Genomic DNA, 72089 nt, shown 5'->3' on the forward strand with positions numbered 1-72089 from the left:
TGGCTGAGCCAGAGACGGAAGCGAGACATCCCTCTCCCACATGTTTTCTGTTTCAATGGAAGTCAATGAACTAAGTAGACCAGACCTAGAGGCTATCACATTGGTGTCTATGGGAAAGCCAACCCCTTTGGTAGACAGGAACGGACCATTTTTTGCAATGGTAAACAGCCTGAGGAAACAATCTTCTTTTATCCACCATCTTTGGCTGAACTATGGCGATGACCTAGGCCACTTCCTGTTTTGTGAGCCTGCAGTGGGAGCAGGAAGAGGAAGTGAAACCAAGGCGATGGGGGCTATAAACGCAAACTGGACAGGGCTCAGAGGACCGTTGACCAGCGCCATAATGACCAATCATGTGATGGGAAGTGACAGGACAGGAAGTAGCAAAAATACATATATGGCTAAAAGTCAGAGGCCGGGTGTTGCTTTAGTACTAGTCATGACAACGCTGTTTTACCCTTTCGTGAATTCCATTGGTGTGTATGTAGTTATAAAGAGGAAGAAGTGTGAGACTCGCGAGCACCTAAAAAAGTGTTCTAAAAACGTTTGTTGAGTTGTGAGTCATTTCAACGTTATATATTCTTTAAACATGCTTTACTAAAATAGTTCCCTTGTAAATATTTAAATAATTTCATTATGTGCTTTAAACTGATCAAGAGCAAGTAGGAATACTATCCATTATGCAAAATATCCCCAAAAATCAGAAACATACTATTGTGGAAATGCAAAGTTCACTGAACCATGACCGGCAGTATGCAAATTATCGTATCTCAATTATATACACAACAGTAAGTGTATGCTTTGCATTGGTGAACAGGTAAATGCTGACCCTTAGATGCAGTTGATTTTCTCCTGAAGGCCTAAGGCACAGCAGAATTGGTAGCAGTGCAGATTAGATTAAACAGGCATTTACTGACCTCTGGTGGCGAACATCATTACTGCTATTTTATGTGCAAAAAATAATTGAAAAGAATTGGACCGGTTTCAAGTTTTAATGTCACTTGCACAAGTACAGTGAAATGCCTTTCTTTCAAGCTCCAAACCCAACAATGCAGTATTTCAATGTAGCTCAAAAAAATAACATGAGTTTGAACAAAAACAAGTTGGGTTACAACTGAGGGAAAGGCCTTAGATATACTTTTTGTGGAAATCGTTCTGATCAAACATACATAAACATCAGTAAATAATAACAGGAACGTTTGTTTGAAGCGCCTCTGTGGCTTGTAAATATGCAGACATTTCAGCGCACTTTCTGAGCATGTCAACCTGCGCCAAGAACCGATGTGACAAGGACACTTTTTCTCAATGAAAACACCAAAATGGTACAAAGTAGGCATTATCAGAAAATAACTTTCTAATAACTTTTCCCAACAAAAACACCAGCAGCATCCACAAGGAGTTCATGTTACACTAGGCCATTCAGGGTGAGCCACTGGGAAACTTTCTGTAGTCGTTCATGTGTTTAGACCTCTTCCCCTCACCTCTATGGGATAGTGCTGAGGCATGGACACATACTCCCCTCCCTCTAAAATATATTCCTTTCTATCCAGGACCATATGTTTGACCCGTGGTCCCCATGAATGCAGCCATCTGCTCCGTCCTCCAGATGATCCGTGGCTGTGAGAGAATGGGCCTGCCATTGTACAAACTCACTGGGCGCGATGTGGGAGAATCCCCCTCGTCCCCACAATGGAGAAGAGTCAGACATTTTTTAAACCCATTCCCGGCCACCCCTTCCTCAATGGCAGTCATCCCATTGTCGCACTGACAAGTAAATGAACTATAAGTTTCTCATTACTGAACTGCTAACTGATGTGGGTTCAGGTTTCCTTATATTGTGTTGCGATTATTTTTGTTGTGTTGACTCCTTGGAAATGGAGGGCAACATAAAAGGTGGAGAAAACATATCGGAAAGCATTCATGACATAATTGAAAGTAATTGTCTCTTCGTTGTGAAAATGGGAGCAGAAGCCTAACTGCTCCTACAACAACTCCAGTATAGAGATGGTGTCACTATTAGCGACTATTTGCCATCTTTAAAATGGCAGCCACGCAAACGATACAGCAGTTGTTAGAGCCAGGCGTCAGCTGTCATCTGAAGGCATTCAGCTTCATTGCTTTTCAGGGAGTAAGCAGAGGGGTGTAAAGATAAAGGATGAAACAAAAGCCATCTTATCTCCATATGAAATCTGAGCCGCTTGACTACCCCCACAAACACTGTGAATAACAGAACGTACTCAAACTAAAAGAGTAGTCCACTGTTACAGTAGCCTACAGATTAAGCTGTGGGTAGTGATTTGTGGAGCGGCTTTACATTGAAACAACCGTTCCAAAGTCGTTGGGATATAACCAGGTTATCGCGACAGGACACGATCAAACCAAGAGTTACTCAGGCGTGCCGCTACACAAGCTATTTGGAGCAACGCATCACAATTTGAAGAGGCATGTTCATTTGTGAATACAGTCGATAATATTCTCAAACCCCAATGGCATCATGACAAATTCAGTACTGCATTTCACAGACGCAAACATTACGTACAGATTTCCCCCAAACACAGCGGAAATACAATCATTGTAAGAGACTACATGTTTAATTAAATGTTTTTGGTACAAAAAAAAATATTAAACTTTATACAAAACCACAAAAGTTCTATAAATACATTAAAATAAATTAAACTTAATTTACTAAAGATCGATTAACACTAAAACAAGCTTGAAACATGTTTGTCAAAAAGGCATTTAAATACAACGGAATGCAAAAAGTGCATCCACTCAGAACCAACTACCAAAACAGCTACCATTTGATCGCCAAAGGACTTTCAGAAAGACAGTACAATTGAATCTACTGAACTAGGTGCAGTTTTGGTCCAACTCAGTAGAATCAGATTTCAACAGCAACCCAGTTTAATCATAGCACATTTCCATTTATTTTTCTGCTAAAAATCAGGGATTACATGCAGAGTCCACCACACAGCGGATACACACTGTACCCTTGGGTGAGTCTACAGAACATCTACATACAACTTCAAACATATTTGCAGAGATCACAGAAACAAGTGAGAAAACAATTATTAATTCTCACAAGCCACCTTGCCAAGTAAAGTTAAGAAACCGATTTAAGCTTTCATCTAAAAATAGAGGAAAAACAAAGGTCACCCTGCAACTAACAATGAAAATTGCAGTTTCCCCAAAAATAAAAGGTTTATAGGCACTGAAGTCATTTAAAAATCTAAGCTGGGTTTTTGAAAAAGGTACATTTCTTAAAGCCCAGTGAGAAGAACAGTGTATAATAAAGACCCCGCTGCCAGTATACAAAATATCACGACATTTGTCACCCAACATTCATAGGGGGAAATCTTCTAGCCTGGCAGAAATTGATATGTAACCTTGTCTTTGGCTTTAACATTGTAAGATGAATTCATTGCTCCTCAAACTGGCGTTTACATGACTAGTAAGGTGGCAGGAAATGAGGACTTCCAGCACCAATCACACAATTTGATAAAATGGTCAGTGCAACGCAACTCCGGCACCTTGCCTTGTTGACTTCGACCTCAAATTGTACAGCTTAATTTCGCTTGAGCTTAACCGAAGCACATTCGTTTGTCAAGAATCTGCCGTACAATAACAGTATACTACTTTAATACTGCAGTAAGGTTCTTAAAAAAAAAAAATACACAAGTCTTTCAATGGCCAAGACAAGAGTCACATTGGTTTGGGAAGGTTTGAGGAGACAATCATACCTAGAGGAAGAAGCTAGTGCCACTGCAGCACTCGCTGCTGAAGCCCTCGTCAGGCACTGACAGCTGGCTGAAGATAGGCAGCCGCCGACCAGACCCATCTGGACCAGAGGAGTCAGACCCACTGAGGCTGCTGGCTGAGCTGCCACACCCACCCTCGTGGTCTGACAGTGAGGTGTAGGAGAGGCTTCTGGCACTGAGAGCAGGCCCACAGGGGGGACTCTGGCTCTGCTGCAGGCCACAGGCCTCTGATAAGGTACAGGGGTTCTGGGAGGGGGAAGGCACAGGGGACAGTCCACAGAGGGAACAGCCGGAGTCAGGAGAGGGGAGAAATTGAGACTGGAGATCACAGGCCGGCTCAAAGACACAGTCCACCTCGGATAAGGCGTGGGAGAATAGGTCGGTGATGTCAGCTGAGGTGGGAGGGGAAACTGGAGGCACAAGGAGGAAGGGTTGGGAGTGCATCAGGGGCTGTGGAGGGGCAGAGGGGAAGCCTGAGAAGCTGAAGCTCTGCCTAAGTAGAGGGGGTCGTCTGGAGCGAGGGGCTTGGGGACCAGGGCAAGGTCTGGCAGGGCCCAGGTCGTCCTCGTTGTTATGAACAAAGTGGCAGCGGATGCCGTATGGACAGAAGCCGATGGTGTGGAAGGTGCGACAAGGCTCCGTCTTGTACTTGGGGTGTCTGTTGAGGTCACGCATCTCATCAAAGCCATGGGCAAACTGGCACTTCCCCCCGTACTTACAGATGCCACTCTCAGCAAAGGTGCGGCACAGTTCAGTCTTATAGCGTGAAGAGGTGGGAGACCCAGAGACAGGGCCACCAGTAGGGGAGGCTGGGGGCTGTTTAGGTTCTGTAGAGGCCCAGCCCAGGGTGCACGTGCTGGGAACCACCATGCTGACCGAGCGCTCAGCCCAGAATGACATCTTGTTCAATCTGGATGGAAGTGAGGCATCTGTGTTCTGCCCCCAGTGGCAGGAGGTCATGGTTGCACTTTCTGTGGAGTCTGTAGAGAGGGCAGAGCTAGATGCAGAAAGGGAACAGGGGGTCCGGGGCTTATTGTAACCAACAGGTCTCACTGGGAAAGTTGACTGCTTGGATGCATCCCGGAGGTCCAGGCTCAGAAGATGCTGGATAGAGACCGTCAAAAGAAAAAAGTTATACAGACATCTACATTTTCACAAAATGGTCTGTTGCCTGAAGACTAGTCATGTCAAGAACACCATCTTATGTTATCTTCATCTGGAGGACTCACATCTACATATTAAAAAAAATAATATATATATATAAAACATTAAAACTTAGCACATCAATAAACAGACGTTCTATAGGCACATGTCCAAAGGCCTAACATCATGAGTAAGCTAAACTTAGCAAGAACGATACTTGGTATTTTGAAAGCAACGTTTACAGCATTGGTCTATTGATTTGAACTTCTACAATTAGGTGCTGTAAGATTTACTTTGTAAATGGACAATCGTTAAAGTGCAAGAAAGGCTAGACTGTCCAAGCAGCTCGGATTTGTTGTGGGTGATTTTAGCTAATGCAATTTTCCTGTTTTCGTATTACCTCTAGTTAGTTGCTTGGATTCAGCTACTTTAGCAGATTGGCAGAACGATGTTAATGTACTGTAGCTAGCCAATACCTGTCGTTGACTTTTGAAGCGCGCACTAAAACTAATTTAAAAATGCACGTTGGTTTATCTACACATGGATAACCAGTACTCCACTGTTGGTTTGTGCATTGAACGCGTCAATCTTATTTTGGAAACGATTGTGTAGTTGAAAAGAGTATTTGACTTAACTCACGTTAACCACCAATTTTGAGTCGTTTCCAGTGAAACTCGAACAGCGCGACAAGTTAAAAATGCACGTCAATGACTGACAAGATGCTCCGCGTCACTGGCAGCTGCACGACTACAAGCATTTGTAAGTTAGTCGGGAGCACATTGTCAAACGAAACATCGCTAACTAACAAAACATGACACCACTAACAAAGATGTTCTCATCTATCTGTGCCACTAACCTAGCTGGGGACTGAACCTGCAAACAACCGAAAACAAATAGCAGCATTGCAAATTCACTCACTGCCGGTATTCATTCGAAATAGACTTGTTGGCAAGTTTAAATAATTAGGTTGCTAGCAAAACTATATATTATATGCATATTACGGTAGCATGCTAGATTGTGCTAATTAAAAGGCATCCGTTGATTTGTGCAACATCAGACTTGCTGCCAGACACGAGTCACCGTTAGCTGGCTAGTTAGTTCGTTTTTAATGGTATATAAATAATCAAATTACCTTGCACATAACCTCTTCCAAATCAAGAAATTGATTAAGCGCGTATGATGGCATTTTCATGAGATGGGATTCCCTCTTGCACAAACGGGAAAGCCTGCAACTCCAGTTAAACAAACTTTTCAAAGTTTTCTGTGCGAACTACAAACCCTGTGTTGGTCCACGTGTGGGTTTTAAGGCTTCACTGTATACCACAGCCACACCCCTGCACCAACTCTCATTTCCCTCTGCGTGGCCCGCCCACCGCTCAGCCTAGTAGTTGCGTGCATGTCAGTCAAGCAAAAGCATGGACGAGCGCTGACTGACCCGTCGCGGAGAGATGCACATCACATCGCAACAACAAATCTTTTGATGCACATCGATTGATGGACAATATTGGACTGCATAACATTTCTCTCTTACAACCCAAAGCACATCTTGTTTTAATACATTTTAATTTTGAGTGATTATAATGTACAAATATGCCAAATATATGTTGTAGTTTAATGAAGACAGAAGGCACAAGCACATATTGTTGGTCAAATTGGACAAGATGATTAAGGTACTGCGCTTTTCCATTCACACCAATATGAATGTGCAGATGATAGGATGCAATAACAATGTAGCAATTCAAACTAATGTCGGTGCACTGAAATGAGTAACAGTACCTCATGTAAAATATCAGCATTCTGCATACCATCCAAGCACACATGCAATGAATACAACAAGAAGTTGTGTCCATAACATGCTCATTCAATGCATGGCCACATTGGCCAGTAAGGTAATGCTATGGTCACAACCCTTCTCACTTGTGGCGTCTAGCCCACATGATTAACTCATGGAAATCTCATAACACACATGAAGATATAGTTTCCTCCTTAAGGCTCACCAAATTAAAACATCAAACCCCTTCTGAGGGTGTGTCCATAAGGGGGAGTACCTTGATGTACCTTGATGTCACGATCGCGTGGGGAGTTATGTCCTGGTCAGATAAAAGAGACCAGAAACCAGGGGATCTAGACCAGGCAGAGCCCACCAGCAGCAGCAGCCACTGGGTTGTGGCTCAACTCACAGTCACCCAGGAGCTCAAACAGACAGACGACAGACCTCCTGGAGAAAGGCCTTTGATTTCAGAGGTGGAAGGTGTTGAATGTTTTCACCCCTAGGCCAGAGATCCAGACATTAAAGCCAATGCTGCCTGGAGGTGACGGAGGGCAGGCAGGGGTGACGTGGTCACACGTTGGGTGCAAGCCAGCATTGGGAACTTTTGTTTAAAGATAGCACAGTCAGGGATGGCAGACTAAAATCCTACCAGACTTAGCGTGAGTGGAGATGGTGCAGGGGACGTTTGTCAGACAGATAGTATGTGATCCTTTTCTCAGTAGGTAAAACATCATTTTAGAGAAACTGTTGCTGGATCCTATCGACTGCAGTTTTAACCCATTCTCCATATCTCACTTATTATTATTATATATTTTTTTACCTTTGTTTAACTAGACAAGTCAGTTAAGAACAAATTCTTATTTACAATGACAGCCTACCCCTGCCAAACCCGGGCGGCGCTGGGCCAATTGTGCGCTGCCCTATGGGACTCCCAATCACTGCAGGATGGGATACAGCCTGGATTCGAACCAGGGACTGTAATGACACCTCTTGCACTGAGATGCAGTGCCTTAGTCCGCTGCGTCAGTGACGACTTGTTGTTTCCCATTATAGTCCCCTTTTGCTATATTGAGCATTGCACTAACAAGGCTCTCTCCCTTGTTGGGGGAACGGAGTGAATACTGATAAGGAGGAAGGGGGGTGGACAGAGGGTTAAGTAAGGCCAAGGGGGCTTTTGGAAACACAAGGGCACTTGTGAACAAGCTGACTTAGGTCTTATGTCCATGCACTTAAGGTCTTTCAGTAACATAACTTGAACTCATGACAATGCAGAAAGAAAGGATTTGTTTCGGTTATGGCCAGCTCAATGGTTTGTGCCCTCTATAAACAGCAGCACATTTTAATCAAAGATCCTCTATATGAGATGAGGGAAATTATAGCAGTTCCATCCCCCAGTATCAATTCTAAAAATAACTTGAACAACACAACAAAAATAAAATGTTCGCAACAATTAAGATATTACAGCTCATTACTATAATTTAATGTAACGCATTCAAGTATAATGTCTTATTTCGTCCATTATCCATTATCAATGTCTACTGTGATTATGCCATGGCAAGACAAAGAAGAACGCCTGTTTTCAAATTCTGGAGCCACATGCAAAGAATACGAAATTGAATACAATTGTGATTCTGCAATATTTTAATGGTTCAAATATCAAGCTGTTTGGTTTCCATTGAAAGAGGACAGAAAAAACAGTGTGCTAGCTGACCAGTGTGCTAGCTGTAGAATAGATTATGTGGACCAAGACAAATGCAAACACCTCACAGCCCTGAACTCCAAACCTGTTGGTCTAAAGACCATTAGAGTGTGTGTAGAGCATTAGTGGCTTCTATGTTTGACGCAATGTTGTCCAAAAGCAGGGGGAGTGGCTGAGTTCTGTGTGGCTAGGAAGAGAAGGGATGGAGAAGAGATGGAGGTGTGTTCTTGTCCCCTTTAGCTCAGCTTGGTTAATAGGGCTTTAGTGCATAATATGTTTCTGGGCTAACAATGCCTTCCTCCCCCATTGACGAGGTGAAGGGGAGTGGTTTGAATGGAAGGGGCTGGGGGAGGGATATTGGGGGTGAGGGGTGATTGTTTAGGGAGGAGAGGGCTAAACAACAGTGTCCGGAGGCACTGAGGAGCCCGACCGCAAACGTATTCCCCACCACCTTCATCACTCATGCCAACATTGCACCACAGATCAACATGTGTGTGTGTGTGTGTGCTTGCGTGCGTGCGTGCGTGCGGGATGTGAGATGCTAAAACTTTAGCTGTGGTTACTATTACACAACATGCAGTCAGACAGCAACCAGAGAACCATGGAAAGGTAAAACCTCAACTGAAGGGCATTGAAAACAAGGCTTGGGTTGCAAGGGAAATTACTTAAATGGGCTAAATGCCACAGGTGGTTTGAATAAATTGCCTCAGTGAGTATGGGCATTTTGGCATAATGCTATTCACACTGTTGAGGGAGGTCCAATAATGGGACACAGTTAGGGACTATGACAGAAAATCCCTGCCCCCAGCATCAGGACTAAAAACAAAGACTGACTTGACAGGATCACTATCCTTCGGTGTTACATGAAAAGACTGCTTCACACACTTCTCAGTTAGACATTGTCATGCTAATGTATTTGTGCAATAGCAAAGCATGGGGAATGTAACACCAAACCCAATATTTTTATTTTATTAAAGTAGAGACTCATATTTCAAGTGTAATACCCACCAATATACAGTACATTATTAATCTACTGTAAAAACACTTGCAAAATGCAAAATGACCAGGTTTATTTGTCTTTATAAACCGGGTAGTTTGGGTCATAGATGCTGATTGGCTGAAAGCCGTGGTATATCAGACATTATAAACTGGGTGGTTCGAGCCCTGAATGCTGATTGGCTGAAAGCTGTGGTATTCCACAGGTATGATAAAACATATTTTTACTGCTCTAATTACGTTGGTAACCAGTTTATAATAGCAATAAGGCACCTCGGGGGTTTGTGGTATATGGCCAATATACCATGGCTAAGGGCTGTATCCAGGCAGTCTGTGATGCGTCGTGCCTAAGAACAGCCTTTAGCCGTGGTATATTGGCCATATACCACACCCCTTCAGGCCTTATTGCTTAAGTATATTTCTGGAAATATTGAGTATTCTGTTCCAATTAGGTTGGAAATGACAGTCCTTCAGTCAGTTCTATACTCTGGCAGCTCTATCTAGTGCGTCCCTAGGCCTTTTGGTGTGTTTCCTTCATATTGGTCTGTGAGGCCTATTTCAAGTCGTAGTCCTACTTCATTGCTAATGAGACCAACAACAACAGTCAGGGCCTGGAATCAGAGGCGTACCACCTATAGCCTACTCTTTCAGGCTAGCTCCCATGATCTTCCGCTCTGGGCTATTTGTATACAGCCTGCCCTGCCCTGTGACAGCGGGTTGTCCCGTTTGTTTGTCCTTTCCACAGTAAATCTGTTGTGATTTCATTTGCAGGTGATGAAGTGCACACCCCACTGCGTGTTATTACGTGTCACACACACTGATGTCCACTGTTCGACATCATGCATCTGTGCCTGAACGCTGGAGAGCCAGGTTGTGCTCAGAGAGCCATAGCAGTAGTTGAAATACTGTATCACAATGCTGTGAGTGAACAGTGGTATGTGTTCCTATGTCAGATTGGGTGAAAATGCTGTAAGTGGCTATGCCAGAGGTTTGATGATAACCAACAGTACTGTACTATTTTATGGATTGTCATGTTAGCACTGTGTCTAAAGACCTCTACTTTTCTGTAAGAGAGTAGGGTTAAATCTGTGGATAGAGTTAACTGCCAGAGAGATCCTGAGGGGATGCCATGAGCAGGTGATACACCTCCACTTAAGACCAGCCAAAACAATCTCTCTTCCTGGCGGGAGAGGTATTCACTCTGTCAGGGCAGAATGACAGGTAAACCCTCCCCACCACAACCTCTCTTGCCAAGGTGTTGGTGTGTGCATGTTTATATAAGTGTGTGTGTCTGTGTTTGTGAGCATGAGAGTGTGTGACACAGAACAGGCTGAGGGGATATGGGGAGGGGGAGGGGGGGTAGTTTACTCAGCCACAGTCCTGGAGCAGAGAGGAGTCTGGTTACCCCTACACAAACAAACGGCTTGACCGACAGATCAGGTCTCCAGAGAACCACAACCATATACAAGCTAATGAACGATTGGCAATACTCCAAGGTTTGTCCAGGGGTTATGGATGAGTTATCTAGAATCACTCAGGTTTGTTGTTAGAGGATGTGCCATCTAGTGCATGCAGTGAGATAAAGCACATGGGAGGATGGAGGAAGATTGATTTCTGGTGGTCCTTCTCACTGGAATTCTGTGGCCAGATGTAATTGCAAAACCACATGAGGTGTTTGGAGCTTAAACTACTCAGCATGCTCTCTTCACAAAAGTGGAGTTTTTGAAAGACAGGTCATGGTTTTGAGGGTTCCAAATGGCTTCTATTTGACAACCCGATCCAAGGGGTCAGCTTGGTTGTTAAAGGCCTAGTAGAGCAAAGGGACCAGAAAGGGCATGAAACACTTTCCCACAATGCATTGGAACAAACACACAATCTGCGGTATTGGCAGGAAAATGAATAAATGTCTCTATAGAGTATGATTTCAGAGCATTTAGAGCAAAGTTTTAGTCAAGTAACGCTTTTTAGATCACTGAAAATCATTTCGCCACAATACTGACCTCTTCAGTTCTGTGGACATTTTCGGTTACTCGTGTGAGGAGGCAGTATATCATTTTAGCCTGGGCTTTAATATGTTGATATACACCATCTGCAACAACCTGGCCCCAAACCCCTTACTCATGGGAGAATGGAGTTACAGAGGTAGAGTGAGAGTGGGAAAACCTTTTCTTTTTATCTTTGGATATGAGAGGGGAGAGAGTGCTTTTTTTTCATTTCTCAGAGGGCCTGTTTTCTATTTTTTGGCGCTGGCCCCACAGGAAGGCCCTTGTGTTACACACGCGGTCCACTCTGTCCCGCTCCCCGCCGAGGGCCCTATCTTACATCACATCAGGCAGATACGCTTTCAAAGCATGCCCCTGCTGGCCCCCCTTATGGCCATTATTTAATGGCCATTCAAAAGCATGGAAATGTGGGTGCATAATGGGAGAAGGGAGATGGGAGGAAGGGTGTAGGGGTGTAGGGATGGAAAACAGAAAAAACATGGCATGCTGTACAAAACCCCATTGAATGGAATGCAGCTCGAGAGTTCTGCACAGCTATGCCGGTGAGGGATTTTCTGAAGGCCAGGGAGTTATTTGGACGCTGCTGAACATCTGCTCGCAGTGAACAAGGCAAAGGCAAACCCCCTCATCCCCCCCCCCCCAACTCTCTTTCAGTCTCCTGTTCCTTTTACCATGGCCATCCAATCATAATAAACTTTAGGGCTTGCTCTAATTAGGGCTGGCCTGCCGCCTGAGGAGCGACTGACTGTGCATGCCTGAGCACAGTGATTGTGATTATCCTTCACGTGAACAAAGAGCCCACCTCCACCACCACCGCTCTGTAGAGGGGTCTCTTCTTTTAAAGGAAAGAATCCGACTACAGCAGCATGCTGAGGGCCATGCTCAATGAGGGAAATAAATTATATAGAATTGTAAAGAAATGGTATTGACCAAAAGTTGTTAATAACTCTGAATGTACAGGTAACTGTCAAAATAAAGAAAACACTTAAGTAAATGAGGTCTACAAAGTATATTGAAAGCAGGTACTTCCACACAGGTGTGGTTCCTGAGTTAATTAGGGAAAGGGGTTACCTAGTACCTAGTCAGTTGCACAACTGAAATGCATTCAACTGAAATGTGTCTTCCGCATTTAACCCAACCCTTCTGAATTAGAGAGGTGCAATTAACATCCCATCATGCTTAGAGTCATGCATAAAAATGCCACCAGGGCTAGAAGAAGAAATCTCAAAGACTTTGAAAGAGGTGTCTCAAAGGAGCATAGTGGGATTAAAGGGTGTGTGTGTGTGTGTGTGTGTGTGTGTGTGTGTGTGTGTGTGTGTGTGTGTGTGTGTGTGTGTGTGTGTGTGTGTGTGTGTGTGTGTGTGTGTGTGTGTCTCAGTCACCAGATCTCAACCCAATCGAACAGCATTTTCCACCATCATCAACAAAACCCCAAATTATGTAATTTCTCATGGAAGAATGGTGTCGCATTCCTCCAATAGAGTTCCAGACACTTGTAGAATGTACAGTGCCTTGCAAAAGAATTCATCCCCTTGGCATTTTTACTATTTTGTTGCATTACAACCTGTAATTTAAATGGATTTTTATTTGGATTGCATATAATGGACATACACAAAATAGTCCAAATTGGTGAAGGGAAATGAAAAAAAGAACTTGTTTCAAAAAATTCGAAAAAATAAAAAACGGAAAAGTGGTGCGTGCATATGTATTCACCCCCTTTGCTATCAAGCCCTTAAATAAGATCTGGTGCAACCAATTACCTTCATAAGTCACATAATTAGTTAAATAAAGTCCACCTGTGTGCAATCTAAGTGTCACATGATCTCAGTATATATGAGAAAGGCCCCAGAGTCTGCAACACCACTAAGCAAGGGGCACCACCAAGCTTCTGAAAGGCCCCAGAGTCTGCAACACCACTAAGCAAGGGGCACCACCAAGCAAGCGGCACCATGATGAACAAGGAGCTGTTCAAACAGGTCAGGGACAAAGTTGTGGAGAAGTACAGATCAGGGTTGGGCTATAAAAAATATCCGGAACTTTGAACATCCCACGGAGCACCATTAAATCCATTATTAAAAAATTTGAAGAATATGGCACCACAACAAACCTGCCAAGAGAGGGCTGCCCACCAAAACTCATGGACCAGCCAAGGAGGGCATTAATCAGAGAGGCAACAAAGAGACCAAAGATAACCCAGAAGGAGCTGCAAAGCTCCACAGCAGAGATTGGAGTATCTGTCCATAGGACCACTTTAAGACGTACACTCCACAGAGCTGGTCTTTAAAAAATAAGCAAACATGTTTGGTGTTTGCCAAAAGGCATGTGGGAGACTCCTCAAACATATGGAAGAAGGTACTCTGGTCAGATGAGACTAAAATGGAGCTTTTTGGCCATCAAGGAAATTGCTATGTCTGGGGCAAACCCAACACCTCTCATCACCCCGAGAACATTATCCCCACTGTGAAGCATGGTGGTAGCAGCATTATGCTGTGGGGATGTTTTTCATTGGCAGGGACTGGGAAACTGGTCAGATTTAAAGGAATGATGGATGGCGCTAAATACAGGGAAATTCTTGAGGGAAACCTGTTTCAGTCTTCCAGAGATTTGAGACTGGGACTAAGGTTCACCTTCCAGCAGGACAATGACCCTAAGCATACTGCTAAAGCAACACTCGAGTGGTGTAAGGGGAAACATTTAAATGTCTTGGAATGGCCTTGTCAAAGCCCAGACCTCAATCCAATTGAGAATCTGTGGTATGACTTGTAAAGATTGCTGTATACCAGCGGAACCCATCCAACTTGATGGCGCTGGAACAGTTTTGCCCTGAAGAATGGGCAAAAATCCCAGTGGCTAGATGTGCCAAGCTTATAGAGACATACCCCAAGAGACTTGTAGCTGTAATTGCTGCAAAAAGTGGCACTACAAAGTATTGACTTTGGGGGGGGTGAATAGTTATGTACGCTCACGTTTTCTGTTTTTTTGTCTTATTTCTTGTTTGTCTCACAAAAAAAACATGTTGCATCTTCAAAGCGGTAGGCATGTTGTGTAAATCAAATGATACAAACCCCCCCAAAAAATCCATTTTAATTCCAAGTTGTAAGGCAATAAAATAGGAAAAATGCCAAGGGGGTTGAGTAATTTCGCAAGCCACTGTATGCTTGTAAAAGCTGTTCTGGAGGCCTATTAAGCTGCCAAAGCCCTATTAATACACTTTATGTTGGTGTTTCCTTTATTTTGGCAGTTACCTGTATTCACTGCTGAAGGAAATGGGGTCGTATTGAGTGAAATGCCTTTTTTCCTCCTATATTTTTCTCCCGCTGTGGAGGTAAAAGTAGCTAGTTAGGCGTCTTGGATTTTTCTTCTCTTTTTTGGGGTAACAGAATTAATACTGATACTAGGATTTCTTACAATGAAAAATGTTACACTTTCCATTGTGATAAGGTATTAGTTGAGGCTTGAAATAGTATACTATTACCGTCAGTCAACCAGAAAGAATGCATGAGGTTATACCGATGGAATGTTTTTTTATTTTTTTATTTAACCTTTATTTAACTAGGCATGTATGAGGTATAGATATGCAAATTTATCATAAACAGCTGTGACACAACTTTTGTGCGTTTCCTATCCCCCATCGCTCCCAATTGTAAAGCTTTTCAAAAACTTCCTCTCGGTGCTTGGTATTTTTGCAATACAATGTCTGTCCACAGGGGAGCAAAATGTCTGGTTCGGAGTAGGAAATGGATGGCAGAGAATATATGACAAATGAGATGATCTTATCAGAGTTCCCTGTTATCAGTACAATCACATGGGGGCTGGGGGAGGAATCAGATGTCATACTGCCATGAGAGAACAGACTGTTCTTTCATAAAGACGTTTGACCATTTATTAGAGTAATTAGTGAGAGAGGAAGAGAGGGACAGATAGAGAGCGAGAGAGTTATATTTCTTTATCTGCATCTAAGACTGATGGAATTTCCTTGTAGTATTTCAGCACTTTTCCTCAAAGCACCACAGTTTGGTATTACGTCTGCATGACTATCACGCAATAACAATAAAAAAAAAACGATAAACAAAATGTATAGCTGAGGATATGCTTAGAAAAGGAGACAAACCCCATCCCCCACAATCCTGTGTTTTTCTGCCCCCAGCACTACCCAGGTCACCATTTGAACAACTCCAAAATCTAAAACAGGCCCACACCTCACCCTCTCTTTAGGCTCTGTGTTTATTCCTCCTTAAGGCCACTTGACAAATAATCTGGTTACTGGGCTGATTTGTGGATCCTGAGGGTATAGAAAGAGAGGCGGATAGGGAGGGGGTGGTGGTAGAGGGGGGAGGTGTGCGCTCCACCCAAACCTCCAGCCGCCCCCCTGGCAGAGGTAAGGCAGATGGGCTCTGGGTCAGAAAATGTGGAGATGATTAGGCCTCAACAGGCCGCTAGCTGACTAACCATTCCCCAGCTTCCAGGTTTCTGCCAAGCCTTCATGTAAATCATGGGGTTTTATGGTCTCTCAGCTATATGTCGGTTTGGTTGCTTTGTTGGCCTTCTGTTGTTCAGAGTGTTGTTTGGTTCCGTATTTCCTCACTGTTAAGGCCAAGCAAGGCCGACCCTATGGGAAAAATATTTTTCTGGCAACCGCATGTTGGTGAGCATGTCATGATATGTTTAATTTCCCAATGTGAAGTGTTGCTACTTAAGGGTTGGAATATTATTTTTGCAAAGGAAACTCAATAGTTATTCAAACTTTTCAAACTTTCTATTAACACTAAAACAGATGATGTTAAACCTCAATTACTCCTAATGACAAATATAGATCGTAATTGGGTCACATATTTTCTATGGAAAGCTACTGCCATTGTTTAATCAGTGTGGCCAGAAGACAAAAAGCCCACTCGGGTCATGGTAATAAATTTACCAGTGGATCTTTCTCCTTGCTCACCTTACACTAGAAAAACAGCCATCCTCCTCTATCCATCTGTGTCCCATTAGAGCTATCAAAATACACACAGGCTTAATTTAGCCCAGCGCAGAGGCCTTGACACCCATCGGGCATGCCCAGCAGGTACCGCACAGGGGCCAGAGGTGACGACCCCCCCTTTGCCCCCTGACATGGCCTCCTCATAACAGCAATCCTGTTGATTCAATTAAACACGAAGAACGCTGTGGCGCTCCCGCACAAAGGGGGCAAAGGTACAAGGCCAGTCAGGGAGAGAGATGGAAGGCAAAAGGCATCCATTAGAGCCAAAGACAGGCAAACAAATGCTCTGTAACCAGGGAGAGGCCAAATGGGTGGAGGTGGGAGGGGTGGAGGAGGTACAGGGGATGGACAAAGAGGTAATTATTTTGGGGGTAGCCCATTGGATCTCAGCAGCGATGACATAGGGTCAGCTGTGAAGGACTCGGTGGGGTCGACTGGCCACGAATGCACGGATTACCACTGACACGACATTTCATTAGGTAAACATTGAAGGATAAGCAAGAGTAACTCTTCTATGGGTTTAGGGGATGTGGCTTTCTATTGAGGACTGTGTCAGTTCTGAGGTGAGAAGAGACAGGGCAGGTGTCTGTTGGTGTGCTGCTCTGCAAACAAAACACAAACTACAATGTTGAAGCAAATGGAACGCATACAGTATACATATGTGTGCTAACTTTTTATTAGGCTGAAATATTAAAAAAGGACATCTTTGGAGGTTATACACAAATAGGTATTCTTTTGATTGAAATCAAACCGTTGCTTTTAAGGTAGAGCAAGCCCACACACCTGAATTTCTGTCATGATGAGCTGGTTTGAAGGTGAGAAGGCAGAACCACCCAATCTCTCCTTTTTAATCTGTCCGTCTAAAGGTTTGTTCCCGAGAGCAGGGGGGGGGGGATAGGTAATAGTATGAGAACAGTATGAGAACTTACCAAGACAGTATAACATGTTTACAAACTGCACACATACTGAGGCCAGATAGTATATTGTACATTCTGTACATTCCATTACACTAACAGTACTTCAAATAAAAAATGTAAAACAAATCACATGCGCTGAATAAAACAAGGTTAGACTTGACCATGAAATGCTTACTTACGAGCCCTTTCCCAACAATGCAGTTAAAAAGTAACACAATTAACAAATCGATTAAAGAAAATAGTAACACAATAAAATAACACAATGAAATAACAATAACGAGCCTATTTACAGGCTATATACAAGGAGTACCGGTACCAAGTCAGTGTACTGTGGTGCGAAGTAGTTGGGGTGATTGATTGAGGTAATAAGTACATGTAGGTTTGGTTTGGTGATTGATTGAAGTACTATGAACATGTAGGTTGGCGATGAGAAGCAGAAAGTCCGGTTAGACGTTTAATTACTTTTCAACCACTAAGAGCTTTAACGAATGTTATTTCAAGTAATGAAGGTATAGTAAATGGATTTGCTTCCAAGGATTAGAAAATTGAATAGGTGAAGTAGACAGTTCGTTTTGTTATCAGGCCTTGTGTTTAATGAATAGTTAAGGACATAGTCTCCCAGAACCACTAATGTCAAACTGCAAGTCACCCTTGTAATGCTTTAAGACCTCCCTCTCCAACAGCACAGCATAAATGGGCATTTTAATGAAATACCAGTTGGACCCAGCTTTCTTAGCCAGTGACATTTGGGGCATTGTCTTCTTGAAGGATGGAAATCATGGTGATAATGGAAAGTGTCAGATTTTCCCAAACAATCCATTAAGTTAGCCCTGAGAAACCCAAAACCCACAAGGTCTGCCTGCATTACCTTGGCACCGGAGTCAGGTCAGGGAGGGTTTGTGTGTGACTGGGAGTTGAGAGAGTAGCACTTAAGGTTATTTGAAAGAAAGGTGCTCTTTAGTCCGGGGGATTCTTACACAACCCCACCCCAGTTCAGCCTAAACAAATCGTCCCATGTCTTTGTCATGGCACATGCAACGTGTGGCTTGTGATGACGATAACTTTCTATCTAGTGCGAGAGCTAAGATTCAGGGAAACAATGTGATTCTAAACAACTCTGTCTTTCAATTCTTAGCAGTAGCACTATTAGCGTTTCAGCTTGTGGAAAGCCAAAACAATCCCGTTAGTTCGAATAGGCTCAGTAGGCTACATGTGACTGGTTGGCCCAAAATGCATCAGATGATCAAAATTTGTTGAGGGGGAATCAGGGATGGAATTGGTTAACAATATCTTAACTGAAATTAGCAATGGAATTCCCAAATAATCCAGAGACCAATCTATCCATTTGAATAGCCTAAAGTGCTATCTGACAACACAGGCTTTGGCTGAACAGCTTTTTGTAACGGCAACAGAACCATTTGATTAGTGAACTGCCACACTAACCCCAGTCCACACAATATTTTCCAAAGCTCAGTGATCAGGTAGCAACCACCCTTCCCCCCTTCAAAGACCTGCCTTCATATCCCCTTGATAACCTCCTATGGTTTCAGCCCGTCTTTTAATCAAGAGGAGGGGTTTAGCTGGGGGAAGTGATTAGCCACAAGCTCTTACAAAAAACTAATCCTTTCACTAACGGCAAAAGATAAAAAATCTCCCCAGACGTCCTGGTATTGTAACCAGATTTCCTCTCTCACCCACAAAGAAACGATCATATCTTCCCTTCTGAGGAAAGAGTGGTAAATTAAAAGTTATTGTTACTTTCTTGGAGATATGGGCCCCATACTCACCCATTCCCTCATTCCAACCTTCTGGGAGATTTATAGGAGAAACAATAGGGGGAAAGTTATCTGGAGAGCGCAAATGTCAAACAGTTTGTGGTAAACCTCGAGCAATGACGGAGGTTATAGCCCTTTACGCTGCAAACAGGATAACACTGTTAAGCTGTTTGAAGAACATAAATCTTTCTGCATACCATAAACTACTCTGCAAAATGAGTCTCTCTGAAGTAGCTTTCAACATTTTGAATTTAAAAATAATATTAACTCATATAGATGAGTATTTGTTAAATATTTACTTGATTAATTGAATAAACCTGAAACTCCTTTTTTTATTGTCAGTACTGTGTGACTGGGAGAGAAGTACAAACAAATACAATTAGATACAGATACACTGAATACGATGAGATGTGTAATAACATAGGTATGGGCAAGAAAATAATATTCTCTGCATCTCTCTTTTGCCATGAGTAAAGAGTGTATTCTTGAGAACTTGTGACAGCAACACAAATCAGTAAAGCCAGCAGCTATGGGGCAGTGGGTATAGGAAGGGGGGCTGCTTTTGTGTCAGAAGTACTGTGTTCACTCATTCACTCCCCAGCTGCAGACGGTTTTCAGGGCTCTGGTTCCCATACTTAGATTAAATCTTCCAAATTCGAGAGATAAATGAGTGTGTGTGAAGAGGTTACTGATGAAGGAGGGGGAGGAGAAAGGAAGGAGAAAAGGAGGACGAGGAGAGTGTTTTCCACAGGCTGGGTCTAGGGGGCGGGGACAGATGCAGGAGGGGTGGTGGAACAAGGAGATTTTCGTAATCAGTCCAACCAAAAAGAGTCCCCTTTTTTCCCTCCTGTAACTTTATTGATCACATTGTGATGCAGGGAAGGCCTGGGAACGCCATGTAGTGCTATGCAGGGTAGCAGCTGGCTCCCTGCCCAATCTAATCCACAATCTTACTGCTCCAGCACAATCAAGCTCTGGAGACAGAGACCATTTTACTGGAGTTTGGGGAAGAGGATCCTTATGCTGTCAGCCAGATAGTCTCTGTCCCTTTGACTTTGTTGTGTAAATGTTATGACATGCACAATGTTTATGGGCAATTCATATACTCTTCCCTTCCTCTTTGTATGTCTTCATTTCAATTCTCCCAGGACTCCCTTTCATGGTCAGAAAAGGAGAGCTTGGTGCTGCTGAACATATCAGTGCTGCAAACATTACAAAAGTTAATTCTGCAAATATTACCATGCAATGTGGACAACAGAGGGTTACTGTGTGTTACATCTGACTCACTGCCAGCTTTCTGTATGTTTAATCAGTCTAACTTCTGTATCACAAGACATTGTGCCACTTCTTTCACAGTGGACATGATGAATATTTTGAAGAGTTCAAACAATTATCTTTATTTGGAGAAAAACAAAAACATTTCAAGACCATACAGCTATTAAAGTACAGGTACTTATAGCACAACAATCATGGTAGTAAAAATTGCATAGGTCTTTGAACCGGTTTCCTGGAATTACAGAAATACATTCACTACAACCAACTCTATATGGTAGAAATATAACAGAAATGGTACACACACAGGGAAAAATTACATTTGAGGGAAGAAAGCTCTCCAGCACAGATGGTTATGCTTGCGAAAACCCCCAAAATAAAACAGAGAACTGCATCAGACCTAAAAGAAAGGAATGGGGGGGGGAATTAAGAGGTGGAACTGTGGAGGATGTTTACTTGAACATACATTCAGACCAGACGGGGTGTTTGAAGTTGGTCATAGTTAATTCTCTGTTTTAGAGTGATGGAGCAGACACCAACTCACTCCAGCCTCTTTTTTATGGCTTTAGAAAGGAGAAGTGAGACAGCTGGAGTTCTGGCTCAGAGCATTTATTTACTTCTCCCTGTGGCAAAGTAAAAGTTCTCCACAAAGAGAGCCTGTGAATGGCTCACCCCAGGTAGTCTTGCACTACGTACACCTTTTGTGTACCTTAGTTTAAAGCTAAAGCATTCTGTATTTGTTTCTTTTCATCAAGGGAAAAAAGGCCTTTAACCGAAGGGATGGCGCCAGTGACTTTGTGCTTGGATATTGCGATTTAAGACGTGTAAATGTGAAGGAATGATCAACCTTTGGCTATGTTGAGGGGAGCAATACAAGCTGTGGTTTTGGAGGTACTGACATAAATCCTTTTATCCTAAGAATGCCTTTCCTTAAAAGGGCAAGGCAGGACTTTTCTAGGTAACCAGAACCAAAGCCAAACTCAAAATATTACAGATAATTAAATAACACGACGTGGCAGTCTAAATAAAAGCTTGTTTTAGGAGAGCACAAATAAACCTGACTTGACTGATATGTCAAAATCAGGAAGAGGACACGGTCTTTGAAAAGGGTATAAAACCTATCATCAGAGGTAGGGAGAGGTTTCCATGTTGAATACAAATAGATTTGTAACGTAAAAAAAAGTCTGCTTGATGTTGAAATGAATGAAGCAAATATCACAAGGGAATGGATATCTGGGACACAATCCAGTCACATAGCCTACGTACATCCTCCTTCCTCTTAAATGTCCCCGGACAAGTAAAAACTAGGAAGAGCATTTATCTAACCTAGCCTAATTCTGCTGCTCTGTATTTATTCTCACGATCTTCAAAACAATATGCAGTTGACCATTACAAAGTTTTGTGCCAAATAGATAAATCCTGTCCAGTTGGTATTGAAGCACAATTTCATACAAAACAAAGAGGTTTTGGCTGTAGGTGGCTTTCCCTTTGAAATGCTGAAAGCTGAACACATAGCCTTTCTAGAGCCTGAGGCACTGATCGTAAACAGAACAGAATTATGCATTTCAATCCATAAAACATTTACATGGAACAGTAAGAGATGAGGTAACTTCCTGTTTCATTAAGTATTATCAAACTTGATCAAATATGTTTCAAATAGTGTTTTAAAGCGGCAATCTGCAGTTGTAACAATAACAAAGCGTCCTTCCAGCCCCGTTTCGGTAAAAAGCTGAGGGATGGGTTGGAGAAATGTAACCACTCTGAAAGTCCTAGACTGAGCAATGACCATCCCAAATTATAGTTTTAACCATGTTGAGGCTATATAGTGTTTCTTTAAATGTACTTTATTTACAAACATTGGAGTAAAACAAGCTTATATTTTGGGTTCTGATGGGGTAAGACAGGTGAACTAAGCTCATGACGCATTTATAAGTTATTTTCTAAAAATAATCAAAAAGGTACATATCATTAATTTATAAGTCCAAAAATGGATGTAGTAACTGCAGATCGCCCCTTTAAAAAGTATTATTTTGTACAAACAACATTTTCAATCCCGGTCTTAAATGCATTTCTTTTGATGCAGGGTAAAACAGAATGATCATATCTCAAGATATTAACATGATTCACAAAGTTTGAAAGAGACAACTGGAGAGCTGGCTATCACTGCTATAATGTTCAACTGGGCTCACTTTTCAAAGGAAAATGCACTCCAAATCCATTCACAGGCATGCTGTCGAGAAGAGTATATTGCAGAGACTACCCTCTAGTGGCAGAAAATAGTTATTTCGTCAACAACTATTTGTTGTTTCTTTAGCAAATACAGTCAACAAAGAGCCAAGGAAATGACATGGGATAAGTATGAAAATCATTTGAGAATAAAAATGCAATTCGTATTTGATTTCCCTCAACAACAGAGATGATACCTACAACAGACTAACTGCAATACCTTCACAAGTGTCACACTGAAGACAAATTCTAGTTAATATACAAAGACATGAAACTGATGTTAGGATACAAAATAAATCTGTTAAAGACAATTAAATAGAGGAATCGATATCCGGTGACTACATTAAGCTTTTTTTTAAAGTATGTTATAAAACTCAAATAAGTGTGTAATTCTTTACAATTTATTATTGCTTTCTAAGGGGAAAAAATGAAGAAAAAAAGTTATACAAAAATAATATGTAGTAAACCACCTTCAATGTAATGACATTTAAGGACCTTAAGGTTGACATTCACATTATTTTATTGTCACAGATGAACATAACATTTTAAAGAGGTGGGTCCTATTCAAATCTTCTGAATCACGACCTGGAATTTACCTGTGTGGGAACAGAAAAGTTGGTAATATTACTTAAAATGACAAATATCTGACAAAGTATGGACATATTATGCACCTTGTCATGAAAGAAGCTACATGGAATATTTTTTGCATTGTAATTTCAGAAAATGTCTTTAAGATACAGTATCTACAGCAATAGTGGAATTATTGGGCCCACACAAAATTGCATTTGAATGGTGCAACCTTCTTATTGGTCAACGATAACAATCCGTTAGCGCGTGGTACTTATACAAATTATTTAGCCTCAGTCAATTTGACAAGAGATTTGATGGCCACAAAAATATCACATGTAGCTCCTTTTATAATGGAAAAGGAATCACTGAAGTGCTTCAGGTTCTGCACCAAGCTGATAGATAGTCTGCTCAGAACTCACCAGTGTCGGTATCCAAAGAGGGCCCATATAGAAAGAGGTGCCTCTAACGGCGGTTTCAATAGAAACCACTGAAACGCTAGCTTAGCATGTCATGTCCGCCAAGCTAACTACGTACAAACACCTGATCATCTGAAGTTGCCGAGCTGTGCATGTTCAGTACAGCACTCCTTTGTAATAAAGTTGTTTATGACAAATATGGAATTGTGTAATTTTGTTACTTTCACGGCTACGTAATAAAGACACATTGAGCTCTTTAAGAAGCTGTCTCGAAGCTAGATAATGTTTTTGAAGTGAGATAAAACCTAACAAGGGATGAGTTTGACTGCTTAACAAACTGAATAGTCTCTGATTTGAAACATCTCTATAGTATCGGTAATGTTTGGTGTGGTATGATGGTATATGATAAATGATGATGATGATAAGAGACTCACATGAGGGCATTAGGGAGACCTCAGCTGTCACCACGCAGTCCATACCCAAGTTAGACAAAGCTCCTCTCACCAATCCACAGGAGTATGCCAGATACTGTTGCAAAACATACCAGACAGTTACGGCTGAACATTTACTTTCGAGTTCAATCACTGAAGGCCTATATTTCAATCTATTTGGCTGAATATTCTAGAGTAATGTTAAACCTTGGACGAAATAGGGTGTCATCCAAGTACTAACATGCATACTTTAACTTATCAAGTTTAACCTGGCGTTAGTGCCGGGCTGGAACAAATGTGTTCCCAGCCTGGGTCCCCAGAACCAAGATTTAAGACCACTGTTGTAAAATAAGAAACAACTGGGTCTACTTTTTAAAAACAATTGGATGTCTTACTTTTGGAGCTTCCTCAAGGTACTGCTTCCCGTTGGAAAACTGTGTCAAGAGCGCAAACTTGTTGTCTTGCAAAACATAAGTACCCTGTGTAGAAACAAGACACACCATGAATATTTGGGAGGAAGGCCATAGGTAGTGTGGTACATCAGCAGCTGTATTCCTAATCTAAAGGGCTTTATTTTTCAAACATGGGCACACCTGGTGGTTTGTCCTAAGGTTGTCAATTTGCTTTCTGAAGACATTTATCCAGAAGTCTTTACAGATGAATTTCATGACATCCAAGTCATCTTTGAAGCTGGGCGAATCTTTCGTAAACCTGGAGGGGGTCAGGAAAACACAAGGTTAGCCTACATATATTGCCATTTCAATCAGGTAAAGTGATACTAAAGTACTAAAGTACTTAAAGGTGGAACTTAGGTCAAACTGAAATACAGGGCATATGCAATAGTGAAAACTGTTGTCCTACCTTTCAATAAGCCCTTGTCCTACTCTGAAGCCCATGCCTTCCAGAGTGGACACACAAGTTGCCCTATCCTGTGTAGAAAACCCCCAAATAGCTAGATGTGACAACAATAGATTCAACAAACACACCTTTTGATGATGACCAAGCTTTCAAACAATGTTGAGTAGGTATGTCAGGTGGCTGTCTAATGACGTTACGAGCTTAACCTACCTTGTCCATCTCACCTCTCGAGGCTTGGTCTTTGTAAATATGGGACACCATCTCCATGTGGAGGAACTCAAAGAGTACGTCGTCGGCCATGTCTGAAATAAAATAAAAATCTTAATACGAAAAGCTAGGCAACGTTCTCTACCTGACTGACAAACGTTTAAAACATGCAAGCTAAATGATCCTGGTACACTGGTGGAGAACATCTAGCTAGCTAACGTTAGCTAGTGCTTGAAACTGCGGCCAATGCTTTCTTCTGAATTCAAATATAATTTGCTATCTACGTGCAATAAATATGATCACATATTGCTAACTCATGTAAATCCAACAAATTACCTATTTTACAGCTCTGGTTTGAGTTACTTTCCGCTAAATTGCTCACGATGTAAACAAAGCGTTACTTCCTGACTACGGAACCTGCGAAGGAGGCACAACTTTGCTTAGGCGTGCCGAAGGACAAATAGCTGGATAACTGATTACAGGAGAAAATGCTAAACATTTTTCTTTATTGTTTTGTTTAGAAGAAAAAACAATCAGACACTATGAATTGGTTAATAGGGTCACCAGCTAGGACAACAATGCAAATAGTTTGTTTCTTCATGCAGCTCACACCCTTCCCAGTTTATGGGAAATTCCCTTATTCATATTTTAAGACCGTCACATAATTTCAATGCATGTCCTTTTAATTTGACAGGTTATATGAGGACAGAGACATGTTCACAATAGGCGAGGTGATGCACATTTTCAGTCTGGGAACACATAAAACGTAAAAAGAAACACAATTCATGTTTTATTGAATATCTTCTCATTTTAGGCTACTTTTTGTTACAGCTTCAATGTTATGATAAAAGTATATTGGTATTCAGGGATCTGGTATCGCTTAGAGTTATTAGAGTATACTACAAAACAGTTTGGAGATCTTGGAGTGTCTGATGCTGAAAAAGGGCGCTCAAATAATTGTCCCGCAAAAAAAGCTTGCATTTGAAATAAATGTACATCATATTTTCCTTTTGAAGTAGGCCTACAATGTACATTGCAACATTCATTTCTAATTCCAAAATGGCTAAAGCTACTGATGAGATTTGCGATTCATAAATAAAACCAGTCCTTCCATTACAGTGAATGTTTAATTCTTCACTTAAAAAATACAATAGTATCAATGACATTTTCAGACACGTTTCAGTCCATAAATAAGACTATCATCACAAGTATGCCTCTTTTTATTGTACTCATTTGGATTAGGTTTAATGTCAAGGTGCATCACATACATTACACTAAATAACTCAATATCAATGGACTTGATACAAGTTCTGATTGAAGCTGGAAGTCATGTATTAAAATGACTTTTGGAGAGAGGTGGAAAATTGTCTTAGTCGCAGTGAGGTCAAAAATGTGATTTTCCGGTGTTTTATATATATTTTCACACTATGAGGTTGGTATAATACTGTGAAATTGTGAAAATCATGATAATGCTTTTAATGTAAGAGCTGTTTGAAAAGACTGCCTGAAATTAGCCATGTTGACAGCGTTCCCCAACCCCTCCCCGTTTTCGACTAGTCGTTCATTACAGCATCATTTTCATTCAATTGAATGTTCCAGAACGTAAAAATGTACTGAACGAAGCACAAATTCCAAACCTCTCTGCCAATAACAGCTAATTTTCAGTTTTCCCCTCCCCATTCAGACCACTCCCAGACAGTCCAAGCTAAATTCTTGCTTAAGACAGGTAACAAATTACAAGCAAAACATGCCATATTGCAGTACTGCCAAGATGTAGTAATACAATTCCAAGACACAAATTAAGTGATGGATGATGTTGGAAGATTCTCTTGTCAGATTGCAAATGTAGACTTCATTACCATATTGCACTTACACACTATAGTACCTCTCATCTTCAGCGAAGCTAAAGCAAAGTAAAACACATTCACTGGCCTAAATTAAAGCAGCCATGTGTATCCACGACTATGCAAACAGCTGTGCAAATGGAGTTCTACAAAGTCCATGTTTAAAACAAGTCTTCAATGTAGAAATTAAGTTACCAAAATATCCAATATGTTTAGGAAAGGGAACATTTAGAAAAGAGGAGAAATTTGGATAAATCCTTTGCTTGACCAGCTTCCACATAAATGTGTATGAGTTAAGAAAACATACATTTAAACATAATTTGGGGAATCTAGCAAGTTTCAGTGGATGATTGCTGGCGAATTGGAATCTCTCTTCTTGACTAGAATAAATAAACCTCTGCGCTAAGATTTGTCAAAATTCTCTAGATTGTAGACTTTAAAATATATCTGATTAAAACATCAGATTATTCACTTTTGTACATTAAAACATTTGGACATGACAAAATTAAACTGAAGAGAGAAGTTGGAATACATTCTCAAAATGGCAAGTCCCTCATAAATGTAAGCAGCCATATTTTTTTATTCAACACTCTTAGAAAAAAAAGGTTATATCTAGAACCTGAAACAATTCTTCGGCTGTGCCCATAGGATAACCCTTTGAAGAACCCTTTTTGGTTTCAAGTAGAACCCTTTTTAGGTTCCATGTAGAACCCTTTTCACAGAGGGTTCTACATGGAACACAAATGTGTTTTACCTGCAACCAAAAAGGATTCCGCCTGGATCCTAAAAGGGTTTTCCTATGGGGACAAATTAAGTACCCTTTTGGAACCCTTTTTTCTAAGAGTGTATGCTCTCTTCTGTCAGAATGAAGCTTCAAGAGCACTCAGTTGTGCTGGCACTTGTTTGAGAGTCCGTTAAGCAAAACACCTTTCTGTGGGGAAGTGGGAAGCTGCTCTGAGGGGGATGGTCCTTGAGGTTCAGGACGCCCATGGTCTGAGGGCTGAGGGTTGGATGTGTCACTAGTTGAGTTCCCATCCCTGGAGGGTGATTCTTTGTGGACCTCCAACAGAGAGACTGTCCAGGAGGGAGATGTAGGCTGTGAGGGGTAGGCCTTGCATGAGCACGGCTGGTGTCCTTGGGTTTGGACCTGTTCCACTCCTCTCAAGATGCGCACCAGGGAGTTGTGGACCTGCTGGCTGATAGGAGTGTTACTGTCATCGGGTTCGGTCTTGACCTGGCGGCCTGTGGAGAAGTTGGAGAGCTGCTCCAGGACCTCTATCTGTCGGTCCATCATACCCAGCATGCTGCAGTGGAAGGCCCTTTGCTCAGCGAGCTGTTCCCCTAGCTGATGGTTCAGGATGGTGAGCTGCTGGAGGATCAGGGTGCTGGTGTCCTCACAAGTGCCTGTGGAGAAATGAACAGCAGGACAACTTGTATTTGTTTTTGGTTATCGCTGTAATGTCTATTATCCACAGCTTTAAACAATTGATAAATACAAAGTAAAATTCCAACAGATGAATAACATGATATTAGTTAAAAAGAACACATTAATTACATAGAATATAGATGGTCATGTAGCCACTCAATTATAAAAGCACTCACCAGTTTGTTCTTCTGGACTGCAGCCAGTGGGGTCCCTAGCTCCCTCACCATCATGTAAAGAGGGTACTGAATGTGGCTCACTCTTCACTGGGTAAAGATACTCTCCAGACAGACCCAAAGTCATTATCTCGTCTGACTTCAAGGCCCAGCCCGGAGTGCTGACGTTGGCCTCTATTGGGATGGCATTAGTCTCGTCCCCTTCTCCCTCTAGAGCTGGAGCCAGGCTGTCCTGCCAAGGGGCCACAGATTCGGGCTGAGCAACATCACCTGAGTAGAAGAGTGAGCAGAGCAGGCCAACGCAAAGCATACACTTATTTACAATTATTTAATGTGAAATAATAAATGTATAATAATCCTAAAGCCAGAAAGTAGTACCATCAGTATGATCCTCCAGGTCTGAAGGGGTCAACACCACCATATTGTGTCCATCTGCAATGCCTTGCACTGGGGCCCCCACCCGGGCCCTCCTGGCCAGCATGCGGTCCAGCATACGAAAGTAACGGAACGACTCGATGGTGGCCAGGCGTGCAGAGGCGCTACGGTATCCTGCCATCTTGATCTTGCGGTACTTGTGCTTGAGGCTCTTCCAGCGGTTGCGTATCTGGTTGACAGTGAAGTGGATGTCCCGTTTGGCCAGGCTGTAGCGCAGGCGGCGGAAGTGTGAGTCATTGCGCTGACGCTTCTTATCCAGCTCATGCACCAGGTCCAGCTGCTCGATGAGGGCCAGCATGGCGAAGGTGTCCGACTCTGTCCACCACTTGTTGGGCCTCCTCTCACTCAGGTCCATGGTCTCTCCCTCCCCTCACTGGGTGTACCTGCTCTGGTAGCAGCCCCCTGGGCTCCTCCTGGTTGGAAGTAGACAAGAACACATGGAAAAAGGTTGAAGTACTACACCATAATGTAGGCTAATGTAATTTCTGTACATTAGAGGTAGACTGAGGGATAGCCGAATGATTATAATAAAATGGCCTGAAATAAATGTTAGACTTTCTACTGAAATAAAATGCTGTAGCAATATGCATCAAAGAGCAGCATTCAAGTTGCATTATAATAAGCTAGTATTCAAGACAGGAACACCAGTGTTGTTTTTTTAAATCAAAGGTATATGAAACCTCATTATGGAAGAATATATGAGTCACGACAGCATCCAAAATAGATACTGGATATAAATGACAGAAATACATTGTGACATAAACCAATCCAGAGATGTTCATTACAACATTCACACAAGAGTATTGTGACAGTTTCTTCTCCAGTCCATTTGAAGTTCACCCAACAACAAATCACGACGTTCCCACGTAAATTCCACTCAGATGAGACATGATGAGCTGAGTAACGTTAGTTTGTGGGCAATGTGAATTTATGCAGACATACAGGAACATAACGCTGTCTCTACAGCGACAATAAATACATATGCAATAGCCTTTCCCTTTTGGTACAGGGAAGAACTTAAAATAAAACTGATAGTGAAAATTACAGACAACTACATCACACACCATACAGTCAGAGACTCATAACTAGTCATCAACAGTCTGACCACTGACAACCTAACCAGCTACCACTGGCTGCTGCCAGTGACCGTAGCTGGGTTGCAGTGGCCGTGACGGCGAATGCTGACGATGAAGAATGTAATTTCTTACAGAACACTGCGGCGATGTCTTAGTGCATCGGTCCTTTTTTTCATGCACAAACTATTGCTCTAATTTATTAACCATAAAATAGCGCTTACTGTAACTGCTACAGATTACACTTCATACCTTCATCACAAAATATTTTACGCTGCGTCGAGGAAGCTTGCTTGCGTCGCACGATCATATGGAGTTTGTTGACATCAATAGGCTTGTTCGACATTGCAGCCGACAGTGGAGGAGACTGCCGAATGATTGATCTACAAATCACCGTCTGTCATAAATAACGACTCATTGTTATTTGTAGATCAATCACTCATTCACCATTTACCCATGATACATTACGGTTTTGATGTTCTCGAACACGGCCAATGACTGCGTATGGCTGACGTTCCAAATGTCACATGTCGTTCGGTCTCTACTCTGATTGGTCAAGAATCGTACTGCATTCTCACGAGGGTTAGTCTTTGTGAGGAGTTGCACAGATACTTAGATCTACACATCATCTAAATGTTCAATTTAGTCGGATTTAACAGACATCTAGTTGTAATGATTAGCGAATTTGTGCAGTACTTAGTTTGGGTCAACCCTAGTGAGTGAGTGTTTTGACCGACTTCCGGGTGCTCATGTGATTCTTTTTTTGCAGGACTGGAGGTATGAATATTTGTTTTACATACATTTTTCGAATAATAGCAGGCTAGCTATCTATATTGGCATTGATTAATTGATTTAATGTAGATTGATTAACATAACAAGCCAAATAGTTACATTTGATAACATGATTAAACGGGGGGCGCATTTCAATGGTTATTATCTCGCACAAAAAAAATATTTGGGCTAGTGACCAAATTTGGGGGGAGGCACATTCCGATGGGCAGCCAGGCATCATTTGATGATGCAACAGTTCCATTAAACAATGCATACCATCAGAACATGCTTCACTGTTCCATTAAACTATGCCTCTCCATAAAATATGATATTTTCTACTGTTGGCGTTCACAATTATCTTGTGTATTTAGGTGGTGTGGTATGGCAAGTGACAAATACCAGATAGTAGTGCAAGGCGAGGCGTCAGAAACCGACTCAGATGATGAGGTATACATCACTTCCCTCTCTCCACATTCAACTGCCGGAGGGCAAAAGGTACCAGGGGAAGCATCTGAGACTGACAGCGAGGGGGAGGTTGAGAAAGTACTGAAATGTGTCATTCCTGCAAGCTCTGAAAACACACAAATATTACACAAGGACTTAACTCCCCTGCTTGTGAACAGAGATAACCCTGACATTCAGTCCGTGGTAGAGGAGTTGGTTGTGTCTAGGCCTGAACACAGTGGGCTCTACTACAACACTTTACTCCAGCTGAAATTACAAGAGAGCAATGCACGTCTGTGCACGGATGTGTCCCACACCATCAAACAGGTGTATGGTAATGCCACAAAGGAGATACGCATGGCCACAACCCACCTAAACAGCTCCCAGAACGGCATCATCAACGCCTCCCACAGCATCCGACTCATTATGGAGGACCTCAAGTCCGTCTCAGAGAAAATAGACATTATCACCAGCTGTTATCTACTCCCCGATAATTACCATCCCCTCCTCTCCCACTACCCCTATTCTTGGACAGTGATGTTCCTCATTCATTGTTTCATATGTATTATGTAAGCTAAACAATAGACTTGGAGTATCGTTATTTGTAAAAGGCACTTGCATTAGGTGAATAAATGATGCATGCCATTATACTATTACTGCTCTATGTTATTCAGATAGCTTATTCATTGTAGTTGGTCATAAAGGATGCTTATTGCTCTCGATCATACGTTCAAGTATTTAGCTGTTCACATTCACAACCACATGAGATGTCTTGTCAATCACTGTCTTTTCCAATGCACCAAACCTTGTGTAGGCCTAGTGCACAGCCCACTCTTGTGGTGTCAGCAAGGCACTGCAAGGGATGCGACCGCTGTGGTCATTTTTGCGTAGGCCTAGAGTTGAAGAAACTACAGAATCCCCATTTATTAACAAAATAATGACATCATTGAAATCTAGGTTATCATTGTGTGTTGCTGTATTCACATGTCAGTCATTGAACTGCAATAGGCCTCTTAGAGAACATTTGAAGGAAGAGTTAAAACAATTTAAATACAGTGTAATCTTTCCAAAGATATAAAAAGTGTTACAAAATGGAAGATAATTTTTTATCCAATGGGATTCCGGAGGGTTTGATTAGCCATTATTTTTGCAGTCACTGACATGTCGGGTAAGACTGAGCATTTGGCATGGCACCCAGGAAGTGCGAACTGAAAGCGATTCATTCTTCCAAGGTCGTCTGAAGGGCATGTCTGATCTCACTAGGGCTGGGCGGTACACCGTATTTTACTATATACCGGTTTGGGTTTTTACTTTACCTTCTATAACAGTATTTTAATGTTTGGTTTGTTAAATGTGATACGCTGTGTGTAACGTCCATTTTCTCTCTCTCTTTCCATGCCGCTTTCCACACAGACCTAGTCCCACCCCCGTCACTCAAGGAGCGCATTTGTTGTTGCTTGACCACAAGACACTTTCGTTCAGTCTGCATGGTCAATGCAGCACATGCAACAATGTTGATGACAATGATGTTGTTTCCACTTTGATCTTAATATAAATCCAAATGCGTTCTATAATTACAATATTAGTTTGTGTTTCTTACATCTACAAACAGCTAGTTAGTATTTTCTTAGCAAGTTAAGCTAAATCGTGTTTGCAACTAATGCTAATCGCTAGTTAGCTGGCTAGTCAGAGCAAATGTAACTAGCTAGATCTCACTGCTGCTCCAATAAACTAGAGTCGCTCCATCGAGTTGACACCCTGTCAGCAGCTGTTGGTATTTCATTGGCAGGTTCAACTTTTCCATCTAGAGAACAATGCAGACATGACATTGTGTGACACAGTGATATATACACTCACAGGCCAGTTTATTAGGTACACCAATCTAGTACCGGGTCGGACCCCACTTTGCCTCAAGAACAGACAGAAGTTTTTGGGGAATGGAAACGTTGCTCAGTTGGTATCAATGGACCAATTGTGTGCCATAAAAACATTTCCCACACCATTACACCACAGCCACCAGCCTGTAGCATTGACACGAGGCAGGATGGGGTCATGGACTCGTACTGCTAATGCCAAATCCTGACTGCCATCAACATGATGCAACGGGAACTGGGATTTGTTGGTCCAGGCAATGTTTTTCCACTCCTCAATTGTCCAGTGTTGGTGGTTGCGTCCTCGCTGGAGCTACTTCTTGTTTTTAGCTGAAATGTTCCACCGGGATGTTGGTCCATGCTGACGTGATGGCATCATGCAGTTGCTGCTGATTGGATGGCGGTACATTCATTCTGCAAACAGCCCATCCCATCTCATCCCAAACATGCTCTATTGGGTTGAAGTCTGCCCACTGCGCAGGCCACTCAAGTATTCTGAACTCGCTGTCATGTTCCAGACGTTTTTCCACTCTTCAATTGCCCAGTGTTAGTGATCACGTGCCCACTGGAGCCGCTTCTTGTTTTTAGCTGATAGGAGTGGAACCCGGTGTGGTCATCTGCTGCAATAGCCCATCCGTGACAAGGAATGGCGAGTTGTGCATTCCGAGATTTCGTTCTGCACACCACTGTTGTACTTCGCCGTTATTTGTCTATTTGTGGCCCGCCTGTTAGCTTGCACGATTCTTGCCATTCTCCTTCGACGAGCTGTTTCGCCCACAGGACTGACACAGTTTTATTTATTTTTGTCGCACCATTATCGGTAAACCCTAGACATTGTCGTGCGTAAAAAGCCCAGTGGGGCGTCCGTTTCTGAGATACTCGGTCTGGTGCGCTTGGCATCGACGATCATACCACGCTTAAAGTCGCTTAGGCCTTTCTAACAGTATCTGAATGCCTCGATGCCTGTCAGCTTGCCTTATACAGCAAGCCACGGCCATATGACTCACTGTCTGTAGGAACGATGTACCTAATAAACTGGCAGGTGAGTGTATTTTGAATGGTACCATTGGACATGGTTGGTCGTCATTCTAATGGGCACCGGGGGTTAATGGAAAAGGTTATGGCGTGTGGGAAGTTACACCATTTGTGATTGCTCGCAAGGGACTGTACGGTATGCAGTCTGCTGCTATGAATGCCACGCTTGTGAGCTGAGCGCTATTAGCACACATCGCTCCTGAAACAGAACATTTCAAGGTCACTGACTTGCCATTTTTGCATGTTAACAAGTACACAATAGCAGCAGACTGAGGGAAACTGTCAAACAATTATTTTACGGGTGCATTGGGTTCTGTTGTGACTGATCTGTCTGATTCAAAATTCATTTTATACACTGATGGACTTAGCTAAATGAGTTATGTAAATACCATAATAATGATCTATGCGTGATACTGTATACTGACCTCCATGATATACTAGCCTATATCATAAAATAATTCTAACAGCATAAAGATTCTTATTTTTAACGTACCTCTTTGCAGATGTCCTCTGTGCTCATACTGATTACTGTTCCAATCCGCAGATGGCTTTGACTTGGCCCTGTCTCTCAGGCTGGCTCCTGCTCTAACCCAAGCCAGTTTTACTTTAATGGATTGGTCCAGGTTGACTGTACACAGTCTGAGCAGATCAACATCCTTCAGAGTAAACTGGAAGTCTACCTTAAGGAACCTTTCAGTCTCCAGATGATCTCTGAGCATGTGGGGCTCCAGACTGGTCTCACTGAACACCTCCCATAAGGTCTTGGCCTGGATGATATCACCATCACCGTCATCAATGTCAGCCCTCTGCTGGTGGTCCTCTGAGCATTGCAGGATCCAGCTCAGACGGCAGGGCCAAAGGTTGGCAATCACCACCCAGGCAGCAAGGTCTTTAGCTTTGGAGAGGCCCCCGTAATTCATCGCATCCATGACGATGACTGTCACACCAACAGAGTTTATTATCCTTCTCATATGCACATCGTTTGCCATAAGATAAACATGAGAGGGTTGCATTTGGTATACATGGCGTGTAATGCCTCATTTGTTAGCGCCTTGACTTTCTTGGCCCAGATCTCCCAACGGACGCCTTTTTCTAGTGTCTCTGTCTCGCTTTGACCCTTTCCAATGAACGGCACAAGGTTGTCATCAAGCCTGCCTTTTTCAAATGCAGAGAACTTCCCAGCTCTGTGTTTTCCTCTCTTGATATCTTTCCACCAGTCAGACTAGATGGCTGTCAGTGAAGGTTTTAAAAGCTCTGCATTTGGAGTCAGGGGACATCTCAGGCACTGAGAAAGGCAGGGTGACCACCCTATTTAGAAAGTCATATGCGGCCTCTCGAGTGGCACAGCGGTCTAAGGCACTGCATCTCAGTACGACAGACCCATGGTTCGATCCCAGGCTGTGTCACAACCGGCCGTGACTGGGAGTCCCATAGGGTGACGCACAATTGGCCCAGCATCGTCCGGGTTAGCGGAGGGTTTGGCCGGTGGGGCTTTACTTGGCTCATCGTGCTCTAGTGACTCCTTGTGGCGGGCTGGGTGCCTGCAGGCTGACTTCGGTAGTCAGTTGAACGGGGTTTCTTCCGACACGTTGATACAGCTGGCTTCTGGGTTAAGCGGGCAGGTGTTAAGGAGTGCGGTTTGGAGGGTCATGTTTTGGAGGGTCATGTTTGGGAAGTATCCCAAAGTCCTCCTGGATGGCCTTGAGGCGGATCACCAACCCAGCCCAGAGTTTATCACCGCCTGCAAATGCCAGGCCCTGAAGCGCACAAAAATCCACCTCACCCTCCCTCCACACGGGACAGAATAAGATGGAGAGGAGGGCCAAGTAGCTAATCCACGCTGGAGGAGGGCGCTTCAACTTGTGCTTCTGTTCTCTCCACTCTGTTCATGTAAACTGCAAATGTAGAAAGAGTAACATAATTAGATTGTCAGAACAAAAAATACAAAATAAAGTCACGTGAAGTCAACCTAAGTGTTGAAACTTACTCTTGCTCTTTTTCAGTAGAGTTTCAGTGCGGCTGGGGTACTGGGAGAACAGACTTACAGTGGCCGGAGGTGCCACCTTGATAAATGCTCTGGACAGGCCATATGCACAGACATCATTCAACAGGGTACCTTTTTTGTTTAACCGGTGTAGAGGTAGAGATTGCAATCCAATAAAAGCTGATATTAGCTGTATCACTAAACACGTCAGATACATGTACGAACTTTCCACTTAGCTTCTCCGCCCATTTGTCTATCGTGCCAATACTTTCTGTCCATACCGAGGGAATAAAACAGGTTATAACATTCGTACGGTATAAGAAGGAACAATTTTGATTCATGATCACGGCAACCGATATAAACTCCAATTACCAGTAAGGATTTTTTTTTTCCAATAATTTTGTCATTTCAATAAAATCTATTATAGATGCTGCTTTCAAGATTTTTCATTGGTTATTCAACGATAATGTGCAAGGGCTAAAATGCAGCACTTTCTGACACTGGCCAAAGTCACAGAGTAAATTAGCAAAATATAATGAGCGGAATTAACATAATCATAAACATTAAGACAGCTTTTCAATAAATGTTTAATGTTGTCCTGCAGTTCAATGAAGGGTAAACCCAAAGTTATATTCAATCATGTCAGGGAGCTGCAGAACTTGGCTGCTCCATAAATTGTGAACTAGTTGTATCGATAACTTAGAGCATGTGTTTGCGCAACAGTAATTGCCTCAAATATGTGTTGACGGTTCATCATCGATTTCAGCTACCAGTTCTATCATGACAGGTTTCTACTGCGATGAAAATGAAAACACAACCTCGCACACAAATTCACCTGCTTGTTCTTTTTTCCTTAGAGACATGAACGAAAGTACAAATGAAGTATCAATATTTGGTTAATGAATAATACCAGACAGCCCTTTCCAATGACTTTTCTTTGGAGTGTAACCTATCAGCTAGTTCTAACAAAACATTACCTCCATATCTAATTATTAACATTGGATTAGACATTTCCCCTCAAAAGAAAGTAAAACTCAGTCTTACCGTGTCTGTGTGGGTCTCACCACATTGAAGTCAACATAGACTGGCCCTCTGTAGAAACCAATAACACTAGTGTTGTTTACCCTACCTCATGCATATACCTGACACATTATCAGATCATATGTGAATGAAAGTCAGAATTGTGTGGAATTTGCCAGATGACTGACTGTTGAGTCTTACTACTATTACAGAAAATATGATCTCCTTCTGTGTGTTTTCCCAATGACAGCAAGAACACAATCCATGTAGCCCAATCCATAGACTCGCAACTCCATCATGATACAGAATTCAGCATGTCTGTCGTCTGTAGACCACTATGGGGGCCCACTGGACACTGAGTCAAATATAGAATGTGCAGTGTGATACATGTAACACCGTCACATTCCATGTGAGGAGAGACACACATATGTCCTATGTACTGTACACTCAGTGGCCAGTTTATTAGTTACACCACCCCATTCACGAAAATGGTTAGCTCCTACAGACAGTGAGTCATGTGGCCATGGCTTGCTATATAAAGCAGGCGGACGGGCATCGAGGTATTCAGTGACAGTTTGATTGAATGTTAGAATGGGCAAAACAAGTGACCTAAGCCACATTGAGCGTGGAATGATCATCGGTGCCAGGGCGCCGGATCCAGTATCTCGGAAATGGTCGGCCTGCTGGCCTTTTCATGCATGACAGTGTCAAGGGTTTACCGAGAATGGTGCGACAAACAAAAACATCCAGTCAGCGGCAGACCTGTAGGGGCGAAAATAGCTTGTTGACGAGAGCTCGAACGAGAATGGCAAGAATTGTGCAAGCTAACAGGCGGGCCACAAACAGGAATCCTGGTTCCTGTTGTGTCATGGGGATGGCAGAGTCAGGATTTGGCGTAAGCAGCATGAGTCCATGGCCCACTCCTGCCTCGTACCAATGGTACAGGTTGCTGGCGGAATGTTTTCCTGGCACATGTTAGCTCAATTGGTATCAAGGGACCTACGTTTCCATGCCCCAAAGAAATCGGGCTGTTCTGGAGGCAAAGAGGGGTCCGACCTTGTACTGGATGGGTACACCTAATAAACTGGTCACTGAGTGTATATTTACCGAACACACATGCATATGCTCACACTTATCATGCATTGCATAAAACATTATCTAAAACTTTAACATATGACAGTAGGCATAAATAATTTATGCAGCATGCCACTGCCTGTGACAAATTTGATGAGATGGTTTCTGGTGACATCTGTGAGATTAAAAACTTGACATCGCTCCTTGAGCTGCCCAATTTAATTGCCCTCCTCCGCATGCACTTGTTCACATGTTGTGTCATGTAATTTTGGTAATTAACAGAAAATCTATGACAATCTATTGTAACTTTGGTAATGTATACTTGAATAACTTTTAGAACATACATTCATATATATATAGTATTAATGTTGTGTATCTGTGTCCATATTGTCCATGAGTTCCTAGTAGGTAGTTTCTAGTTACCTCTGCAACTCGTCCAACTATTTACTTTTTTCACAACTGCAACCTTTTTGATGCCAAAACATTGACAACAAATACGTATTGACATCAGTAAAATAAGAGTATATATATCAGTATGAAAAATCCTATATATATATATATATATATAGGATTTTTCATACTGAAACCCTCATATTAAACACCAATGATATTCAGTAGGTTGATGGTTTATATTTAGGATAATGTTTGTAATTCTATTTTATGTATATCATCTTATTTCATTATTTAATATATTTGACATATGATAAGGCCAGTTAGAGGGCACAGACGCCTGTGATAATTGGAAGTACCTAAAAGTGCCACTAGATGTAGTTTGATAGATTACATAAAATCCTTGAAAGATACCAAAATCCTGGAAGTTCTGGTAAACTTCTAAAGTAAACCAGTAAAATACACTCCCTTGGCAACCCTAGTTCCCAACCTCCGCCTGCAAATGCTGCCTTCAGAAGTGTGCATTCATCGCTGGTAAATTAATTCAGCTGGGAAACTAATTTAAATTCCATTACTGGCACTTTGCAGGGCAAAGAAAAGTGCATGGGAATCAGATAGGAGGATTGCTAATGAGCAGTGTGGCTCCTAGCACAATTCCTCCGAGATATGCCGTCTCACCAATGCCATCACACTGGTAAATAGATTTTTTTTAAAACAATGAATGAGAAAATAAATATGCAAAGAAAATGAATGAGGTTTTTAATGCATGATATATATAAATTCATACATCTTTAAAAGGTGTGTTAGTGGCTCTTTGACTTCTTGCCATGTTTAGCATTTTTATTTATTTATTTTGTGCATTGCAAACAAGTCACCCATAGCTTACAGGTGGACATTTTTCCACATACCAACCAGATCTCAGACTCAATGTGATTCAGCAAAGGGTTATGTTGTTGTGTATTGTGACAATGTTAATACTGTTTATAATGTGTGATTCTACATCTGCACTGGTCTATATAAACTTCAAGTGAAAATGTCTCTGGGGGACCATTGAAGCAACAAATACATTTATTCTAGCATATATTTGCCAATTGATTAACTTGCCCAACACTGTTTTCTCCAAATATTTGGAAGAAAGTATTTTCATGGATTATAAATGGAGTATACATGTTATTACTTATATCACCTCCTAAACACACTTTTTATTCATTTGAATTAAATACACATATTCTACATGTATTGAAGAGACAATCTCTGTAATGTCCAAATAGCTCAATTAACTTATGTACAATCATATGATCAAATACATACCTAGCCTCTCATAGGCAAAGGTATGGCTTTCCCATATCAACCATTTCAGTTTGACAATGCATATCTCTACAGTATTAGCCTATCAGGAGTTAAGATTCCGGGTATGTTCTTAAAGGCTGGAGCTCTTTCAGATTCAGATTTTACTCAGAAACGTGTGCTTATTCTCCCTTTTGCCTGTAGAGGGCTCTCTTGACCTGTCACTGCCCTCTCTGGACTGTTGCTAAGGGTGCCCACATTGTAGAGGGGAGGGAACCATGACTAGTGGAAATGGTGGATTTTGTAACCCTCTCAACATGACAATTAGCATGCAGGAACCCCTGGGAAGCTAGAAACACAATCAATCCAAATGTGGAGGTTACGTAAACAGGCACTACTTTTTAATAGGAAAAGCATGGTGATAGCTCCACTGCTTTCACACAGCCTTTGTGTAAGTGCATTAAAACAGTATTTTTGAGCTGCTATTTTACAGTCTCTATTTTAACAGGATAAAATGGCAAACACAAATACAAGTGGGTAATTTAGTACAAAGATATGGTGAAATAAGTCATTATTACAGCAAGCAATCAATTTTTGAAAATATAGTAATTCCTCTTATCCACTGTTTATAATTTTCAACGGAACATAACACGTTATGCAGCAAAATGGTTAGCTCAAGGGTGGTATAGATGAGATCGATTTTGAGATTAAAGGGCCGATCCGCATTTCAAACAATAACCAAGCAGTCACTGCTACTTGTTTTGGTAAACAGATGAGGGATGGGGCTTGAGAAATATAAGGACTGAACATCCATGAGATCAAAATGATGGCTTTAACCATGTTTTGAAGATATACAGTGTTTGCATACATTTACTTTACATTGACCATGTTTAAAAACATCTGAGTATTCTGATGGCGTATTCTTCAAGAATCAACAGTTATAAATTATTACTTTTAACAGCCCAAAAATGCATGTAGCAACTCCAGATTGGCCCTTTAGGTGCACTGTTGGAGAAAGTCATCATATGATGCATATCTCCCATCGAAGACATTGTTATGTAATGCATTATCCAGAGAGACAATCACGGCCGGCACCATCGGCGTCTTGGTTGGCCATTTCAAGGGTGTGTTTGGTGAGGCATGATCTACAATGAAGTATTGATGTAAAAAGTGTTAATGACCACATGCATAGAGTCATCCAGCATACCCATCTGCTTGCTGCAGTGGCAAACATCTAACAAGACGACAATGTGCAGTATGTGGTGTTGGTCTACAAATCAAAATGGCTGCTTTTGAAATTCATCATATTGTAAGAGCGTGGAATATCATGGAACTCCTGCCTTATTATGTAATAGCACATGAATAGAGTTGCAATTTGCAAAGGGAGGGTATATTACTGGAAACATTCAAAGATTACCAGTAAACTACCAGAATTTTGGTATCTTTCAAGGATTTTATGTAATCCATCACAAGACATCTAGTGGCCCTTTTGGGTACTTCAGATTATCACAGGTGTCTAATTATCTCTCGCCTTCTCTTTGGCCTTAACACATGTAAAATACACTGAACAAAAATATAAGTGCAACATGCAACAATTTCAAAGATTTGACTGATTTACAGTTCATATAAGGAAATCTGTCAATTGAAATGAATTCATCAGGCCCTAATCTATGGATTTCACATGACTTGGTCACAGATATATATATAAAATTAAAGGTCGGTGCGTTGATCAGAAAACCATTCAGTATCTGGTGTGACCACCATTTTCTTCATGCAGCGCAACACATCTACCTCACAGAATTGATCAGGCTGTTGATCGTGGCCTTTGGAATGTTGTCCCACTCCTCTTCAATTGTTATGTGAAGATAATAGATATTGGCGTGAACTGGAACACGCTGACTTACGTATTGATCAAGAGCATCCCAAACATACTCAATGGGTGACATGTCTGGTGAGTATGCAGGCCATGGAAGACCTGGGACATTTAAAGCTTCCAGGAATTGTGTACAGATCCTTGTGACATGGTGCCGTGCATTATCATGCTGAAACATGAGGTGATGGCGGTGGATGAATGGTACGACAATGGGCCTCAGCATCTCATCACGGTATCTCTGTGCATACAAATTGCCATTGATACAATGTAATTGTATTCGTTGTCTGTAGCTTATTCCTGCCCATACCATAACCCCACCGCCATTGTGAGGCAGGTTGGACATACTGCCAAATTCTCTAAAATGACCTAGGAGGTGGCTTATGGAAGAGAAATGAGCATTCAATTCTGACCCTCAACTTGAGACATCTGTGGCATTGTGTTATGTGCAGTTTTGTCACACTTTAGAGTGGCCTTTTATTGTCCCCAGCACAAGGTGCACCTGTGTAATGATCATGCTGTTTAAGCAGCTTCTTGATATGACACACTTGTCAGGTGGATGGAGAAATGCTCACGAACAGGGATCTAAACAAATTTGCGCACAAAATTTGAAAGAAATAAGCTTTTTCTGCATATGGAACATTTCTGGGATCTTTTATTTCAGCTCATGGAACATGGGACTAACACTTTACATGTAGTCTTTATATTTTTGTTCAGTGTCTATGAAATAATTTAAATAAGATGATTTTAAAATTAGAAATACAATGACTAAACTGTAAAACATTACACTAAATATAAGCCATCAACTTAGTGAATACCACAAGTTGTAGAGATAATTGATAATAATGTCATTGTTGATTGGATGCTTTCTTTTCATTAATTAGGCTATTTCGTCTTGAACCATATGGTCTATCTAGAAACTCATGGGAAAAACTTACACAGATATACTATATATGAATACATGTTTTATGTCACAATGGGTGGCCTGAGGAATCAGGAGAGGTGGAGTCAGGCGCAGTAGACGGATGATTCCGGGAATAAACTTTTAATAAATATTCTCACGGAAAAAATGACAAAAGAACGGAGTGCAGGTGTGCTAAATAAAAGGCACCACCCTTTTACGAACGATAACCAGGGACGCAGCCCAAAACAATACTTCGTAACCCCAGGAGGGAAAACCACTGATCCTCATAAACAACATACAACCCGGACAACAAACAATCCCGCACAAACCACAAACCTAACTAGCTAGCCTAAATACCCTTCCCCACTAACAACTAATACAAAACAGGTGCGTAACTAACCTAGGCCTAACTAACAGAACGTGAAACATAAATCAGTGGCAGCTAGTAGGCCGGCGACGACGACCACCGAGCGCGCCCGGGCGAGGAGGGGCGCCACCTTCCGTAGGTGTTGTGACATTTTAAAAGTTATAAAAGTTAAAATGATCAAAGGTACGATAGATTGCCATTCTGTTCATTACCAAAATTAGCTTTGCAACCCTACTCATGTGCTTAGTGAGTGTTTGAACATAAATGAGATTGGCGAAACATTTTCCTGACTGACTTTTATCTTTCGACACTGGGTAATGAGGTGTAAACTGTTGGTTTATGATGCTTCAAACACATTTTTTTGTTTTCCAGTTATGTATTTTTCAAGGGTTTGAATTTAGAGAACCTATTAACTTGAGACATCAGAGGATTTGACACGACCCTGCATCACAGTAACTGTCAAAATTATTCACACCACACACGAAAAAAACTAAATTGAAATATCAAGCTATAGACTCGATTAAACAGAGGTCAGTTTACATGGCCAGTGTGATGGTGTTTGGAAAGCTCATGACAGAGAGCTGCCAATCCATCACCTAGATAAGTGTAGACTTGTAAGACTGCCAGGATCGATCACATCCACATTATCTCTAATGCTGGGGACACATTGCTATCTGAGACATTGAGCTAATCCCTTATTCCAATTTAGTCACTTCATCTGGTTTGGGCTCAAGCCAGAATATCCCCGTAAGAGAGAAAGCCATACAAATTAACAGCGTGTCTCTCGCTGGGAACATCTGTCTGGAGATGCTGCGTTTCACTCCTTCTCAGGCTGGGTGCCTTGCTCAAGCCTAGTAATCACAGTGGGTCAGTTGTTATGGCAACAGTAGTTTAAAAGAGGAGTCAGAGAGGTCAAATGAAAGGAAATTCTCTATGCCAGGGGAGATGAGTGCAGTGAAAACATACCTGACCAAGCTGGAATCACCACAGCTAGGGAGAAAAATATGGTTTCCCTGCAGCATACTGACACATAAGAAACAGAGATGAGTGTCATATATCACCCATTTTATTGTAGCTTTTTTAGGATAGAGAGAAAAGGACACAATGCATTGTGCAACTTTTGCCCCCAACCTCACAGAGGCTTACTGTGTCCTTTTGGGTAGCCCACGAAAGACACCCAAGGTCAACGTACTGTCATGCCATTGCACACAACAGTGTTTGCATTGAAAATATGACATCTACATTTTTCCACTGATATGTTATATAAAGGAGTTCAACTCACTTTATTGGCCTTTGCAGGACTTTGTCTAGCATTAGAGAGCTATATGCAAAGCGAACCCTCTTCAAGTCATTGTCCAATTGGGGACCTACTCATCTTCCAAGCAGCACAGATGTGTCAGACTGATGCAGGATGCTTGTTGAAACACCACAGGCACCATTGACCTGTCTTCTTCACCCAGCTGTGAGTTCATGGGGCAGTTCTATCACCATGGAAACGACTCGGTGCTTTGAGAACGAGGAGCACCTCTTGAGATTTCTGTCAATGGTAAGAGGAAAGTGATGTGTTTGAGACTTCTACTGTATATACACTCATATAGCATTAGATAATCAGACATCTTTGTATACAATTGATAAAAATCAGATTGTACTATTCTAATCTGCCTATTTGTAAATATTAAGAAATGGAGCCACCATATCAAATCAAATTTTATTTGTCACATGCGCTGAATACAATATGTGTTGTAGTGAAATGCTTACTTACCAGCCTTTAACAAACAATGCAGTTTTAAGGAAAAAAGTGTTAAAGTATTTACTAAAATAAACTGAAGTAAAAAATAAATTAAAATACTGCCTGATATAGAGGTCCTGGATGGCAGGAAGCTTGGCCCCAGTGATGTATTGGGCCATACGCACTACCCTCTGTAGTACCTTGCGGTCGGAGCCCAAGCAGTTGCCATACCAGGCGATGATGCAACCAGTCAGGATGCTCTCGATGGAGCAGCTGTAGAACTTTTTGAGGATCTGAGGACTCATACCAAATCTTTTCAGTCTCCTGAGGGAGAATAGGCGTTGTCGCGCCCTCTTCACGACTGTCTAGGTGTGTTTGGTCCATGATAGTTTGTTGGTGATATGGACACCAAGGAACTTGAAGCTCTCAGCCTGCTCCACTACTGCCCCGTCGATAAGAATGGGGGCGTGCTCAGTCCTCCTTTTTCTGTAGTCCACAATCATCTCCTTTGTCTTAATCAGGTTGAGGGAGAGGTTGTTATTCTGGCACCACACTGCCAGGTCTCTGACCTCCTCCCTATAGGCTGTCTCATCGTTGTCGGTGATCAGGCCTACCACTGTTGTGTCGTTGGCAAACTTAATGATGGAGGTGAAGTCGTGCTTGGCCTTGCAGTCATGGGTGAACAGGGGGTACAGGAGGGGACTAAGTACGCACCCCTGAGGGGCCCCTGTGTTGAGGATCAGCGTGGCAGATGTGTTGTTACCTACCCTTTCCACCTGAAGGTGGCCCGTCAGGAAGTCCAGGATCCAGTTGCAGAGGGAGGTGTTTAATCCCAGGGTCCTTAGCTTAGTGATGAGCTTTGAGGGCACTATGGTGTTGAATGATGAGCTGTAGTCAGTGAATAGCATTCTCACGCAGGTGTTCCTTTTGTCCAGGAGGGAAAGGGCAGTGTGTACTGCAATAGAGATTGCGTCATCTGTGGTTCTTTTGGGGCGGTATGTGAATTGGAGTTGGTCTATGGTTTCTTGGGTAGTGGTGTTGATGTGAGCCATGACCAGCCTTTCAAAGCACTTCATGACTACAGACGTGAGTGCTATGGGTCGGTAGTCATTCAAGCAGGTTACCTTGGTGTTCTTGGGCATAGGGACTATGGTGGTCTGCTTTAAACATGTTGGTATTACAGACTCGGACAGGGACAGCGCATGCTCGGGGTACACGTCCTGGTATTCCATCTGGCCCTGCGGCCTTGTTGACCTGTTTAAAGGTCTTACTCACATTGGCTACGGAGAGTGTGATCACAGTCGTCTGGAACAACTGATGCTCTCATGCATGCTTCAGTGTTATTTGCCTTGAAGCGAGCATATAAGTTATTTAGCTCATCTGGTGGGCTTGTGTCACTGGGCAGCTTGCGGATGTGCTTCCATTTGTAGCCCATAATATTTTACAAGCCCTGCCACATTCGACGAGTGTACGACTCTATCTTAGTCCTGTATTGACGCTTTGCCTGTTTGATGGTTAGTTGGAGGGCATAGTGGGATTTCTTATAAGCGTCCGGGTTAGAGCCCTGCTCCTTGAAAGCGGCAGCTCTACTCTTTAGCCCAGTGCAGATGTTGCCTGTAATCCATGGCTTCTGGTTGGGGTATGTACGTACGGTCTCTGTGGGGACGACATCATCGGTGCACTTATTGATGAAGTCAGTGACTGATGTGTTGTACTCCTCAATGCCATCAAAAGAATCCCGGAACATATTCCAGTCTGTGCTAGCAAAACAGTCCTGTAGCTTAGCATCTGCGTCATGTGACCACTTCCTTATTGAGCGAGTCACTGGTACTTCCTGCTTTAGTTTTTGCTTGTAAGTAGCGATGCACGATATATCGGTGAACATATCGGAATCGGCCGATATTAGCTAAAAATGCCAACATTGGCATCTGTCCAATGTCTAGTTTAACCTGTTTAGGATAGGGGGCAGTATTTTCACGGCCGGATAAAAAACGTACCCGATTTAATCTGGTTATTACTCCTGCTCAGAAACTAGAATATGCATATAATTGTTTGATTTGGATAGAAAACACCCTAAAGTTTCTAAAACGGTTTGAATGGTGTCTGTGAGTATAACAGAACTCATATGGCAGGCCAAAACCTGAGAAGATTCTAAACAGGACCATTTCTGACCATTTCTTGGCCTTCTATAGCCTCTTTATCGAAAACAGAGGATCTCTGCTGTAACGTGACATTTTCTAAGACTCTCATAGGCTCTCAGAAGGCGCCAGAATGTTGAATGATGACTCTGCAGTCCCTGGCTGAAAAACAGTAGCGCATTTGGATAGTGGTCGATCTGAGAACAATGAAACGGGTGCGCGCGTGCACGTGAAGAGTCCATTTTACATTTTCAGTCTTTGAACGAAAACAACGTCACCCGGTCGGAATATTATCGCTATTTTACGAGAAAAATCGCATAAAAATTGATTTTAAACAGTGTTTGACATGCTTCGAAGTACGGTAATGGAATATTTTGACATTTTTTGTCACGATACACGCCGTCGCGTCACCCTTCGGATAGTGTCTTGAACGCAAGAATAAACGCAGCTATTTAGATATAACTATGGATTATTTGGAACCAAACCAACATTTGTTGTTGAAGTAGAAGTCCTGGGAGTGCATTCTGACGAAGAACAGCAAAGGTAATCCAATTTTTCTTATAGTAAATCTGAGTTTGGTGAGTGCCAAACTTGGTGGGTGTCAAAATAGCTAGCCATGATGGCTGGGCTATCGACTCAGAATATTGCAAAATGTGCTTTCACCGAAAAGCTATTTTAAAATCGGACATAGTGATTGCATAAAGGAGTTCTGTATCTATAAATCTTAAAATAATTGTTATGTTTTTTGTGAACGTTTATCGTGAGTAATTTAGTAAATTCACCTGAAGTTTTCGGTGGTTATGCTAGTTCTGAACGTCACATGCTAATGTAAAAAGCTGGTTTTTGATATAAATATGAACTTGATTGAACAAAACATGCATGTATTGTATAACATAATGTCCTAGGAGTGTCATCTGATGAAGATCATCAAAGGTTAGTGCTGCATTTAGCTGTGGTTTTGGTTTTTGTGACATTATATGCTAGCTTGAAAAATGGGTGTCTGATTATTTCTGGCTGGGTACTCTCCTGACATAATCTAATGTTTTGCTTTCGTTGTAAAGCCTTTTTGAAATCGGACAATGTGGTTAGATAAAGGAGAGTCTTGTCTTTAAAATGGTGTAAAATAGTCATATGTTTGAAAAATGGAAGTTTTTGGATTTCTGAGGTTAACACCGATGTGCAAAACGAATGTCAAAGCTGACGTGCATACCTATATAATGTAGTGCATACCTATACATGAAGTAATGACACCACGTAAAATTTTGTGCTACACGTGCAACACAGCATTCCTAACCTGGCCCACAATGTCTGCCTTGTGTTTTGAGCAGTCATCAAGTCGAGCAGTCATTTGAAAGAGTAAGGACATTTCAGCGAGACAACTCAAAGGCGAAATTCATTAACGCAAAGATAATGGGATTCATTGCCCTTGACAATAAACCGTTCTCTGTCATGGTTGATGTTGGCTTTTGACGACTGGTCGAGCACCGGTACACACTACCAAGTGCGCTATTTTTCAGATTTTGCCCTACCGGAGTTACACAGTAATAGCATCACTGCTATTAGCTTCACGACTGACATTTGGACCAGCGATATCAGGCCCATGAGCATGCTGAGTCTGACAGCACAGTGTGCCGTCGAGGATTTCGTACTGAGGAAAGTCGGATTTTATGCTCATGAATGTGCTGGTTGTCATACCGCTGCTGCCATTTCAATGTCGGATTTTTAAAACCTTGTTTCTATTGAACATGCCATACAAATAAAGGCATTTTAATTAATTATATGAAGAGTGCCTTGGTCCTCCTTTCTTTTTGATGACCAATTCACCCCTTTTACCAAAGAGCACCTTCTGTCTACCAACACTATTGTGTACCTTAGTAGCGCTTCCCTTCCTCCTTTTTCTACTGGCATTTGAGAACATGTTTGAAACTTGGAAACATGAACACAATAGCTTGCTCTATTCAAACAACTGACTTGAGAAATAAGCTCATCAATTGCACCCACAACAGACGTGATGCCCTCTGTCATGGCATTGAAACGCCTGCTCAACAAAACTGCAGACGCAGGCTGTGAACAAGCGATTCGGTGGCATTCTCTTTTTACTGTGTTGCTACTATGCTCAATGCTATGTACAAGGACCACTACTTCGATGCAGACAAGAAACAGGGTTTACATGAAATGTTACATACACAGCTGGATAAGATGGAAACGGAAACAGTGACAATGTGCACCGAGGAAGGGAGGCCATGGACAGACAGAGCTGAAACTTCACTGCTTGACATGTATGATGAAATCCTGGTTGAGAATGAAACGACTGAACAAATGAACAACGAAACAGTACAGCAAGTAAGTGAAAGAAATAGGTTTTGATCATTTTTTACTGGTAATGGGGACATACGTAAATGCCAACAAAATAACTTTTTGGTGTGTATGTGTTTGTGTGTGTGTAACCTTTATTTAATTAGGCAAGTCAATTAAGAACAAATTCTTATTTACAATAACGGCCTACCCCGGCCAAACCCGGACAACGCTGGGCCAATTTTGTGCGGCCCTATGGAACTCCCAATCACGTCCGGATGTGATACAGCCTGGATTCGAACCCTGGACTGTAGTGACGCCTCTTGCACTGAAATGCAGTGCCTTAGACCGCTGCGTCCATGTGTGTGTGTTAACTATTTAACTGTACTAGAATGCTTAAAAGGCGGCAAAAAAATGTATATTGGTTATCGGCATAGTTTCTTTTGGCAAGGAAAATATTGGATATAGGTATCGGCCAAAAATGTAAGCAGGAATCAGGATAGAGTTATGGTTTGATTTGCCAAATGCAGGGCGAGGGAGAGCTTTGTACGTGTCTCTGTGTGTGGTTGCACATTTAACAGAAGTGAGTGCCCCGTAGCACTCACTTCTGTCATCATGAAGTGCTTTGAGAGACAATCACCTCATATCACCTCCACCTTACCTGTCACCCTAGAGCCAATTCTATTTGCTTACTGCCCCAATAGGTCCACAGATGATGCAATCGCCATCATACTGCACACTGCCCTATCCCATCTGGACAAGAGGAATAGAGTACCTATGTAGGAATGTTGTTCATTGACTATAGCTCAGCATTCAACACCATCGTACCCTCCATGCTCATCATTAAGCTTGAGGCCCTGGGTCTCAACCCCGCCCTGTGAAATTGGGTCCTGGACTTCCTGACCGGCCATCCCCAGCTGGTGAATGTAGGAAACAACACCTCCACTTCGCTGATCCTCAACACAGGGGCCCCACAAGGGTGCATGCCTAGCCCCCTCCTGTACTCCCTGTTCAGCAATGACTGCGTGACCATGCACGCCTCCAACTCAATCATCAAGTTTGCAGACGACACAACAGTAGTAGGCCTGAATACGATGAGACAGCCTACAGGAAGGAGGTGAGGGCTCTTGGAGTGTGGTGTCAGGAAAATAACCTCACTCGATGTCAACAAAACAAAGGAGATGATTGTGGACTTCAGGAAACAGCAGAGGGAGCACCCCCCTATCCACATCAATGGGACAGCAGTGGAGAAGGTGGAAAGTTTTCAGTTTCTCTGCGTACATATCACTGACAAACTGAAATGGTCCACCCACACAGACAGTGTGGTGAAGAAGGCGCAACAGCACCTCTTCAACCTCAGGAGGCTGAAAAAATTTGGCTTGTCACCTAAAACCCTCACAAACTTTTACAGATGCACAATTGAGTACATCCTGTCGGGCTGTATCACCGCCTGGTATGGCAACTGCACCACCTACAACTGCAGGGCTTTCCAGAGGGTGGTGCGGTCTGCACAACGCATCACCGGGGGCAAACTACCTGCCCTCCAGGAGACCTACAGCACCCGATGTCACAGGAAGGCCAAAAAGATCATCAAGGACAACAACCACCCGAGCCACTGCCTGTTCACCCCGCTACCATCCAGGAAGGCGAGGTCAGTACAGGTGCATCAAAGCTGGGACTGAGAGACTGAAAAACAGCTTCTATCTCAAGGCCATTAGACTGTTAAACAGCCATCACTAGCACAGTGAGGCTGCTGCCTACATACAGATTTGTAATCACTGGCCACTTTAATAAATGGAACACTAGTCACTTTAATAATGCCTCTTTAATAATGTTTACATATCTTGCATTACTCATCTCATATGTATATACTATATTCTATACTATTTATTGCATCTTAGCCTATGCCGCTCTGACATTGCTCATTTATATATTCTTATTCCATTCCTTACTTCGATTTGTGTGTATTAGGTATTTGTTGTGGAATTGTTAGATATTACTTGTTAGATATTACTGCACTGTCGGAACTAGAAGCACAAGCATTTCGCTACACTCGCAATAACATCTGCTAACCATGTGTATGTGACCAATACAATTTGATTTGATAGAAATTAGGTAAAATGGATTTACGTTTCCCTGCATTAAAGTCTCCGGCCACTAGGAGCGCCACCTCTGGATGAGCATTTTGTTGTTTGCTTATGGACTTATACAGCTCGTTGAGTGCCATCTTAGTACCAGCATTGGTTTGTGGTAGTAAATAGGCCGCTACAAATATAAAACTCTTGGTAAATAGTGTGGTCTACAGCTTATCATGAGATACTCTACCACAGTCAAGCAAATCCTTGAGACTTCCTTAATATTAGATTTTGTGCACCAGCTGTTATTTACAAATAGACGCAGACCACTGTTCTATCTTGCCGACAGACTGAAAACCCTGCCAGCTGTATGTTATCCATAATGTTGTTCAGCCACGACTCTGTGAAAAATAAGATATTACAGTTTTTAATGTCCCGTTGGTAGGATAGTCTTGATCGGAGCTTACCCATTTTGTTATCCAATGATTGCACGTTGGCTAGTAGGACTGATGGTAGAGGGGGATTACTCACTCGCCGTCGGGTCCTTACAAGGCACCCCGACCTACATCCCCGATATCTCTGTCTCTTCAACATGCGAATGACGGGGATTTGGGCCTTGTTGGGTATCTGAAGTAAATCCTTCGCTTCTGACTCGTTAAAGAAAAAATCTTCATCCAGTAGGAGGTGAGTAATCGCTGTCCTGATATCCAGAAGCTCTTTTCAGTCTTAAGAGATGGTGGCAGTAACATTTATGTACAAAAAACGCACACAATATTACAATTGGTTAGGAGATGGTAAAATGGCAGCCATCTCCTCCTGCACCATCACATGTCCTCATAGAGGTCCTTGCAATCTAAGACGAGGCAGATATAAAAGTTAGATAACAACATGTAGTTGTAGTTAGCTCTATTACCCCTGAGGGAAGGATTTCAGAAACCAAACCTTATAAGAGTTTACTGTTGCAGTAAAAGAGGGTGTTTGAGCTCAACATGATAGTAGTCAGAAAGAAGAGTCCTGCATGTTGTCAGAAACCATTACACAAAAACTGATATTAAACCATAACCAACCTGGATAGAAACCTGCTATTTGTGTCAAAGCTAATCAATCCTTAGCTTTTATGACACAAAAGGCAGGTTATTCCTGCCTTCCTGATTGGTTTTTTAAAGAAATGTAGATGTTTGTCGGTTCCATATGAACTCACCCGCTGTCATGAACAATTGGTGCCAAGGTTTCACTTGGTCTTGGCAGAGAAAGCTTTGTCTTTCCTGACACCCACACAGGTACTCAATACTTCTCACACTGGTGTGTGGCACTGCACAGAGAAACCATCTATCAGGCCTGAGGCGTGGAACCTGCTATTTATTTGTAGACTATTTACTGTAAAATGGCCATAATGGTTTTGACATTTACAGCACATTATAACTCAAGGAAATTGCTCATTTTTCTCTTAAATGTAAACAAAATGTGGTGTTTGGTTCATTTTTATTATGCTCTGTAGAGAATGTCAGGTAATTTCCAAATAAAAGTGTTTTTGCTTGTTCTTGGTTGCTTGGGCGGCAGGTAGCCTAGCGTTTAAGAGCGTTGGGCAAGTTAACCAAAAGGTTGCAGGTTTGAATCCCCAAGCCAACTAGGTGAACAATCTGTCTGTGCCCTTGAGCAAGGCCCTTAACCCTAATTGCTCCTGTATGTCGCTCTGGATAAGAGTGTCTGCTAAATGACAAATGTAAATGTTTAAAATAAAAGTAATGGGCTCCCAAGTGGCGCAGTGGTTTAAGGCACTGCATCTCAGTGCTAGAGGTGTCACTACAGACCCTGGTTCAATCCTGGGCTGTGATCGGAAGTCCCATAGGGCGGCGCACAATTGGCCCAGCGTTGTAAGGGTTAGGGGAGGGTTTGGCCGGGGTAGGCTCTCAATGTAAAATAAGATTTTTTCTTAACTGATTTGCCTAGTTAAATAAAGGTTAAGTAAAATACAATTTAAAACACCTTTTCGGGTGACTGTCTAATTATTTACATTTTAGAGATACTTATTGTTAACTATTCATTGGACTATGTTTCAGCACTTTACTCAAAGGTTCAAAAGGATATTTACATGTTCAATTGTACATCATCTATGCTAGGAAATGTGTCAAGAGTTTAAATCATGGGCACAGTGTACTCACTGAAAATAAGAAAAAACATATAATTTAAAATGCAAACCCATAAATTCTGTTCATGTTTGATGGTCCATATCGCCATTCAAATCAGTCTAGTCATTCATCACCCTGAAATTGCTTGACTGTAAAGCAGTGGCACAGTAAGCCTCAGCATAATCACTCTTTTGAAAAAAGACTAAGATAAAAAACAAATGTAGACCTGTTTGATGACAACCCTCTCTTAAATATCTCCCTACAATGGGCCCTAGAAGTCCCCTTTAGATTCAATTAGGGTCCGGGTGACATAGTCATCGAGAATAACAGCAACGCTTTAATGATGCTAATTCGTGCCGTTCATCTCAGTCTGGCAAACAGCCCAAATTAATGATGCAGGACATGGGCTAATGAGGAGTCCATTTGCCCTGTCCATTTCCCTTGTTATAGGGCACAGTGATGGCTTATGGCACTGAGCTCCACTGTACAGACGGCATCGACTCTGGCACCAGACTTCCACACGGTATGCTGCTACTGAGGCAAAGTGTCAGTACTCTGCAGGCTTCAGGCACAACCTCGAAGGCACACTTACTTGGATGGCAGATGGCTGATGCTCTTACATTCCCTTGCTACATTGAAAAGTGTTGCCAATTGGAAAACAAGCGAGAAACCATAATACCATTCTATCACACAGTTTTATTTGAATTCAGTGAATGCACTCAGAAATTAGCAATTTTCCCTAATACATCACAAAACAGTGTATTACAAAGATAATATCTGACGTTTTTAACCTCGTTGGCCTAATATTCCTTTCCCAGATTAAAGTGTTAGAATTCAACATCTCGGACAAAAACAGCAATTGCGCTGGCCATTTTCACTGACCAAACCCACTTAACCCTGTGTCAGTCTCACTTATAACCCATCTAAAGGGGTCACCTTCAATCGAAGCCTTCCCATATTTGGTACTGTAAAGGATTCCCCTGAAAGGAAGGCAAGGGATTTTCAGTACCTTTTTGCCTGTGCTTCCTTGCCTCCGGCACAAACAGGTCACATCATGGATATATACTGTGAGGCCACTGTCAGGATCCATCTGGTGTAGATCTGGATCCACTTCCCTGCTGTTCCTCGCCTCGCCGGACTGATCCTCATGCGTCACCTCCTCTCACCCTATAAGAGGGCCACGCTAAAAGATTAGAATGAACAGCACATCAGGAAATGGCAGGCTGAGGCCAGACAAGGTGTTCATTGAGCTGACAATATGCACGAGAGGAGGTGACATACAGTCGAGAGGCCCCATGTGTCAGTCAGTCATATATTCATGTCAAAGTAGGATTACACATTTATACCTTGTATTCGTCAACATGAGCCTATAGAGATAGTATTTTGACATTTAGTAATTTAGCAGACACTCTTATCCAGAGCAACATATAGGAGCAATTAGGGTTATGTGTCTTGCTCAGGGGCACGGACATGATTTTTCACCTAGTATGCTCATGGATTAAAACCAGCGACCTTTCAGTTACTGGCCCAACGCCATTAACCTCTAGGCTACCTGCCGCCCTGAGGGGAGTATGGTACGTTTACATAAATCCATCACTTATTGGATGCCTCGTCATATCTGACGCTGTCACATTGACTCAGACTGTATAATACAATCTTGATTATGCAGTCTGCAGGAGGGATCCTTACTGCTTTTGTTGTGCTGCAATCCATTTAGTCCCCTCAAGGTGCAGAAACGGTAATGAGTTTACCTATGACTAAAGCATGTTGATCTCTATACAGTCCTGTGCTGTGTTGTTTTCCTTTCTACTTCCAACTGCTGAGACTGCTTTTGAACTTGTCACGCACTGACCTTAGACATCTGTTTTATTCTCTTTGTTTGGTTAGGTCAGTCTGTGCCTCAGGTTGGAACCTTTTCTTTAATTTTCTATTTCTTTGTTGGCCTGGTATGATTCCCAATCAGAGGCAGCTGTCTATCGTTGTCTCTGATTGGGGATCATACTTAGGCAGCCCTTTTCCCAGCTGTGATTGTGGGATGTTGTTTTTGTATTAGAGGTCGACCGATTATGATTTTTCATAGTCAGCATATACGCTGACTCTGCGTGCAATGAACGCTGACTCTGCGTGCAATGAACGCAAGAGAAGTAACACAATTTCACCTGGTTAATATTGCCTGCTAACCTGGATTTCTTTTAGCTAAATATGCAGGTTTAAAAATATATACTTCTGTGTATTGATTTTAAGAAAGGCATTGATGTTTATGGTTTGGTTCACGTTGGAGCAACGTGTACCTAAGCGATTATATGCAACGCAGGACAGGCTAGATAAACTAGTAATATCATCAACCATGTGTAGTTAACAAGTGATTATGATTGATTGATTGTTTTTTATAAGATAAGTTTAATGCTAGCTAGCAACTTACCTTGGCTTCTTACTGCATTCGTGTAACAGGCAGGCTCCTCGTGGAGTGCAATGTAAAGCAGGTGGTTAGAGCGTTGGACTAGTTAACCATGAGGTTGCAAGATTGAATCCCTGAGCTGACAAGGTAAAAATCTGTCGTTCTGAGTATGGGTAAAGAGTGTCCGTACCAGAACTCCAGTGCTCCCCCACAGCCCGGTTTATCCTGTGCCTCCTCCTCGGACCAGGCCTCCAGTGGGTCTCCCCATCCTGGTCCGTCCTGTGCCACCTCCCAGGAATAGGCCTCCAGTGGGTCTCACCTGTCCAGAGCTGCCCGCCAGTCAACAGTCGTCAGAGCTGCCCGCCAGTCAACAGTCGTCAGAGCTGCCCGCCAGTCAACAGTCGTCAGAGCTGCCCGCCAGTCAACAGTCGTCAGAGCTGCCCGCCAGTCAACAGTCGTCAGAGCTGCCCGCCAGTCAACAGTCGCCAGAGTGGCCAGACTGCCCTGAAGTGCCGGAGTGGCCAGACTGCCCTGAACTGCCGGAGTGGCCAGACTGCCCTGAACTGCCAGAGTGGCCAGACTGCCCTGAACTGCCAGAGTGGTCAGACTGCCCTGAACTGCCAGAGTGGCCAGACTGCCCTGAACTGCCAGAGTGGCCAGACTGCCCTGAACTACCAGAGTGGCCAGGGGCGCCCGCCAGCCCGGTGAGTCCTGTGCCTACGCCTAGGGCCAGGCCTCTGTCCTGTCTCCCCAGCCTGGTGAGTCCTGTGCCTGTGCCCAGGGCCAGGCATCCATGTCTCCCCAGCCTGGTGAATCCTGGGTCAGTGCCGTCGGAGCCGCCAGGGACGCCCGCCAGCCGGGCGCAGCCAGGGTCGCCCGCCAGCCGGGCGCAGCCATCGCCGCCCGCCAGCCGGGCGCAACCAGGGTCGCCCGCCAGCCGGGCGCAACCATCGCCGGTCGCCAGCCGGGCGCAGTCAGCGTCGCCCACCAGACCTTCGGCGCGGCCAGGTGCGCCACATAAGAGGGCGACGTCAAGGGTGGAGCAGAGGCCACGTCCCGCACCTGAGCCGCCGCCGTAAGAAGGCCCACCCGGACCCTCCCCTTCAGAGTCAGGTTTTGCGGCCGGAGTTCGCACCTTTGGGGGGGGGGGTACTGTAACGCCCTGGCCATAGAGAGGGGTTTTTTGATCTTTATTTTGGTTAGGCCAGGGTGTTACATTGGGTGGGCGTTCTATGTTCCTTTTTCTATGTTTTGGTATTTCTTTATTTTGGGCCATGTGTGTGGCTCCCAATCAGGCACAGCTGAAGCTCGTTGCTGCTGATTGGGAGTCACACATAAGGAGCATGTTTTTCCTTTGGGTTTTGTGGGTAATTGTTTCTTGTTTAGTGTGGTTGCACCTGACAGGACTATTGGCTGTCAGTTTCCTTGTTTTTGTTTTGTATAGTGTTCTTTCCAATTAAATTGAAGGATGAATACTAACTCTGCTGCATTTTGGTCCTTTCCTGAAGACAGCCGTTACATTCTGCCCCTGAACAAGGCAGTTAACCCACCGTTCCTAGGCCGTCATTGAAAATAAGAATGTGTTCTTAACTAACTTGCCTAGTTAAATAAAGGTATAAAAAAATCGGCCAAATCGGCGTCCAAAAATACCGATTTCCGATTGTTATGAAAACTTGAAATCGGCCCTAATTAATCAGCCATTCCGATTAATCGGTCAACCTCTATTTTGTATAGCTGCTTAGAAGCCTGCAAGACTTCATGTTCGTGTTTTTGTATTTTGTTATTTTGACGGTGTTCATTTTAATAAAAGGAAAAAATGTTTGCCAACCACGCTGCACCTTGGTCTCCTTCATATGACGAATGTGACAGAACTAAAGCATTCTAATTAACTCTCCTACAATAGAGGTAATATGCCTGCACTTGTGTTCACATGTACGATGTGGGAAAGCAGCAGACATGTTTGTACTTCCAGATAGGGTCTGTTAATATAACAAAGCATACTATAACCATGCATTGTCGGCTAAACAGAGTGTATCAAGCTCCTGCTTAATAACACCACAATGAGGTATAGTGAAGACCAAATCATTCCATGGACCAGAAGATATTGATAGTTAGTCATGCAAACTTTCTTAAAAGAAAATGTGTTTGTGAGCAGAGAAAGGTCAAACTCGAAAGCATTATTTATAAAACAACATAAACAAAGAACTGAGAGGTTATCATGGGACATATGTCAAATCAAACATATTTATAAAGCCCTTTTTACATCAGTCACAAAGTGCTTATACAGAAACCCAGCCTAAAACCCCAAACATATCGGACTTATAAGACTTACTGATTTAAAGTCGGTGCCCCACAGCAAGATACAGAGGTTTTGAAATGTAACTCCTAACTACATAATTCAATATAGACGGTACCGATTCCTGCAAACAGATGGAAAGAGGAAGAAGTAGAAAAAGGGCGAAAGACAGAAAAGCGAGCGAGAGAAGACATATATAGACTCTGTCACAATGCGGAGCCAAATCTACTGGGAGCTTCCAGTCTACTACCTACAGCTGTGGATCAATTTCCATGTTGAGAAGTTGCCAGTGCCTCATGAACATTTTCTAGTCCCCCAGGCCCTGAGAAACATACTCTTCCTGAAACTGTACATAACAATATTATCCCAGGGGCAGACTCAGAACCGCAGCACCTGTACATAAATACTTCAGCGTAGTCCACTGAGGCTCAGGCTTTGTCACTCACAGACTCCCTATGAGGACTCATACATAGTCTACTAATGTCTAGAAAAGTATTGAGGAACTTTCTACAGGTCTATTAAAGTGAAGGAAAAATTTAAGAAAGCCCCCATATTTCCAACACCCTGTGAGTCCCACGTCATTGCTGCATGGTAGTGTTGAGTCACCTGCTAATTATCACCACAGCTATGGGGCAGTCCAGATGCACGGCGGGGTGGTGTCACATAAGTCACCCTCATCACTTCCTAAACTTGTTTTTTCTTTTTATTACAATTGAAAATATTTATTTTATACAAAAGTGAAGCCGCTCTGAGTACCCAAAACCCCTTGATTGTCCCGTGAGCCATCCCCATCCCTCCCAGATGCCCACCCATCTCCACCCCTGCCCACCCCCCATTCTTGTTAAAGGGAAAGGGGGATACCTAGTCAGTTGTACAACTGAATGCATTCAACTGAAATGTGTCTTCCGCATTTAACCCAACACCTCTAATCGACATCCACGTCTTCTGTGCCCGGGGAACAATGGGTTAACTGCCTTGCTCAGGGGCAGAACGACAGGTTTTTACCTCGTCGGCTCGGGGATTCGACCTATCCTAACCTGTTTACCTGATCTAACGTAACCTGAAAAGACACAGGAACAAACCCTGCAAATCTCTGTTAGGATGTGATGATGCACACTAGTCATTCACTCCCCATATTGTCTGACAAATACGTACCAAATTACAGGCCAATAGAAAGCCTGGTGGTGATTTAGAGTTTTTTCATAGCAGGAGCCTATCTTAATTAGGTCAGCTTCCTGTCAGCTACAGGGGGTTAGGGGAGAGAAGGAGAGAGTGGGGGATGAGACACTGTGAGCGGTTGGGATGAGACAAGCGCAGGGGCTACCCTTATCAAAAGCCTATGTGCCGCTGAACCCTTTGAAGCACTCTCCTGCAAATGGCAATGCCAGGCAACAGAGCAGAGGCAGCCTCCAACAATAATATAATTTTTAAATCCTTATAATGATCACTAATCAGCACTCCACCAGGGGTACCACGCTCCCCAGTCTCGCCTCCTCGCCCTCCGCCTGCAGAACCCCCCCCCCCAGTGACAGGTTCAGTTTTCTGATTTAAATCACGTTCTGCTCCCTGGGGGTGGGGAGACTGTTCTCAGAGCAGCTGAGTGACATACGGAGCCCTCCAGATAATGCAAACACTTACAGCCCCGTTGCTCTGGAGTCTAATCCCAGATCTGAGCCCCCCTGGCTGTGTTGAAGAGAGGTGGCCAAAGGGGAGTCGGTGTTAGTCTCTGATGAAGACATTCTGTTGACATCCATCACGTTATGAAGAACCCTGAAATAGAGTGCGTGTCTGTTACTCAGGTTGCAGAGTGCTCCGTTGGCAGACATTTGTCTTGGAATTGACTTAAGGTTTCAGATTTCTACTCATGTTGACACATATGTTAAATTATCCATGCATTTTGATGTATACTACACCACTGCAGGCAGCACTGGGTTCTGCTCGTGTGCACAAACACAACAATATTTCTAGGTGGCATAGCAGCATCGTGTCTCAAATCTGCAACTATGCAGTAATTTTTGCTTTATTGGTTGTCAAACTTTATAGTGAACACTGATTATGTGTCTGAGAGAACAATGCGATATTGAACAAAAAAACTCAAATGAGTACATTGCGCTTGCTTGCCTGTTTGATGTTCATTTGTTGTTGTTTTTAAGTAGGACTGAGGCAACCACACATAGGCCTAAATCGTCTGTTCACGACATATTTTCTAATTGTCGACTGGAATGCAAATAACCAGCAACTCAGCACCTATCAAAAGCCTGAATATTATGGCCATATTAAAAACTATTTACATTGTATCCCCACAAAACAGACCGTCCAAATGGTTTAGCTTTTTAATACTAGATAAAGTAATACTCCCTTTAAAGTAATGAGTCATGAATAACCATAAAAAATGCACACTTGAATTCAGATCTTTTTTATAACAACTAATTACAATTCTATATACATTATAATTCATTGTTTTGCATTGGTTTGCAGACTTTGAGATTTTGATTCTCAACTATTTGTCACAACTTCCACCGAAGTCGGCTCCTCTCCTTGTTCGGGCGGCGTTTGGCGATCGACGTCACCGGCTTTCTAGCCATCGCCGCTCCATTTCTCGTATATCCATTTGTTTTGTCTTGTTCCATTACACACCTGGTTTTCATTCCATAATCACTGCATGTATTTAGTCCTCTGTTCCCCTCCATGTCTTTGTGTGTAATTGTTTATTGTTAAGTGGATATTGTCAGGCACTATACTTTTGCTATGTTCCGTGTTTTTGGCATGTTATTGTTATGTGCTGTCAGTTTTGGACCGGAATTAAAGTGTGCCTGTTTACTACGCTCTGCTCTCCTGCGCCTGACTTCGCCTCCCGTACACACCCCTAACAACTGTATTATGGATAAGACAAAGAAAGAAACTACAGTAGCATTCTGTCTTAGCCTGGCCTTATACTCAAAATAAGACTAAATGGGGCACACATCCAGACTGCCAGTGTCTGCTTTTGACACCTCTGAAACCCCAAGGTAATAGGAAGTCTTATAGAGAAGGAGCGAAAAGGCATGTGTCAGGTTCTCTAAGCCCACAGGGGAATAGCTGCTCTCACAGAGAACAAGGGCACAATCAGACATTATAATCACAGCTAAAGATGTCACAGGCTTCACAGAACAACTACCAGCATGCCTTATCAAAACACCACACAATATGTATGTACCCGTTCTTGTGTGTATTTCCAATGCTTTTCCTGGATGCTTCTCTTAGGCCCTTGTGCTAACGGAGGGTCTTGTTATCTTATATTTACAGTATAAGCCTCCCAACACAGATGGTCTTTACAGATGTGCATTGATTTCTAGAAGAAGCCATAAACACGATTAACTGTCAGTGCTGGGCTTTTTTTTTTCAGACACTTCTGCACATGCTATTTCATGCAAGCTATATCTAGGGACTTGTACAAGAGGAAGGCCACATTTGGAATGTTTTACACATATTTGTATATGCAATGCCAAAACCTGAGACCATGTTGTATATTGACAAATAGTTATATTATGTTGTTGCCAGAGGTGTGTGATGAGGGGAGGCAGGCCTGCAGATGTTATAGACGGTCCAAGTAGCAGGCAAATGATCTTAGCTATGGAATGCATGTGCTTATACTTTGATCTATGGTTTAGGTGTCATCTGGTATTCGTGATCCACCAAATTCCCTGAGGGTCTGTAGACCAGAGTAATCAATATCCACTGAGTAAACCAACAGATGATCGCCATTCGAGTCTTGTCTGTTGCACTGCTTCATGTGGACTCAATATCTTACTCATCTGAAAACTGTACACTTTTTAAGATTAATGGTGTGGAAAAAATTGCTTTTTAATATGTTGTATAACACAATAATTAGGGTGTTGGCTTTAATGAATGTTTGCTATAAAAGATGCAAAGTACACTGGTAGCGCAGCATTACATACATTTCAGATTTGCCCATTATCTGCTCATATGGCTGGATGTATACTTAGGTAGATATCTGACTCAGCAGAAAAACACTCCCCAACTTAACTTCAGAACAACATTCAATGGAACTCCTACTAATCATATTATCTCAAGAATGGTCCTACCTCATTGTGAAGTGGCACTCTGAGGCGGTGGAGGAGGCCACTGAGGCAGACCAGAGGATTCAGTGCAATACCCAGGGTGAGGATGAGGGCAAAGTGGTAATAAGGCACCACAAGTATGTACATTTACGTCATTTAGCAGACGCTCTTATCCAGAGCGACTTACAAATTGGCGCATTCACCTTATGATATCCAGGTTAGAAGGATTACTTAATCCTATCCCAGGTATTCCTTAAAGAGGTGAGGTTTCAGGTGTCTCCGGAAGGTGGTGATTGACTCCGCTGTCCTGGCGTCGTGAGGGAGCTTGTTCCACCATTGGGGTGCCAGAGCAGCGAACAGTTTTGACTGGGCTGAGCGGGAACTGTGCTTCCGCAGAGATAGGGGGGCCAGCAGGCCAGAGGTGGATGAACGCAGTGCCCTTCTTTGGGTGTAGGGACTGATCAGAGCCTGAAGGTACGGAGGTGCCGTTCCCCTCACAGCTCCGTAGGCAAGCACCATGGTCTTGTAGCAGATGCGAGCTTCAACTGGAAGCCAGTGGAGTGTGCGGAGGAGCGGGGTGACGTGCGAGAACTTGGGAAGGTTGAACACCAGACGGGCTGCGGCGTTCTGGATGAGTTGTAGGGGTTTAATGGCGCAGGCAGGGAGCCCCGCCAACAGCGAGATGCAGTAATCCAGACGGGAGATGACAAGTGCCTGGATTAGGACCTGCACTGCTTCCTGTGTGAGGAAGGGTCATACTCTGCGAATGTTGTAGAGCATGAACCTACAGGATCGGGTCACCAGCTTGATGTTAGCGGAGAATGACAGGGTCACGCCAAGGCTCTTAGCACTCTGGGAGGAGGACACAATGGAGTTGTCAACCGTGATGACGAGATCATGGAACGGGCAGTCCTTCCCCGGGAGGAAGAGCAGCTCCGTCTTGCCGAGGTTCAGCTTGAGATGGTGATCCGTCATCCACACTGATATGTCTGCCAGACATGCAGAGATGCAATTTGCCACCTGGTTATCAGAAGGGGGAAAGGAGAAGATTAGTTGTGTGTCGTCTGCGTAGCAATGATAGGAGAGAACATGTGAGGATATGACAGAGCCAAGTGACTTGGTGTATAGCGAGAATAGGAGAGGGCCTAGAACTGAGCCCTGGGGGACACCAGTGGTGAGAGCACGTGGTGCGGAGATGGATTCTCGCCACGCCACCTGGTAGGAGCGACCTGTCAGGTAGGACGCAATCCAAGAGTGAGCCGCGCCGGAGATGCCCAGCTCGGAGAAGGTGGAGAGGAGGATCTGATGGTTCACAGTATCAAAGGCAGCAGATAGGTCTAGAAGGATGAGAACAGAGGAAAGAGAGTTAGCTTTAGCAGTGCGGAGAGCCTCCGTGACACAGAGAAAAGCAGTCTCAGTTGAATGACCAGTCTTGAAACCTGACTGATTTGGATCAAGAAGGTCATTCTGAGAGAGATAGCAGGAGAGCTGGCCAAGGACGGCACGCTCAAGAGTTTTGGAGAGGAAAGAAAGAAACCTACAATATGTACATCTATTAACCTGTTTAGGATAGGGGGCAGTATTTTCACGGCCGGATAAAAAACGTACCCGATTTAATCTGGTTATTACTCCTGCACAGAAACTAGAATATGCATATAATTGTTTGATTTGGATAGAAAACACCCTAAAGTTTCTAAAACTGTTTGAATGGTGTCTGTGAGTATAACAGAACTCATATGGCAGGCCAAAACCTGAGAAGATGCCATACAGGAATTGCCCTCTCTGACCATTTCTTGTCCTTCTATAGCCTCTTTATGGAAAATAGAGGATCTCTGCTGTAACGTGACATTTTCTAAGGCTCCCATAGGCTCTCAGAAGGCGCCAGAACGGGGAATGATGATTCTGCAGTCCCTGGGCGAAAAACAGTAGGGGATTTGGAAAGTGGTCGGTCTGAGAACAATGACACGGGCGCACGCGTGCATGTGAAGACACCATTTTCTTCTTTCAGTGTTTGAACGGATACAATGTCTCCCGGTCGGAATATTATCGCTATTTTACGAGAAAAATTGCATAAAAATTGATTTTAAACAGCATTTGACATGCTTCGAAGTACGGTAATGGAATATTTTGAATTTTTTTGTCACGATATGCGCCGTCGCGTCACCCTTCGGATAGTGTCTTGAACGCAAGAACAAAACGCCGCTATTTGGATATAACTATGGATTATTTGGAACCAAAACAACATTGGGTGTTGAAGTAGAAGTCCTGGGAGTGCATTCTGACGAAGAACAGCAAAGGTAATCCAATTTTTCTTATAGTAAATCTGAGTTTGGTGAGTGCCAAACTTGGTGGGTGTCAAAATAGCTAGCCATGATGGCCGGGCTATCTCCTCAGAATATTGCAAAATGTGCTTTCACCGAAAAGCTATTTTAAAATCGGACACCGTGATTGCATAAAGGAGTTCTGTATCTATAAATCTTAAAATAATTGTTATGTTTTTTGTGAACGTTTACCGTGAGTAATTTAGTAAATTCACCGGACGTTTTCGGTGGGTATGCTAGTTCTGAACGTCACATGCTAATGTAAAAAGCTGTTTTTTGATATAAATATGAACTTGATTGAACAAAACATGCATGTATTGTGTAACATAATGTCCTAGGAGTGTCATCTGATGAAGATCATCAAAGGTTAGTGCTGCATTTAGCTGTGGTTTGCTAGCTTGAAAAATGGGTGTCTGATTATTTCTGGCTGGGTACTCTCCTGACATAATCTAATGTTTTGCTTTCGTTGTAAAGCCTTTTTGAAATCGGACAATGTGGTTAGATAAAGGAGAGTCTTGTCTTTAAAATGGTGTAAAATAGTCATATGTTTGAAAAATTGAAGTTTTTGGATTTTTGAGGAGTTTGTAATTCGCGCCACGCTCTATCATTGGATATTGGCGAGGCGTTCCGCTAGCGGAACATCTAGATGTATTAACAACAAAAATAACTAACAGGACAGACTCCTGACAGGAAACATAGTCTAAACTCAGGTAAACTGAAAGTAATCAATAACTCTATGAGCGCTAAGTGACAAGTCTTTAAAGGCCCCCACCAGAGGGCAATGCCAGCCCTATTTCGACATAATTTCTGACCTATAGAGGAAATTCTCGTTTAGGTTCCACCTCAAATCAAAATCAAATCAAATGTATTTGTCACATGCTTTGTAAACAACAGGTGTGGACTAAAAGTGAAATGCTTACTTACGGGGGCCTTATAGAGACATAATAGAAAATGTAAACATAATAATACAAGTAATAATAGATACACAATAACATGGCTATCATGCTTCAGAAAGTATACACACCCCTTGCCACATTTTGTTGTGTTGTAGCCTGAATTTAAAATTAATAAAACATTCATTTTGTGTCATTGGACACACAATACCCCATAATGTCAAAGTGGAATTATGTTTTTAGAAATGTTTTCAAATTAATTCAAATGAAAAAATGAAATGTCTTGTGTCAATAAGTATTCAACCCCTTTGTTAGGGAAAACCTAAATAAGTTCACTGTGTGCAATAAAAGTCTTTAACATGATTTTTGAATGACTACCTCTTTCTGTACCCCACACAAACAATATCTGTAAGGTCCCTCAGTCGAGCAGTGAATTTCAAACACAGATTCAACCACAAAGACCAGGAAGGTTTTACAATGCCTCACAAAGAAGGGCACCTATTGGTACATGGGTACAAATGAAAAAAACAGGTACTGAATATCCCTTTGAGCATGGTGAACTTATTAATTACACTTTGGATGGTGTTTCAATACATCCAGTCACTACAAAGATACAGGTGTCCTTCCTAACTAATTTGTTGGAGAGAAAGGAATCCACTCAGGGATTTCACCATGAGGCCAATGATGACTTTAATACAATTACAGAGTTTAATGGCCGTGATAGGAGAAAACTGAGGATGGATCAACAACATTGTATTTACTCCACAATACTAATCTAGATGACAGCGTGAAAAGGAAGCCTGTACAGAATATCAATATCCCAAAACATGCATTCTTTTTTGCAATAAGGCACTAAAGTAAAACTGCAAAAAATGTGGCAAAGAAATTAACTTTATGTCCTGAATACAAAGTGTTATGTTTTGGGCAAACACAAAAAAACTTTGTCTCCCAGTTTCATATTTCAAGCATAGTGGTGGCTACATCATGTTATAGGTATGCTTGTCATCGACAAGGACTAGGGAGCTTTTTTAGGATAAAAATAAACGGAATAGAGCTAAGCACAGGCAAAATCCTAGCATAAAAGCTGGTTCAGTCTGCTTTCAAACAGACACTGGGAGACAAATACCCCTTTCAACAAGACAATAACTGTAAACACAAGGCCAAATATAGTTGTTTACCAAGACGACATTGAATGTTCCTGAGTGGCCTAGTTACCGACTCAAATCGTCTTGAAAATCTATGGCAAGACTTGAAATTGGCTGTTTAGCAATGATCAACAACCAACTTGACAGAACTTAAAGACTTTTTAAAATAATAATGTGCAAATATTGTACAATCCAGTTGTGCAAAGTTGTTAAAGACTTACCCAGAAAATCCCACAGCTGTAATCAGTGGTGTAAATCACTTAATTAAAATTACTTTAAAGTACTACTTAAGTAGTTTCTTTGGGTATCTGTACTTTACTTTACTAGTTATACTTTTGACAACTTTCACTTTAACTTCACTACATTCAATGAAAATAATGTACTTTTTACTCAATACATTTTCCATGACACCCAAAAGTACTTGTTACATTTTGAATGCTTAGCAGGACAGGACAAGGGTCCAATTACACACACTTATCAAGAGAACATCCCTGGTCAACCCTATAGCCATTTGTAAATTATGTCGGAGTATTGCAGTGTGCCCCTGGCTTTCCATAAATAAAAATAAAAAACTGAAAATCCATCTGGTTTGCTTAATATAAGGAATTTGAAATGATTCTTACTTTTGTATATGTTTTTCATTTCATCATGGGGTATTGTGTGTAGATGGGTGAGAAAAAAATCAATTCAATCCATTTTGAATTCCAACTGTAACACAACAAAATGTGGAATTAGTCAAGGGGTATGAATACTTTCTGAAAGCACTGTACATGGGTTACCAGTACCAAGTCGAAGTGCAGGGGTAAAAGGTAATTGAGGTAGATATGTATATACAGTAGCAGTCAAAAGTTTGGACTCACTTACTCAATCAAGGGTTTTTCTTTCTTTTTTACTATTTTCTACATTGTAGGATAATAGTGCAGACATCAAAACTATGCAATAAGACATATGGAATCATGTAGTAACCAAAAAAGTGTTCAACAAATCAAAATCTATTTTATATTTAAGATTCTTCAAAGTAGCCACCCTTTGCTTGATGACAGCTTTGCACACTCTTGGCATTCTCTCAACCAGCTTCATGACGTAGTCAACAAGGAATGCATTTCAATTAACTGGTGTGCCTTGTTAAAAGTTAATTTGTGGAATTTCTTTCCTACATAATGCATTTGAGCCAATCAGTTGTGTTGTGACAAGGTAGGGGTGGTATACAGAAGATAGCCCTATCTGGTAAAATACCAAGTCCATACTATGGCAAGAACAGCTCAAATAAGCAAAGAGAAATGACAGTCCATCATCACTTTAAGGCATGAAGTTCAGTCAATCCGGAAAAACCGCAGTTGCAAAAACCATCAAGCACTATGATGAAGCTCCCATGAGGGCCGTCACAGGAAAGGAAGACCCAGAGCTACCTCTGCTGTAGAGGATAAGTTCATTAGAGTTAACAGCACCTCAGATTGCAGCCCAAATAAATGATTCACAGAGTTTAAGTAACAGACACATCTCAACAGCAACTGCTCAGCGGAGATTGCGGGAAACAGCCCTTCATGGTCAAATTGCTGCAAAGAAACCACTTCCAATAATAACAATGGGCATCATCTTTTAGCTGAAGAAAATATGCATTTCCGCTCTTGTGGGATACCTGGAACAATTATTAGTGTAGAACCAGAAATAAGCAGATTAAAAATAAATAAACCAGCGTACACATTTCTTTCCCCCTTCTGATTTAGCGTTACCCAAACCACAGAATAATTGGCTCTCCTGGATTGTAGCTCTGGTTGACGACAGCGAGGAAGAAGGAGAAGAGTAGAGTGCAGTGGGAAGATGTGTGTTGAGGTAGAATGGTGCCAAGCACAAACCATATTTTGCTGTCTCTTTGCTTTGCTCACCGGAGAAGGGTGCCTTTGAATGGATTGATTACTGGGGTGGCGTTAAGTGTGGCGGTGGAGCAACTGAAATTGAAGATTCCCTGTGTCTGTGATGCCCGCCGTTTGGTGCAACGCAGATCCGGTGGCGAGTGTGATGAAACTGAGAAGACTCCTTTTAAGTTTTGAAGCATAGTCTTCACCTGATAAATTCAGGTTAGAATGTGTCAGTTATCCCGTGAGAGCTTTTGTGCCGAACCAACTAATGTGTTTCAGATGCCAAGCTCATGGTCACATTGCAGCAGTGTGTAGGAGGGAAATTCCAAGATGTGAGAAGTGTGCAGGAGGGCATGGGACAAAGGAATGTGTAGTATCGGTGGAAAAAACTTTGTGTCAATTGTGGGGGTGCTCATGTCGCTGGGGATCAGATGTGCCCGGTGCAAGAGAGACAGGTTGAGGCTGCCAGGGTCAGAGAAGAACAGAAGGTTTTATATGCTGAGGCAGTGAAGAGAGTAGAGGATGATGGGTCAAGGGTGAGTAGTAGGCCTAGGCCAATGCAGAGTGATACAAATGTGGGCTTCAGTAAGGCTGGCTTCTTAACATTCATTGCCATGGTTGTCAACTGTACCGCAGAAATGGAACGTAAATCACAGAAAATAGATGTTGTGGTGGCAGCTGGAGAGAAGTACTTGGGTATACAAGGTTTTATTTCAGAAGAGTTACAAGTTGTGTTTGACGAAAGAGTCCCATCCGCCCAGGCCATCGGCCTGGTGTAGGATCAGTTAGGGTCAAGGTAGTGGAATGGGGTGGTGATAAAAAAAAATGCAATTAGTGGAATATACAGTGCATTCGGAAAGTATTCAGACTCCTTCTCTTTTTCCACATTTTGTTACGTTGTTCTGTTATTCTAAAATTGATTAAATAAAACATTTTCCCCATCAATCTACACACAATACCCCATAATGATACCTTATTTACATAAGTATTTAGGCCAGACGGGAGCCACTCCTCTGTAAAAGGCACAAAACCCGGACTTGAACCTGATCTAATATTTCTGGAGAGACCTGAAAATAGCTGTGCAGCGATGCTCACCATCCATCCTGACAGAGCTTGAGAGGATCTGCAGAGAAGAATGGGAGAAACTCCCCAAATACAGGTGTGCCAAGCTTGTAGCATCATACCCAAGAAGACTCGAGGCTGTAATCGCTACCAAAACTGTTCAACAAAGTTCTGAGTAAAGGGTCTGAATACTTATGTAAATGTGATATTTCATTACAAAAAAAGTTTTTGTTGCAAACATTTAAAAAAAAAAACCGATCTAGCTTTGTCATTATGGGGTATTGTTTGTAGATTGATGAGGGGGGTGGGGGGGGGGGGTAATTTAATACATTTTAGAATAAAGCTGTAACGTAACAAAATATGTGGAAAAAGTCAAGGAGTCTGAATTCATTCGGAAAGTACTGTAGGTGTAGGGTTAGTTCCTTTTTCCCCTTCATTTTTTATTTTGGTATCACAAAATGTAACGTGATTGACCACACATTACCGCATAGTAGGTGGCGGCATGCACAAACAAAATGTGCGAACGCCATGATACCAAAGAAGAATAAAGCGTCTAGTCTGCCGGAAAGCCACACGAAGAAGAAGATCCCAAAGAAGAAGAAGCTCTGGTTGACACACCCCCTAGGATACTCGGGGATGGCAAATGCAACAAATATTCAGCTCTTTAATTACGAGGATATAAAGCACATCTAAGTTATTAACATTTGTCAGTAACCTTAACATGTGCACTTTGCAGTAATAATATTAAGACAGAAAATACATTAATATTAAGAGCTAAACCAGCAGAGCAACAAAGAAATGGTTTGCGTGACAAAACCAATTGAACAACCACCGCCGACTACAAACTTCTAACATTCATTTTTTAAAATCTTTTACGATACTGTCATACAATTCAGCATACAATTCAAGAGAGGAAAGATGGCGGAAGCGAAAAACAGTTTGAGTCGGATGGCACGTTGAGTAAAGTTAGTGGAAAACTGTAGCGTTGCAGATAGGAGCAAAACGGGCTAAAGTTATTCATGAAGATAGGTCTCAGTATAATAATGCCTTGTTGGAGTGCATTTCATAGGTAAGGATGTGATTTTGGGAGATATATTTGCAGTCAACGAGATGGTGTAGGACTCACTGGGAGAGGTGGAGTTAATCAAAGTGACCAGGGCCTGGTTTCCTGGTAGTGATGGAACTTAGCTTATGAGTGTTTTAAAGATGCATTCTCCCTACAACAGCTGAAGATGTGACACGCGTTTCCCAGAACACCACGCAGAGAGAACGGTCGGTAAGGGCGTCGTTGGAGCGTGTGTCGATACTGATGGCAGCGCTCCCTTTCTTTCAGTCCTATCTGATCAGATTTCTCCATTAAAAAATATTTCCTTAAAATTAGAATTATTTCACAATACTGACGACTGATCCACTCCTAGAGAGATATTACCGCCTACAGCTGCAAATATCGAGGCGGCTTATTCGAATGCTTACCCAATAAAAACGCAAAATAGAACAATTGGTTGGACATGAAATGCATTTCAATGTGATTGAAATAGGCCTATAGCCCACCGTTTATATTTTAATGCAGTCACCTCAGTTTCATTTGAAGCGTCTTTTTATACCTCACTTGTTTTGTATCAATTGCAAATACATTTGTAACTTTGTATTTGTAGCCAACTTTGTTCTAAAGTTATTGGCAGTAACTGAGATACGGATAAACCATGCGATTGTATGTTTGGTGGAAATGAGGGGAAAAAAGCAATAAACGACGCACTTAGTTGATCTGAGGTGTTTTCAAGTGCAACATTAATCACAATGGTTTTGGGAAACAACTAGGAGATTTAACGATGCTCCTACGAAGGTTCCAACGATGAACTTAGCCTTAAGATGCTATTGTGTGTCAGAAGAACAAAAAGAAAGTGCATTATGTCACTGGGAATTAGCAGAGTATGAAGTAGAAAGCTTTGATTTTCTGAACAGGGCACTGGTAGAAGGTGTCATCTCTGGCATCTCAATAGAAATTGAGGCTGAAAATCTAAAGCACCACGTACCAGGAGTAGTGGATGCACGTCGATTGAACCGTATGGTGAATGGAAGGAAAGAGGAAAACCTATCGGTGCTATCGCTATTTGATGGTATCTTCCAACACATGTAAAGCTGTGGTATATGAGATACACGGTGAGAGCTTCTGTGAACAGACTGTTGCAGTGTCTTAAATGTAAACAGGTTGGCCACGTGGTAAGTGTGTGCAGAGGGAATAAATATGTTGCGGAAGAGTGGATACACGGTGCTGTAATTGTGGTGGGAACAGGAGTGCCCTGTAAGTGTGAAGGAGGTCAAAGTAGCAAGAATCCGGGCTGTCCATCAGGTCTCCCATGCAGAGGCAGTGTAAATAGCGGAAGGAGCAAGTGCAAATGAGGAAGAAATGGCAATGGATGCCCTGTAGCCTGCTGAAAGTATTGTTCATCAGTTGAGGGATCCTGAAGTACAGAAAGTGAAGGTAGATTTTGTTGAGTTTATTGCGCAGGTGATAAATTGTACAAGTCAAACTAACAAGAAATCAAAGAAACTTTACATAATTGTGAATGCAGCAAAAATGTTTTTGGATCTCCAGGACTTTACGGCTGAAACATTGCAGGGAATACTGTTAAAATATGTGCTTCCCTCTCAGGCCCCAGAGACTGTAGGGATCAGATTAGACAGTTCAAACTGACTAAA

The 72089-nt window shown here is 42.4% G+C and overlaps 3 protein-coding genes and 1 pseudogene across 4 annotated transcripts; 1 reads left to right on the forward strand and 3 right to left on the reverse strand.

The window, feature by feature from the left end:
• Nucleotides 1-978: 978 nt before the first annotated feature.
• On the reverse strand, nt 979-6220 carry LOC106580722 (mRNA decay activator protein ZFP36L1). Its single transcript, XM_014162063.2, has 2 exons — nt 6034-6220; nt 979-4862 (listed from the first exon to the last, which is right to left on the reverse strand). The coding sequence occupies exons 1-2, from the start codon at nt 6091-6093 to the stop codon at nt 3741-3743; spliced, it is 1182 nt and encodes a 393-aa protein (XP_014017538.1). The 5' UTR covers nt 6094-6220; the 3' UTR covers nt 979-3740.
• A 14191-nt stretch (nt 6221-20411) lies between these two features.
• Nucleotides 20412-25655, reverse strand: trappc6bl (trafficking protein particle complex subunit 6B, like). The gene is made up of 7 exons (XM_014162070.2): nt 25357-25655; nt 25024-25115; nt 24817-24884; nt 24549-24666; nt 24351-24434; nt 23959-24052; nt 20412-23134 (listed from the first exon to the last, which is right to left on the reverse strand). The coding sequence occupies exons 2-7, from the start codon at nt 25111-25113 to the stop codon at nt 23103-23105; spliced, it is 486 nt and encodes a 161-aa protein (XP_014017545.1). The 5' UTR covers nt 25114-25115; nt 25357-25655; the 3' UTR covers nt 20412-23102.
• A 567-nt stretch (nt 25656-26222) lies between these two features.
• Nucleotides 26223-30483, reverse strand: LOC106580725 (uncharacterized). 2 transcript variants are annotated; one of them, XM_014162066.2, is made up of 4 exons: nt 30224-30483; nt 28842-29311; nt 28467-28733; nt 26223-28268 (listed from the first exon to the last, which is right to left on the reverse strand). In XM_014162066.2, the coding sequence occupies exons 2-4, from the start codon at nt 29251-29253 to the stop codon at nt 27748-27750; spliced, it is 1200 nt and encodes a 399-aa protein (XP_014017541.1). In that variant the 5' UTR covers nt 29254-29311; nt 30224-30483; the 3' UTR covers nt 26223-27747. The 2 variants fall into 2 exon arrangements, with proteins under 2 accessions (XP_014017541.1, XP_014017542.1); XM_014162067.2 differs by having other exon boundaries at nt 30196-30462.
• A 60-nt stretch (nt 30484-30543) lies between these two features.
• LOC106580726 (biogenesis of lysosome-related organelles complex 1 subunit 3-like) lies at nt 30544-31908 on the forward strand (annotated as a pseudogene).
• Nucleotides 31909-72089: the final 40181 nt, after the last annotated feature.

Source organism: Salmo salar, chromosome ssa20 (assembly GCF_905237065.1).
Source record: "Salmo salar chromosome ssa20, Ssal_v3.1, whole genome shotgun sequence".
In the NCBI taxonomy this organism is placed as follows: domain Eukaryota; kingdom Metazoa; phylum Chordata; class Actinopteri; order Salmoniformes; family Salmonidae; genus Salmo; species Salmo salar.

Bases quoted from the DNA above. Each gene is read 5' to 3' on its own strand.
- LOC106580722 (XM_014162063.2), bottom strand. From the start codon at position 6,093: ATGAAAATGCCATCATACGCGCTTAATCAATTTCTTGATTTGGAAGAG. The intron at 4,863-6,033 runs GTAATTTGATTA...GTCTCTATCCAG, and splicing joins TGGAAGAGGTTATGTGCAAG to CATCTTCTGAGCCTGGACCT.
- trappc6bl (XM_014162070.2), bottom strand. From the start codon at position 25,113: ATGGCCGACGACGTACTCTTTGAGTTCCTCCACATGGAGATGGTGTCC. The intron at 24,435-24,548 runs GTGTGCCCATGT...GTTTCTACACAG, and splicing joins ACCTTAGGACAAACCACCAG to GGTACTTATGTTTTGCAAGA. The intron at 23,135-23,958 runs GTGAGTCTCTTA...GTTCCCACACAG, and splicing joins GGTCTCCCTAATGCCCTCAT to GTAAATTCCAGGTCGTGATT.
- LOC106580725 (XM_014162066.2), bottom strand. From the start codon at position 29,253: ATGGACCTGAGTGAGAGGAGGCCCAACAAGTGGTGGACAGAGTCGGAC. The intron at 28,734-28,841 runs GTACTACTTTCT...TCTTCTACTCAG, and splicing joins CCTGGAGGATCATACTGATG to GTGATGTTGCTCAGCCCGAA. The intron at 28,269-28,466 runs GTGAGTGCTTTT...ATTTCTCCACAG, and splicing joins CAGTCCAGAAGAACAAACTG to GCACTTGTGAGGACACCAGC.